The sequence below is a fragment of the Carex rostrata genome, chromosome 8, assembly GCF_964058835.1.
Source record: "Carex rostrata chromosome 8, lpCarRost1.2, whole genome shotgun sequence".
Taxonomy (NCBI): Eukaryota; Viridiplantae; Streptophyta; class Magnoliopsida; order Poales; family Cyperaceae; genus Carex; species Carex rostrata.
Window position 1 is genome coordinate 3,950,071 of NC_135925.1, and position 70,833 is coordinate 4,020,903.

At 33.9% G+C, this 70,833-nt stretch overlaps 6 protein-coding genes, 1 long non-coding RNA gene and 1 other non-coding gene across 12 annotated transcripts; 6 read left to right on the forward strand and 2 right to left on the reverse strand.

Annotated features, from left to right (window-relative positions):
• The first annotated feature begins 20,313 nt into the window (after positions 1–20,313).
• On the forward strand, positions 20,314–36,354 carry CAND1 (cullin-associated and neddylation dissociated). 2 transcript variants are annotated; one of them, XM_078306959.1, is made up of 29 exons: positions 20,314–20,540; positions 21,403–21,488; positions 21,762–21,931; positions 22,893–23,100; positions 23,822–23,987; positions 24,331–24,460; positions 24,553–24,667; positions 25,279–25,436; positions 26,200–26,323; positions 27,022–27,072; positions 27,168–27,250; positions 27,647–27,731; positions 27,817–27,918; positions 28,278–28,376; positions 28,599–28,709; positions 28,791–28,874; positions 29,218–29,358; positions 29,650–29,742; positions 29,860–29,981; positions 30,252–30,414; positions 30,804–31,043; positions 31,801–32,049; positions 32,476–32,655; positions 33,026–33,172; positions 34,108–34,224; positions 34,470–34,638; positions 35,194–35,271; positions 35,426–35,564; positions 36,052–36,354. In XM_078306959.1, the coding sequence occupies exons 2-29, from the start codon at positions 21,456–21,458 to the stop codon at positions 36,146–36,148; spliced, it is 3,654 nt and encodes a 1,217-aa protein (XP_078163085.1). In that variant the 5' UTR covers positions 20,314–20,540; positions 21,403–21,455; the 3' UTR covers positions 36,149–36,354. The 2 variants fall into 2 exon arrangements, with proteins under 2 accessions (XP_078163085.1, XP_078163086.1); XM_078306960.1 differs by having other exon boundaries at positions 20,384–20,540; positions 21,430–21,488.
• A 3,990-nt stretch (positions 36,355–40,344) lies between these two features.
• On the reverse strand, positions 40,345–43,793 carry LOC144558713 (serine/threonine-protein kinase 52-like). Of its 2 annotated transcripts, none has more exons than XM_078307565.1 (7): positions 43,653–43,793; positions 42,711–43,003; positions 42,197–42,318; positions 41,906–42,111; positions 41,655–41,829; positions 41,250–41,387; positions 40,345–40,760 (listed from the first exon to the last, which is right to left on the reverse strand). In XM_078307565.1, exons 2-7 carry the CDS (start codon positions 42,994–42,996, stop codon positions 40,578–40,580), a joined length of 1,110 nt encoding a protein of 369 aa, XP_078163691.1. In that variant the 5' UTR covers positions 42,997–43,003; positions 43,653–43,793; the 3' UTR covers positions 40,345–40,577. The 2 variants fall into 2 exon arrangements, with proteins under 2 accessions (XP_078163691.1, XP_078163692.1); XM_078307566.1 differs by lacking the exon at positions 43,653–43,793 and adding an exon at positions 43,514–43,618.
• Positions 43,794–45,789: 1,996 nt separating this feature from the next.
• Positions 45,790–51,879, forward strand: LOC144558805 (ubiquitin carboxyl-terminal hydrolase 21-like). Its single transcript, XM_078307683.1, has 9 exons — positions 45,790–46,043; positions 46,517–46,594; positions 46,683–46,800; positions 47,641–47,757; positions 48,330–48,505; positions 49,109–49,450; positions 50,012–50,131; positions 50,816–51,164; positions 51,451–51,879. The coding sequence occupies exons 1-9, from the start codon at positions 46,008–46,010 to the stop codon at positions 51,738–51,740; spliced, it is 1,626 nt and encodes a 541-aa protein (XP_078163809.1). The 5' UTR covers positions 45,790–46,007; the 3' UTR covers positions 51,741–51,879.
• On the reverse strand, positions 49,569–51,567 carry LOC144558806 (uncharacterized). The gene is made up of 2 exons (XR_013512996.1): positions 51,390–51,567; positions 49,569–51,049 (listed from the first exon to the last, which is right to left on the reverse strand). It is a non-coding gene; the product is annotated as an uncharacterized LOC144558806 (long non-coding RNA).
• A 799-nt stretch (positions 51,880–52,678) lies between the features above and the next one.
• TRNAM-CAU (transfer RNA methionine (anticodon CAU)) lies at positions 52,679–52,763 on the forward strand. The gene is given in 2 exon segments: positions 52,679–52,716; positions 52,728–52,763. It is a non-coding gene; the product is annotated as a tRNA-Met (tRNA).
• Positions 52,764–56,114: 3,351 nt separating this feature from the next.
• On the forward strand, positions 56,115–63,020 carry LOC144558346 (aminotransferase ALD1 homolog). Of its 3 annotated transcripts, XM_078307171.1 has the most exons (8): positions 57,090–58,714; positions 59,188–59,394; positions 60,097–60,159; positions 60,249–60,353; positions 60,772–60,822; positions 60,912–61,232; positions 61,564–61,770; positions 62,533–62,849. In XM_078307171.1, the coding sequence occupies exons 1-7, from the start codon at positions 58,700–58,702 to the stop codon at positions 61,624–61,626; spliced, it is 825 nt and encodes a 274-aa protein (XP_078163297.1). In that variant the 5' UTR covers positions 57,090–58,699; the 3' UTR covers positions 61,627–61,770; positions 62,533–62,849. The 3 variants fall into 3 exon arrangements, with proteins under 3 accessions (XP_078163296.1, XP_078163297.1, XP_078163298.1); XM_078307172.1 differs by lacking the exon at positions 62,533–62,849 and having other exon boundaries at positions 61,564–61,771; XM_078307170.1 differs by lacking the exons at positions 60,097–60,159; positions 60,249–60,353; positions 60,772–60,822; positions 60,912–61,232; positions 61,564–61,770 and adding an exon at positions 59,837–59,969 and having other exon boundaries at positions 56,115–58,714; positions 62,729–63,020.
• LOC144558023 (putative LL-diaminopimelate aminotransferase, chloroplastic) lies at positions 62,332–62,808 on the forward strand. The gene is made up of 2 exons (XM_078306719.1): positions 62,332–62,394; positions 62,533–62,808. Exons 1-2 carry the CDS (start codon positions 62,332–62,334, stop codon positions 62,806–62,808), a joined length of 339 nt encoding a protein of 112 aa, XP_078162845.1.
• Positions 63,021–66,448: 3,428 nt separating the features above from the next.
• LOC144558807 (WEB family protein At4g27595, chloroplastic-like) lies at positions 66,449–70,077 on the forward strand. Its single transcript, XM_078307684.1, has 3 exons — positions 66,449–66,723; positions 67,260–67,497; positions 67,804–70,077. Exons 1-3 carry the CDS (start codon positions 66,707–66,709, stop codon positions 69,901–69,903), a joined length of 2,355 nt encoding a protein of 784 aa, XP_078163810.1. The 5' UTR covers positions 66,449–66,706; the 3' UTR covers positions 69,904–70,077.
• Positions 70,078–70,833: the final 756 nt, after the last annotated feature.

Sequence of the window (70,833 nt, forward strand, 5' to 3'; positions counted from 1 at the left end):
GTTCATTTATTTTTATTAATTTTCTTATTTCGATTCAGCTGAACAAAACAAAAATTAATTATATTTTTTTTGTTCGGTTTTAATTCGTTTGATAAATTTATTTCGATCTATATTTGGTTGTATTTTTTTAAACCGAATAATTTTGGTTTGTCTATTTTATTTTAATTTTAACTGAACCGATAAACACCTCTAACTCCTAGGTAGCATAATATTTATATTTAGACCATCCGATTATAATATGCACAAATATGAAAGGGTACGTGCATTTCACATCAGACTGAATTAATTCGGATTCTAATTGGATCGATTTAGAGCTAAACATAAATATTTCACTACCTCATTTAAGTTTGTATTTTGCTCGATCAATTTTGTTTCGCTCCTCTGCAAATTTATTTATTACTGTCTTCATAAAACACAAATCAATGTGTACTAAAGAAAGCACAATTAATGCAAATCTATTACATCCTTATCTTATTATTAAGGCAAGCATCAACGGAAGTATATTATTTTTTCTCAAAGTATGTATACTGAATTAACATAAATTACAAAATTATATACCATTAGCTTCAATTCACAATATGGAAAAAAGCCTTACAATTTACAAGTATGTATACTGAATTAACTTTATTTTGAATAATGGTTCCGTTGTTTTTTTTTTTTCATTCGGTTCAGTTTTAAAAAATTTATGCAACACAAATAAAAAAAATAATTTAACCAAATTATATTTATTACCTAGAGATTTTGCAGTGCAATCTACGCCTTTATATATATACTAAAGAAAATAATGAAAGTAATTATAGTTTTAATATTAATTTTCTCAAAGTATGATATATCTATAGAAAGACTGCCTACACGTGCTAATTACTTTTAATTTGCATGTGTTGGAGTGTTTTATTAGTTAAATTTGTAAATAAAATTGGGACCAAACAAAAATGTCTCATGCTTAATAAAAATGTCAATACATCAACAATAAAATCCGGACCAAATAAAATTCGTCAGGGGCAGACACTACTACAGAAAAATATCGGGGGACAAAAATATATCGAATCGGATTTAAATAGCTAATTAAGTTTAAACCCATTAACTAATTAGGTGCTCAATAAAAACCAATGCTTTAACTTATACTTTTCAATACTTAATTTCTGATTCTCTAACCTATAATTCTAATTACCAATCCCAATTCAAGAAATTTATTTTAATTTTAATGTTATATTTAACCCGAATTATAAATCAAACATCTAAAGGGAGAGTAAAAATAATTTCAGAGGAGGCACAGTCAATCGAAATGTCCAGATTTTCATTAAAACTCAAAATCTGCCTCTCTAAGACTATGTGGGTCCACTCCTGGAAATATAACCCATTTAAAAATAGAACATTTGAACCCAAGTGGTAAAAATGAATTCTGTAAAAAAAGATCTTTTCACACTATTCCTCAATTGTTGGAATCTTCTCACTACATTTGGATGAATGTAAAACCAATACTTGCTTCAAAGTCATTAATACAAATGAATTATGTGTGAACAACAAATATTTATATATTTTTGTTATATTTTTTAGTGGAATCTTCTCACTATATTTGGATGAATATAAAACATGTTTCAAAGTCATGAATATAAATTAATTTTGTGTGAACCACAAATATTTATATATTTTTGTTGCATTTTTTTAGTTCACTCATCTGTTAATTATTTATTAAATGAAATATGCTTAATTTAAATCACAATTTTTTTCTTCTAAGATATTAGAGTGAATCAAATATAACTCTCTTTTTCTTAAATGAATTAATATAGAATAATATTCTCTTACTGTGATTGAAGTTCTCAGAATAAAGATTTTAGTTTGAGTGGCACAGAAAAAACAAGAAATATAAATAAAACAATGTAGATAAGAGTAAAATCTCGGGTCTTGGCAATTGTAACCACAAGATTTAAAACACTGTATTTCACATCTTCTCGTGCATTGTTAGCCTCGGCTATGAAGATCATAGTTTCAACCATCTGACACAATGCTCCATAGATGAACTTGGGCTCAGGGTTGATCAAATGGGTAAATCGCTTAACCGCGTTTTTTGCAGTGGAGTGTTGGTTATCACTAACCGTCGCTTTTAAAACATCAAGACCACTCCTTAATAGACACTGTATGCTTTCCCTTTCTTTTTTTGACATGGGTAGGTGATTTATAAAAGTAAACATGGCAAGCAAACAAGAATTGCGAGTGTCCTCCTCGACACCTAAGGGAGCACAATTCTTCAGATGGAAATGAATGGATGATTGCAGCTTCTCAACAGGTGGGAACAATGAAAGTTTCATGAGACCGGCAAGATTGGCAAAAAGAAACAATTCTGATGCTGGTACTCTAGGGATTTGGTCAAGAATAACTGGAAGAATTAGAAAAAGCACCTCCGGCCAAAGATTATTAGGTAAAAGCTTGGAGGCGAGGTGGATGACCACATTGAGCAGTTGCTTAAGAACCATTCTGTCTTCTTCAGTGTGAACTAATTGGAGAAAAGTGTTCTTCCAATTGTGAAACTGAGTGCATTTGTAGTGGCTAAGAGTATACTCCACACATTTAGAAGACAGCATTCTAATGTCAGGATGGGCGGACGACTGAATCAGCATAATTAGCTTTGTACATACTGCGTCCGGCTCGCAAGATGCGACCAATTGGAAAAGCCTGTACGCGCAGCTGCGTGCTTTACCAGTAGAGAACGCCATTCGTATTATGGGGTTTAGTAGTTATTAAAACTGAAGGTGTATGATGTTTGAATTGGAACAATATGTATCCTTTTATTTTGATGGAATAGTGAATGAATTGACAATTTGTTCAAGTTGTTTAATCTGTTAATTAATATTGAATTTTAGTTTCATATTTTATTAATCTTTTGTTAGTTTGCATCATCCTTTACATGAACAGTACAAGGAAAAAACTCATAGAAATTTAAAATTATGAAGAAAAAATATTACTTTATATGATCATATTATGTGAATAAATTATGAAAGTACATGACATATTGAAATATCAAAACTGAAAAAATGGCAGCTTCAATGTGATAATATACTATAAGTGCATGAATATCAAATGGACTGATATTTGACAGTGACTTATATACATGTTCTTCCTTAATTGGCATGAAATCGAATGGACTAATATTTGAAGATTGATGCACAAAAGCTTAAACCATGGTTCAGTTGTCAGAACAAAATGCACAAAAACCGCAGTTGAGTCCCTACACTTTTTATTATTGTATTTTCTTTTACAAAAGAATTCAGATCATGAATTGAAAAATATGTCTTTCTATCAATTTCAACACATAGCACGGTAGTGTATTGTTCTATGGTTCTGAATCTTGTGTTTACCACCTCAGTTCTCTACATTTTGATTGTGAGATAATGGTCAAATTACACAGGCATGTTTCTGGAATGCATGTGCATCCATTTATGGCTTTTATGATTTTTTACACTATTATTTCATTCAACTCAGGCACATGACTTAACTGGTATAAATCAGTTTGCCTTTTCTGACAACCTAATTTCATAATTTTGCTGAGATCAATTGGCTGGGCCAAATTTGGATTTCTTCACATGTAAATGGCCATAAATACTCATACTATATGCACATTTAATTTCAAATTTTATGGAGATTGATTGCTATGATGAAGAAATGGAGAGAGCGGCAGTCTTACTGATGAACGGACCAGGCAAAAATAAATATTTGTTTCTTCTTAATCTTAAAGTTGTAACTTGTAAGTAAAAAATATCAAAGAAAATAAAAAAAAAATCTGCATAATCATTCTCAATTAAAATGCTCCTTTGTAAAATAACATCTTAAAACACAAAGAATAATAATATTTCATATAAAAGTAATTAACTAATGGACTAGTTTTGAAAAATATATATATTGACCATTAATGCATGTCCACATCAGTGTGCTACTTCTTGGTTATATATATATATATATATATATATCTTACAACATTCTTTAACATAAACACCCACAAATTAATAATAAGCTAAGAAAAATTGACCAATTTACATGGATCTATTTGAAATGCTCATATTATAATATAATAATATATCGGTACAACCCATGAAACCATATTATTAATACTAAATACGGGGTATAAACCATACGCCCAAAAATTCTCCAGTACGTAGCAATTCTGTTTTACCCTCCTTAATGTCAAATCGTCCAAGAAAAAAATTATCATAACCGGAAAGGTCTCCATTCCACCCTTGAAAGTAAATGCAATTTCCTTTAAAACCTGAAAAATGACTAGCATGCAAACAAAAGCCACTTCCAAAACCATATTGTAAAAACAACATTCGGTCACCAATACCACCATTCATCTTTGCCCAACGACAAGTAGTAGTACCACCTTCAGTATATTCAAGTCGATACACCTCAAATAGAACCTCATCCAGAGGTGTATTGAGATCAAATTTTTCAAAATGTTTTACCACACCAAGCACTTCACCGCATGCCTCAACCAAGTAACTGATTCTCAATTCTTGTTTATAATTGACTGATACTACATCTCCGGTAGTGATATCTAATAGTTTTGTTACTAACTTCTTAGGTTCATGGAATATGATTCTTCGTTGCAAAATGTGTTTTGTTTGATAAATTGTTGTCTCGTTTCTTTGATCTTCTAATTGCAACAAAACGAGTGGATAAGCATCTCCTATAAAATGTCCTGATATCATGGTTATTATTGCTTCACCAGAGTAACAACTATGACTACGATTAACGTAATGTGGATATAACAATCTCAATTGTTCTTCTTCTTTCCAAGAAATAGGCACTTTGGATCCCGTAAACGGCAAAGGGAGTTGTGAACCCGTCAACGGATTAAGCAATTTTAACTCTCTAAATATATCAAAATCACGTTCTGCAAGTATGTCGGGTATATGCACATACTGAGATGATGACCCAACATATATAGTATCACGTTTTGCTTGAGGAACGTGAAGATTTTGAGTTTTATTTGAGTAAAGAGAATACATCCGGCGATAAAATTTGCTCTCAAAATTAATCATACTTTCAAGAAGGCATGGAAGTTGTGGAGGAGGGTCGGAGGTGGGTGCTGCCAAACGCCACTTCTTACACACAGCACGAAAACAAATGAAATTGGAAATATCACCTAACTTCTTCACTATGAGGTAGAGAATATCTGGAATTAGTTCTGCCCAATCCATTACTGAGTTTATTTTTTCTTTAGAAATGGATTTTTTCACCTTGTGAGACTGGCTGAAAATTAAGAGATGCTTGAATAATTAGTAACAGTTTAAAAACTTGTAAGATTATTTTGTAGAAGCTCAAGAACTTAGTAAAAAAATCAGTTTCCAACATAAAATATTAAAATGATTTATTTTTTCTATAAAAGACAAAATTTATCATGCCCTTAAGTGTTTTCACAAAGATAGACAAAATTTACAAAAAAATTCAAACACAATTTTTTTCTATTAAAGACAAAAAAACTTCGAACATAAATTATTAATAGACAATATTTACAAGCTGTTATTCATGAAAAATAGAATGAAGTAATTGGTAAGTGTTTAGAATGAGACTTCTATACAATAAAAATAATTTTGGGGTCATCAGTGAATTAACTCCTAGACTGAGTAAACTTTCAATGTCTTCGGTGAAAATTACCATATAAAGAAAAAAAATCCAACATAAATTATTAATAGACAATATTTGCAAATTATTTTTTTATGTAAAATAGAATAAACTAAATTATTTTTTGATCAATACCGGGCAGAGGCTGCCAGGGGTGAATAAACTAAATTATTAATAGACAATATTTACAAATTGATTTTCATGTAAAATAGAATAAAGTCACTGCTAAGTGTTTAGAATTAAATTTCTTTACAATAAAAATAACTCTAGGGTCGTCACTGAACAAACTCCCAGGGTTTCATGAAAAAAATCAAGTTTCTTGAAATCAATTAGTGAATCTGATAATTTTTCAACCTTAAAATTCACATTATAATATTACCAAAGTAATATTTGATAATCAATTAGATTTTTATTCAAGAAATATTTTAAGTAATTGAACAAGCATATAATATTTCAGAAATTCAACGACAAGTCAATATAATAAATATGTAATTTTGAGAATATATAAATTTCAGAAATCTTATCAAATAAATAAATATATGAAATTATTTGATTTACTCACGAACCACAATTTAAATATAAAATTGGAATACCTTAATTACTTTCAGAAGTTGATTTGGCAAGGAAGGGTGCGGCTTGGGTCTCATATAGGGGTTATGAAGGAAAGAGGGAATAAAATATTGGTCTCCTCTCTAATTGCTTATTGCTGTGAGCAATTTTTTTGAATGAGGGGATTGCTATAAATAGAGAGGAGGAGCCATTTGTAAAGTGGTTATTTGTAAGTTATGTTTTTAATTTGAGTAATTAATATTATATGGATTGCGGGATGCTCAAAATAATATGCTAAATCGGACCTTATATTTTGGATAACTTATAAATATATAAACTATTTCGATTACTGATGCAAATTTTGCTAGATGCAAAGCTAACTTTGCAATTGAAAAAAAGTGAAGGGAATCCATATTTAGACCGAAGTGATAATGTATTTATGGCGATTCAAAAAAGATAATGTATTTATGCACATTTCATTAAATACTCAGCTAACTTTTCTAATATAGCAACAACACCGCATTTCTATAATCTAATAATATAACAAATTAATATGAACCAACAAATGGAAAAGTAATATTTTATCTTTAGGAGGAAGGTTCATATTGTTAAATGCAGTTATTTTTGCAATACCTTTATATTGATTATCATTTTGTACGTTTGGATGGAAGTTAGAATAACTAGAATGGTGAAATTTAAGAATAGCAAATGAGAATAGAAAATAAAAAGTTATTTTCATATTAGTATAAAAATGGTGCTATTCGGATTAGTAAAAATGTTGTTTGGATTGTACATTTGGAATAGTGAATAGTTGTAACCGATAAAAAATAGTGTTAACAAGGTGCTAATTAAAAGAAAAGATAAGTAAGTGGGGTCTCAAATGAATTGTCACGACGTGGAGATAACAGAAGTGGTGTCAATTTATAATTTCGGGACTTTATTAGGGAAAATTCGAGAAGGAAGCATTTTTTTCTCTCTCTTCACATTTTTGAATAGTAGTTATTCCAACATTTACAAGAAATAAAGAATAGCAGCTATTCTAATTATTCCGAATAGCAAAAATATTGTTTGGATGCACATTGTTATTCCGAATAGCTCCTTTTCTAAAATAGCCCTCTATTCTAACTATTCTCATTTCATCCAAACATACATAGGATGCCAGCTTAGATACAGTGAAAACTTGATAAATAAAGTAGGAGATTTCTATGGTCTAATTCAATAAAAATAAAAAAGATGTCCATTAACTATTTGCAAAGTCTAGATCAAAAGATCAAGGAGGTCTAGGTTTAATTAATTTGAAGAATATTAATAGAGCATTTTTAACTCAGTGGTTAATGAGATTTTATGATGATGATGTTACAAGTATTTGGAAGAACATTTTGGGTGCAGATATTCACACCACAAAAAAATATTATTAACACAACCGACTTTAAATATTTTAATAACTAGACAACTTTATCCCTCAATTTGTTTCCCAATCAAGGTTTCATTGTTTCTTTTTTTAATTAACAATGCTTCCCAATTTGTTATCCTTTTTTTCATACTATCTTCTAATTGTATACTGTACAATGAAAAATTAAGAAAAAGAAATTATTTAGTATATTACCCAACCAATTTTTGTAATAATATGCCCCAATCGACACTTGTTTCTAGATGTATTACTTTTAATTACGTTAATCAATTGATTCAAAACTATGTTAACATTATTTTTTTAATTGTAAATTATATAATTTAACTAAATACTTAGATAATTTTATCTTTAAATATCAATTATTAAAATCAACAATTTATTATATGATAATTTAATTATAAGTTTTCTTTTGTTGATTGATAAATTAATTTTTCATCTGCTTAATTATGAGTTTTAATTTTGGTCTTCCGTTAGAAAAGAAATGAATCTGGAAGGAGATGTTTTGATTTTGGAAATAAAGTGAATCATAATCATTAAAATAAAGAAAGAATTGATTGTATAATTAAATAAGGTAAGCTATAGCAACAATAAAATAGGGACAAAATCGTTTATATACTTAAATTTTTTGAAATTGTTGTGTTAATAAAGAAAATAGTTGTGTTAAAATCAACGCCTAACATTTTAAGTAGGGAGTATAGTGCAACAGGTGACTTGGGTAATCTTTCTTCTTTTTGGAAAGATATTATGAAAGAAAAAAACTTGGTTGAGATAGGAACAAGTTGCCGATTTTTTTATTTTTATCCAAAAATTAAATTGAATTTCAAAAATCAACCGAACCGCATTTCAAATTTTAAAAGTACCCAAACCGCTAAACGGTTAACCGGACCCTAGGTTCGGTTAACGGTTTAGCGGACCAAGGGTTCGGTTAACCGTTTAGCGAACCCTTGGTTCGGTTAACCGTTTAGCGGACCAAGGGTTTGGGTTCGGTTAACGGTTAACCGGATTCGTTGGTTCGCTGAACCGTTAACCGAACCCATTTTTTTTTTTTTTTTTTTTTTTTTTTTTTTTTTTTTTTTTTTTTTTTTTTTTTTTTTTTTTTTTTTTTTTAAAACAGAAAATTTTCAATTTTTTTTTCTATTGAAAATATACATGAAAATTCGTATTTAGATTTATCAAATTTACACCAAAAATTTTTGTAAATCAAATATGAAATTTAAAATTATAGAAAAATACACATACACATACACATATACATATACATAAATAATATACAGTTACCAATTTTTTTTACTTTTTTTTTACTTTTTTTTACTTTTTTTTACTTTTTTTGAAATATACAGTTACTAATTTAAACTGAGAAATTCATTTTGATGGTTCATGATTACGGATCTTATACGACGAATTTAAACTGAGAAATTCATTTTGGACGAATTTTGGATTAATCCGAGAGTAAATTTTTTTTTGGGATTAATTACTAATTTTAATCGGAGAATTATTAATTTTATTTAATTCTTTGGTTCGTATAAATTTTGAGAATTATTATTCTTGAATCAATTCATAATTATTCTCTATTATTAAAATTTATGGGAGATGCAAAAGTTGGAGACCTTTAACCTCCCAAGAGGCCTCACATGTGCATCTCTATTTTTGCTATATTGGATCTAATACAACTTAAGATGAACAAAAATTCGGTCCAACCTCAATGACAGCCATGCATTTTGGCAAAATGGGCCGAACTTGCTGAATTTTGGCCAAAAGTTGATTGCATGGCTAATAAAGGGGAAGGACCGAACTATGTGTTATATGTGTTGTATTGGATCTTGACTATATGTTATATGATAGGATAAGATGGGATTGCATGTACAAAAAACTATATGTGTGTATATGTTGCACAAATTGTATTATGTTGGTATTTTCTATGATTTTATATGAATTCATATATAATTTTCGGCCTAATTAATTTTCTGTTGCAGAAATTTATTATATATATTTTCATATAAATAATTTTAGACCTTATTATTATTATTATTTTAGACCTTAATAATTGGATGTTGCAGAAACTATATATATTCTGTCGGAATATTTATTTTATTAATATTCTATATAATCTATATACACTAACCCTAAACCCTAAACACTATATATTCTATATAATCTACATATACATATAAAATAAAATTCGTATTTAGATTTATCAAATTTACACAAAAAAAATTTGTAAATCAAATCTGAAATTTAAAATTATAGAAAAATATACATACACATATACATATACATATAAAATAAAAAAATACATATACATATGCATTTAAAATTTTCTGTTTTAAAAAAAAAAAAAAAAAAAAAAAAAAAAAATTGGGTTCGGTTAACGGTTCAGCGAACCAACGAATCCGGTTAACCGTTAACCGGACCCATGGTTTGGGTCCGGTTAATGGTTAACCGAACCATTTTGAAAAGGTCCGGTTAACCGTTAACCGGAAATTTGGTCCGGTTAACGGTTAACCGGTTTGGGTAGATTTCAAATTTGACATCCGGTTCGGTTATTTTTTGAAATTTAATTTAATTTTTGGATATAAATAAAAAAATCGGAACAAGTTGGCTAGAGGAGGTAAAAGGTAAAGGATGAATTGAATGGTCTCCCTCCCTCGCACAAAATTAATGCAGTAATTCTTAGTTAATTAGGTTGCTGAATTGTAATTCTTAGTTAGCTACGTATACTACTTAATTTGAGGTGCATGGCCACCTGACCTTGAAAAAACCAAAAAAAAATATATATTGACGATCTAATATTAAATAGAATGATTCTTCGTAGAATAGAACTAATTTGTTGATTTGGTAGTATACAAGATTTCGTAGTTTTCTCAATGATTTAAGTTCTACAAAAAATTTCACGTAATTTGTAATCAGGGCCAGAACTATGATTTAAATTTGGGGGCTGAAATTTTTTTGGGGGGTTTTGGGAGGTGCTAATTGGCATTTATACACTATTTTAATACTATATATACATGCAAGTTCTCATATATATATACATGCAATATATGTTACTCATCATGGTTGATGGGGGGTACTTGGCCCCCTCTCGTACCCCCCCTGGTTCCGCACCCAATTTGTATAATACACAAAGAGTATATATTTTGTTTGATTTTCATATTAAAGGTATTGTTACCTTATGAAATCTTTTGTGACAAAAATAAAATTTACATACTTTCTCATTATTTGATCAACAGATAGTTTTTGAGTTTTGAGAAAATATTAAACAGTCTAAAAAAATTGTTTGTTTACTTTTTGTTGATTAAATTTAAATATGATGGAAAAAAATACAATATATACAAATAACATCTTGCTTTAAATTAGGATAGGAAAAAATGTCGGATTGTCTAAAAATAATATTTCTAACTAAAATTTATTTAATATTATCACGCATAGTTTTAATCGGCAAAAGTTCACTTACGTGGCCACTTAATTTTTTTTTTTGGTTGAAGCCTATAGACAATTGTATTGATTGAAAAAGATACAAATTAGCTATTATACAAGATTAGACAACGAGTGTCTGTGAAAATATACAGCTGTAAACAAACAGAAACACATGCGCATCTGGTGGACACACAATTAGTTCATTCTTGCTGATTGGAGTGATAAGTGCCTAGAGATTGTTGCATCTGTACGCATATTGCAGCCAAAAAGGCATTGAATTGGAAACTGAATCGATCCGATCAGAACAATTACTAATCAGGAAGGCACTGAATCAAAAAATTTACGAATGCAATTTTGAATATATATGCAGTTTTTAATTAAAAAAAATTATAACACATTTTATATTCAAATTTATTATGAAATAGTTATAACTTATAAAAGTGATGTATTAAATGAGTTGAAGCAACACAAGGCTCCGTGACTTGGAACCTAATTGTTTCGATGATCGACTTGGATCCGACTGCGGAGAGCTATCTAGTTTTCCTATAGATCTCAAGAGCGAGCATGAAATTATTATGGGACTTAGAACATGATGAGATAAGTCCCATAATAATGTAGTGTTTAGGACACAATTGGAGAATGGGCTTAATTATTCAAGTTTGAGCTGCCAAATTTAATTGTTCTCTTATGTGATGAATGAGCAGCAAGGTCCTTCACTTTAGACAATATTTTCAGACCACACTAGGAACTGTCACGTACGGTTACAACAGGGGTTAAATCAACTAGAGTTACAACAAGGTGTAGTGGGTGACTTGACATGGCAATGGGAATTCTTTTTATAAACCATAATTAAAAAAAAAAAAAGATTTTTATGAAACTAACATAATTACGATTACTTTTTTTTGTACAAAAATTATAAGAACTGAAATGTCATTTCGGTTCTGAAATATATATATATTTTTTTGGATCGAAATGACAATTCGGTCCTAGGTATTTTTACAATATTTTAATGTATTTTTTTTTTAAATCTGTGAAAACGGCTGGAACTGAAATTGCAATTCGGTCCTAAAAAAAAGGGACCGAAATGGTATCTCAGTTCTTATGATTTTTGTAAAAAAAAAAAAGTAATCGTGTTGGTTTCACAAAAATCTTTTTTTTCTAATTATGGTTTATAAAAAAAATTCTGGCAATGGGGCTCAACTGGTGTATTTACGGTCAAATGAGCTTATAGAGCACTGACAATCCAGTCAATAATACAACCATCTGCAAAATCTGATCTCTCAAAGCTCCGCTAAGAATGTTAATTTTTGGCTGGATAGCAATCAAGAACAGGATTTTAACACAAAACAATTAACAGCGACGAGGTTGGTCCCTAGCCAACATCTGTCTGCTTTGCAAAGCAGAAGCCGAGACTGTGCGTCATTTGTCTCATGATTGTCTTTTCACAGTGTATGTCTTTCACAAATTCAAGGCGCATAAACCAGAGATTGATGTGTTTGATGTCAACCAGGTAGGCAACCTAACACCTCAACAGAGAGCTGCTATGTTAATCATGCAATTTATTGTATGACGAGAGAGATGTGCGAGGCTGGTTCATTAGAGGTACCAGCAAGACCCCAGATGACCTGTTGTAGGAAATAATTTGGCAACTCAAATTTTTGAAGGAGGCATGACAGGTCGGGGTGTTCATCGGTTTGATTGGGTTCCAACCGAACCGAACTAGACAAACCAAAGTTATAATTCGGTTTCAAAAATAGAATCAAACCGAACCAAACTGAACCGAAGTTTTATTATAGTTTGTTCGGTTCAAACCGAAATATATTATTTTTTTATTTAAAGCGATTGATTTATAATAAACCAAAGTATATTTATAAATAAATCAGGGTATTAAGAAATAAACCGAAGTATTTAAAGCAGTTGATTAAGAAATAAACTGAAGCGGTCCAGACCAAATTCATAATATATAAAAGTTCAGTCGGTTTGGTTTTTTCAGTTTTGAAAATTTTCAAACCGAACTGAACTGAACCACTAAACCGAAAAAACCAAACCATTTAGTCCAAACTAGTTCAGTTCAAAACCGAATAAACCGGACCCAATGAACACCCCTCATGACAAGAACAATATTGTAGCATTACCAATAGAAATGTCGAAGATGCTAAATATTTGGATGTCGAAGATTTGAGCAGCAGGGGGATGTCCATCATGGTAGCAAGAGGTTTCATTTCACATCTTCATATTATACTTCTTTGTGGAGTCATGGAATAAGGCAGCAAGGCCAGAGCCTGAGCCTTCGTCAGTACCAGTACTACTGGTACGAAATCTGCCACAGCAGGCTATGGATAGCCAGTGGGAATAATAACTGGTAAGATTTTGGTGCGAATCAACAGCTGTTACAAACTCCAGTACCACTGGTACGGTTTCTGGTATGTGTACTGGTTTGGATGGAAAGAAGAGTACTTATTCCGGGAATTCTGGTATGGTTTCTGGAGCTCAGATGAAATACAACCAACATGGTTAAGAGGCGAAGCAACAACATTTCTGTTCATTTTTTTAAATTTTTTGTTTCTTTTTAATTTCGTTTCATATTTTTTTTCTGTGATTTCCATTTACTTTTGTTGCTCAACTGTATTGAGCTTTGTTTTTGTTGAAAATAATAAAGAATTGGAAGATTAATCTCAGTCGTTCATCATCAATCAAGCGGTCTAGGATCAACCAAGAATAAAATATTTGTTCTTTTTATTAGTTTTAGAAATAGATATAAAGTAGATGAATAGTACCGTTGTTACAGTAAATAAGAATAGTACCGTTGGTAACGTTGGTGCAGTAACGGCTAGTTGAACCTTGTATGCTATAAATACTACATAAATCATTGTAACAAAAAACATATACATCAATATAGAAATGCATTTTTACCATAGACCATTCTCTCTGTCTTTTCTCTATTTTCCTCTAAAATTCAACATGGTATCAGAGCGGGATTAAATCCTGACTCTATTCCGCAATCAACAAAACTGCAGTTAACAAAAACTGCAGCACCAACAAAAACCACAAAAGTTCAGATCTGAACAGAAAACTACAAAAGAAAAAAGGGAAAGAAAAAATGATTTGGTGCAGCAGCCAAAACAAAACCTGCTCTAACCCGAGCTAAAGAAGGCTTTCAGCCATAAAATCAAAGAAATCAAGAAAAGAAAGAAAGGCTGACATCAAGACTTTAAATCTTAGCCTCGCCTCTAGATGGGAGAAGCCCAGTCACAGAGAGCAAGAGCCAGAGAAGAAAGGTGAAGTGCAAACGAGGGGGAAAAAAATTCAAACCCGCAACACAACACCAATCTGGTACAAGAGGCAAGAAAAGGGGTCTCAACCTTCAATCAAGGTAAAACGAAAAAGGAAAAAAATGGCAGATAAAGTAATATTTTCTTTTTCTGTTCTAACCAACAAAATCAATCAAATACCATAAAAAAAACCAGCTAGTACCACCCAAACTAGCAAAGCTAGTCGGTACTTGAGAAAAACAGCCAAGTACCACCCAAACTAGCAAAGCTAGTCGGTACTTAAGAAACCAGCCAAGTACCACCTAAACTAGTAAATCTAGTCAGTACTTGTGAAAAACAGCCAAGTACCACCCAAACTAGCAAAGCTAGTCGGTACTTGAGAAACCCAAGAGCCGTAAAGGCCATCCAAACAAGCAAAACCCCAGCCGCCGGGAAAACAGAATACAGTTTCTTTGATATTGATTATTGGGTTAGAACCAGAGTGGGTGTAGAACCCAGTTAAAAAACCAAGTGCCAAGAAGGCCACCAAGTTCTGAGTATACTGTACCAGCCACCCAAAAATAAAACTCTCTTACTGATATCTGTTCTTATCAGTACCAGAAACAAAAACAAAAACCAGAATCAGCAGAGATTGAGTTATACCAGAAAATCAGAAAAAAATTCCAAACAAAGAATCAACAAACAGGAACAAAAAAAAAGAGAAAAAAAAGGAAGAAGAAAAGAACCGAAAAAAAAACAAAAACTGAGTATTTCGGATCTCTTAAAAAGAAGTGGGAAGAGTTAAAAGTGTACCTACCTCACACACCTCGAGCTTGATGCGGTAAGATCACAAATTCCTCTCACAACCGAACTACCACCATATCTCTCAGCCGTATCCGCTATGATTCAACCAGAAGAGCCACGGCGCAGAGCCATGGGTGATCTATAAGTCCGCTGAGGCAAGGGACACGAAACCCAGGCCTTTGCGGTAGAAAACCTTGCTCCCGTCAAACCCTAGCTCCAAAATTGAGACCGATAAGTGCACAAATAAAAAATGAAGGGCATGTGGTTGATCGGCGTTGGTTCCTCTATTCCCATCTCCGGCCAAAGAGAGGGAAGGCAGCGGAGAAGGGAGGAGGAAGGTGGAATCGGATTGAAGAAAAGAGGAACGGGGAGAAAGAGGGATTCGTACCCTCCCAGGTACTAGAGAGGATGTGAATTCGAGAAAAAAGGCGAGACGGTAAAAGAAAGGGCAAAGGTGTATTCTCTCCATTCACCAAGAAATGGAGGTGTCCATTAAAGGCGTCTCTAGTGGGTCAAACGGGTCCCGTGAAGATGATCCAACACAAGTCCTGTTCATGAGATTCTCCATGTGGTACTCTAAAACCAATATTTAAATTTCATATGGTGTAGACTGTAGCCTGTAAATTTCATGTTTTACCCAATAACCTGTACCTTGACCAAAACTAACCAATATAGAATTAAAGCGCCAATCAATAGTATGAAAAATTATAGACAATTGCCAAAATATCAATAAAATAGAAATATTCATTCTTATAAAATTTACTTTCAATTAATAAATTGTTTCAAATATTTCATCTAAATATTTTCATAAATTTCAACATTTTAATTATAAAAGTTCAAAACTTAGTTTTCTTGCCAATTGTATGTTAATATATTGAACGTCATAAAATAATTATGTTTCTATAATGCATGCATGAAGTTCTTTTTTACTTTATGTTGTGTGAAAAAAATGAATTATTTTTGTACAACAAAAAAAAAAAAAAAAAAAAAAACACTATGAGAAAAAATAGGGCACAAGATTTTTGGACATCCTTTCTATAAAATATTAAAATTTCTAATTTTCCTATAACAATTGTATTAATTATAATGATTTGTAAAATTATAAAATACCTTTCAAAATGTTGTTAACCTGCTAGAAACCAAATTTGAAAAATAATTATTTTACAAACTATTTTAAAATCTAATTAAGGTATCGTTTTCATACAAACGGGTCAAGGTTCATATAACATATTCATAACAAAAATATCAATATTCATAAACATAATCATAATTTACATGGTACACCATTCACAAAGAGCTATCCAATTCATACCAAGATAACAACAGCTACTAGAGCCACCATAATCAAGAGCCGAAAGGTTTCGGCCACCATAACAAAACCATAGAGAGCCTCATCCCTCGGTAATAAAAAAAAAAAAAACTCTCAAACCGAGAGGAACCTTAGAGCCATAGAGCCTTATCCCTCGGTAAGAAAAGAAAAAAAAACAAACTCAAACCGAGAGGAACCTTAGAGCCATAGAGCCTCATCCCTTGGTTAAGGAAAAAAAATGGTAAATCATACCAGAAAAATATTATTTACTAACCCAAAAATTATCCATGATGGCCACTAAAAGAGGTGGCTGGGTCAATATGCCCAGTGCAAAAAAAAAAAAAAAAAAAAAAAGAAAAGAAAAAAGAGGTGAATAGTCACCAAAACAATATTAAGAGCCGAAAAGTCACCAAAACAAAACTCCAAAAATATAACCAAGAAAACAAATACCAACACCAATACCAATTATAAAAACCAATTACCAAATGACCAAATAGAACAAATACCAATACAAAATACGAAGGTCATGAAAAATAAAAATTGATACGTTGGTAATTATATATAAAGAAAACAATAATGCTAACCTTGAGATAATGCTAACCTTGAGGGGGAGCAAATTGATGCCTCTATTTTAGGGGGAGTTTATGAAGAAAAATATGTGCAACCTGATTCAACAAAATCAAGATCAAATGAGGCAATCTCTTCAACAACCGATTGTGGTGTAGACTCAACAAGATAACTCAAAAATGAGGTGTCTTTTTTGATATAAATTAAAATTTTCTTACATGATAAATTGATAATTGATAGTGGTGACAAAATATTTTGATAATCTAGACATAACAAAAATGACAAAATTAATAAGTTAACACAAGAATTTAAATGTGGCTAAATACCTTGATTTTACATTAATTTAGATACAAAGATCGGGTTACTGCGATTGTTTGAATTTTTAATTGAAGGATTCAAGAAATACGAAGAACATCAAGGGTGATGAAACCATCTTCAAGATTTAGAGACGATGCAATCCCTTCGGGCATAAAAAAAGATGCAAGCCAAAATCAAAACTAAACTCATGCAAAGTGAGGAGCAACTTGCTAGTATCCTCATCAAAGGTTCGGACCCGAGTCCATTCGAAGACAAGCAAGCTAGGATTGTACGATATTTACATTCCTAGCTTGAGGGGGAGTGTTGAAAATAATAAAGAATTGGAAGATTAATCTCAGTCGTTCATCATCAATCAAGCGGTCTAGGATCAACCAAGAATAAAATATTTGTTCTTTTTATTAGTTTTAGAAATAGATATAAAGTAGATGAATAGTACCGTTGGTACAGTAAATAAGAATAGTACCGTTGGTAACGTTGGTGCAGTAACGGCTAGTTGAACCTTGTATGCTATAAATACTGCATAAATCATTGTAACAAAAAACATATACATCAATATAGAAATGCATTTTTACCATAGACCATTCTCTCTGTCTTTTCTCTATTTTCCTCTAAAATTCAACAGTTTTTCTATTTCAATTTGTAATTACAGCCTTTGTAATTATGTTAAATGAAATCAAATGGGGGCATGACCCACATTTTTTCTCAAAAAAGTGGTTTGAATTCGTCAATCGAATATTATCTAAGTTATTTCAAGCTCAAGAGAGACTCTTCCAAATTCGTTTGGATGCAACCCCGAAAATGTAAGAATAGCACTAATATGAGAATATTGTTATTCTGTCATTTGGATGGGTTAGCAAAAACATCGCTAACTCTATAAATAGTTCTATTTTTAAGGTGATCCAAATGTAGAATTAAAAATAGCTAGTGTTTGTTTTATTATAATAACCAAATCTCAAAACCCTTAGAAATAACTTATTATAAAAAAGACAAAAAGTTTGGATTTAGTATTTTAGCTATTCTAATATAATCAAACACCGAATAGGCTATTCCGAATAGCATAACCCCAAAAATAGCTTATCTCAATCCAACCAAACAGGGGTGTAGTGCATTTAAATTTTCGATGTATTTTTTATATATTTGAGATTTAGTTTACATGCTATTTTAGGAAAAGAGAGAATTTTAATGTATATATTTTTAAAAATCTCGAATTACTTATTTTTCTCATAAAATTTATATTATCATATTATTCTTATAAATCTCGAATATTCACACATTTCTCCAATTCTTTGACTTATTAAGTTAAAATTCGTTTTAAATTTACAAAGTTCTACTATTATTTATTTATTACAAATAGAAATATGTAGCATGCGTAAGTCAGCTAATTCTATAACAACAAATAATTAATTTCTTTAGTTGTAAAAAGAAATTAGGTACTTATACGTGTGCCATAAACAGGAAAACCCATTTGCTCTCACAAATTAATTAATTATAAGACTAAATTTTTTTTTTGTTTATTTTATTCATAGCATGAAAAAAAAAATTTAAATATGCACCAACTATTTTCGTAAATTTCAATCTGTACCACAACCGTTGAATAATAAAATGGTTGACATGAGAGGTCCTTTGGATTATTCAGCAGTTCGTTTGTGTTTTTCTGAATACATTGTTTGTTGAAAATTTAAAAAATTAGAGAAAATAGTTTGAATGGACATGCATTTAATATTTTCTTGAATATTATGCCACACAACAATTTAACAAACATGAAAATCAGCAGAGAGCTTCTGAACAAAAAAGAAAACGAAAAATTAGAGAGATATGTTTGAAAGGAATTCGCATCCTCTGAGATATCTCATATTTTGCGTGACTTTTTGGAAAATCTCTACCGTTGCAATACGTTCTGTGCGAATCTCAAAGCTCAAACCCTACGTCAGCCCCAAGAGACACCGAACACATCGGTCACGCAAAATATGAGATATCTCAGAGGATACGCACTCGTTTGAAAGAAGATGCATTTAATGTTTTCTTGAATATCGTACCACACATCAATAAAGAACACCAAATTTCTACATCGGTAATTGAATTTTTTTTTTATAAACCATAATTAAAAAAAAGTTTTTTACCAAACAAACGTGATTTTTTTTTTTACAAAATCATAAGAATTGAAATGCCATTTCGGTCTCAATTTTTTTTTGGGACCGAAATAATATTTCGACCAAAATGACATTTCGGTCCCCAGTAATTTCACATGTTTTCATGAAAAAATGGTGTAGTCGTTGGTGTAATACCTTCGACCAAGATGTCATTTCAGTCCAATGTTTTTTCAGCTAGGACCGAATTGGCATTTCGGTCCTATGTAATTTTTTTTTTCCTTTTTTGTGCCTTTGTTTCGGCTCAGTTTGGCCAGGAACTCCCAGTTTCAGCTCGGAACAATTCATGTTTCGGCCAGGAACCCTCAGTTTAGGATTTTTGTGGCCGCAAGTCTGAAAAAATGTGAAATCATCAAGGGTCAAAATGCCATTTCGGTCCAAAAAAAAAATTTGGACCAAAATGATATTTTGGTTTTTGTAAAAAAAAAATAATCACGTTGGTTTGGTCTTTTTCTTTTAATTATGGTTTATTAAAAAAATTCCTCGGTTATTACTGAGTTGGTCACTAAAATTATTCAACGATTCTTGATAAAAAAAAATACCGGACTTTAGCCCGTACTGACACCCGTCATCCTCACATCGACGAATGCGATGGAAGAACTTAGAACCGTTGAAGCAATGCCGACTGCTAAATTATTCAATTGTCTTGCTATTGGTTCATTTTTTTTAACAGTACTAATAAAAGAAATTAGAATTGGTTTTCTTAGACATGTTACATATTTTATATTTTTAATAAAAGATAAAATAAGAATATTATAAATTTAAGTTTAAAATTAATACTAATAAGACAAGGTCCATTGCAAAAGTTAGCAATTAAGAGATTTAGCGCAGAATTTAGCAATCTTATAAATAAATTAAGTAAATTTGCGAAGCTTAGAAGTCACAAGTTACAACTTTAGAAAAATAAATAAAATTAGAGTTTACGAAAATAACTTTTGGTCGGAAGTTAAACGTCTCGAGGGGGAACTCACGTGCTCTGCACGCTACCTTCCCAGAGCAGCAATTTAACACCTTAATAAAACCCTAACCTCTGGCTACCTCCGCAACCCTCCCATTCTCCGATCATCTCAAGCCGCTTCCGACTCGTTTTCCGATCATCTCTAGCCTCTCACTCTCTCTCTACATCTCGAATTCATACTGAGGAAAGCAAGGTACTGTCTTCTTTTTGCCTCTCGCTATCTCTTTCTCTCCGTTTCTCTTACTATCTCAACTACTTTACTGGATGAGTGGATCTGTTTGCTTTCTAGGGTTTTAAATTTAAAGGTTTTCGCCGATTTTAGACTCTAATTTGTCCGAAATAGTTTGGTTGAGGGTTTAAGGTTTAGTAGGGGCGCACCTTTAATAGAGTTGGCGGTTGCAGCAACAAATATTAGTCTTTCATTCCTGAACAATGTGGCATTCTCAGTGAATTTTTCCATGTTTATTTTAAGATTTGAGGTACGCTTTTGGTACATATCCATTGGAAAGATGTGAAGTTGAGAAGAGTGGGTTCTGAGATGACTGTGGAAGTAAAGAGATAATGCATGGATAAATTTACTTCTGCAAAATTGTATTGAAATTGCACATATGGCCAGAAGTTGATGCACAAAAGAACAACAAGTAAAGTGAATTAGCTTATGATAACAGTCACATGATCGATTGAACAGTCGAGGACTTGGCCTCCACTGTCTGTAATGTATAAATCACTGGATACATTCATCGAAATTGATCCCTAAGTTTGTAAGATCCAAAAAATATGCCTTTTAGATTCGCTCTGCCAGGAGTTTCACTTTCCATATTCCTAAAGTACTATAAGAAAACTCTTATTTACGTAGAGGATTCTATATATTGTATAATTAGTCATAGGGGGCTAAAAGATTATTCATAACCACTTATTACGTTAATTATCAGTTGTGACTGAAATTGGATATAATATTTCAATATAGCACTTTATTTTGATAACATTATAACTGCTTCTCAATTTGTTTAATTTATTCCACATATTTCTCCAATTATTTGATGTTGAATGTGCAGGACTAAGAAGTCTGTTAATTTGCATAGGCTTGATCATTCAAACCATCTCAGATATGGCGATGAATATGATTAGCATCCTGGAAAAGGCAAGCATTTGTTGATTCCTATTACCCTATTTATTACAATCTATTGGGTGCACTGGAATTTACAATCGCCTGAAACTTACAGTAAAAGGTGATATAAAAAATAGTGAGAAAAAAATACAAAAGGAAGCAGGTGGGTGTAACATGTTTATTTGGTCTTGTACTTTATAACTGGTATAAGCCTCAGTTTCATGTTACTGAGATCCTGAACTTAAATATCCTTTTACATATTTCATCCGAGTTCAAGCGTTAAGGTTGTCAAATATTTAATTTCAGATGACTGGCAAGGATAAGGACTACAGATACATGGCCACATCAGATCTACTAAATGAGCTGAACAAGGATAGTTTCAGAGCAGAACCTGATATAGAAGCAAAGTTGACAAATAGCGTTCTTCAACAGCTCAATGATGCGGCTGGAGATGTGTCTGGCCTAGCTGTCAAATGGTACTTGTTTTTTTTTTTCAATATTTTCATTTGCGGTATATGCATCACTGGTTTTAATAAATATTAAATAACCTTAGTGGTTTGTTAAGGTGAATACCCTTGTATTTAATACAAGTTAGAGAGTTTTGGTGTCTGCTGTTGCAAAGAGCCTGAGCAAATTGTGTATCACTGCAGATTAGGACTTTGTACGTAATATATATGAAGCAGTAAACAGCTCATCCTCTTTGTGCTTTACATTCTTTTAGAGAACAATTAGGAAGTAATGGGTGTTTTGTAGGGCCTTTTAGTTTTTGTAGGTTCACCTAGTTATGTTTTTTTTCAGTTTCAGTGTTTGGGGGGGGGGGGGGGGGGGGGGGCATGCACCACATTCTTTGTTTTCCAAGGGCACATACTGTATTTTTTGTTTTTGTTAAGTTGGCATGGAATAATACTTTTACTTACTAAGAGATTTCAATGGTAATAACAAACTAAATTCTATTATATCTGCTCCTTTCCTAAAAAAGAAATTATATATTTTTTTTAAACTATGCCATTGACTTGCAAAAGAAGATTTAGCAATCAGCAGTGGAATTAGTAATTGTGTTGACTACAGTTTCAATTTATGAAATATAAAATAAGAAAAAGATAATTTGTGACCATGGTGTGCCATGACATTCTTTGTCTTGTATATATCTTTTCTTATTTTGTATTTTGTGTACAAAGAAATATAGAGCAGTCTTTGGTTGGTATAACAAAGATAAACTACAGGTATTAGTTCGTAATAGAATTTTCTCATTTTATAGATTCAGGTTTGGGGAATCAAAGAGTCAAATTACATTTGGAAACAAACATAACTTTAAGCCAGTTGTTTGGTAGAGATAGAGCTGAACTAAGAATTGAATTCTATTTGCAAAATCTAATTCCTGGTTGTGGGGTAAAAGATGGCCTTATTCACTTGTACATACTTCAATATTTTTTACAGCTTGGTGCCTCTAGTGAAGAAGGTCAATGAGGAGAGAATACTGGAGATGGTAAACAAGCTCTGTGATAAGTTGCTCAACGGGAAGGATCCGAATCGGGACATTGCTAGCATTGCACTGAAAACCATAATTGCAGAGGTCCCAACATCTTTGGCCGAGAAGATACCAGTTTCTCTCTCGCCGCAACTGATCAATGGCGTAATCAGTGCTGTGAGTGTCTTGCTAAACTAATAATTTTACAACAGTTGGTAGCATGTATTTATAACGAATATCTTTTAGGGAGGTTCAGTCACAAAACTTAAGGTCAAAAATCTAAAACAGAGCCTAAAATTGTCCAGAACTGAGCTGGATTGCTACCAACTTTAAGACGCTTTCTTTGGAATTTGCCATATTTCATCTATGCATCAAAAGAATAAGAATCCCATTTTACAAAGTGTCAATTTGGTACATATCCCTAAAATAAACTGTAAGATAACTTGATGAAACATTACAATATCATGCCTGATTCTTTCTCAAGTTATTTCAAATTAATTATCATATACATGCACTTTGCTTCTGAGAATGAAAATACAATTGACCTCTCGATTCCCTGTTCTTAAGAGATGATCAATCCTTTTTTGTATTACTTCATCCTATGTTTAAAGTAGAACCGGGATATAATTGAGGTTCTTTTTGGAAAATCTGGTGGGGTCTGAATCGATAACATTTACCAGGTTTCATATGATTATTTCCTGATTCTTCTCTTTCCACAAGCTCCACATGATTTATTGTCTTTTTTGCAAGCACAGATATGCAAATTTTCCAAAGAAATACATAACTGAAAAAGAAATAAAATTTGGTCATGCTTGATACCTACTTTAATCCTTTGTTGGGTTGTCGGGTGTCCATATTTTATGCATCTAATTTGATTTTTTTTTGTTGAACTTTATAGGAGAAGAGTGCAGAGATAAAGTGCGAGTCACTGGATATATTATGTGATGTGCTCCAGAAGTTTGGCAGCCTGATTGCAAAAGATCATGAAGAGATGTTGGGTGCACTTCTGACCCAGCTTGGCTCCCATCAAGCCAGTGTCAGAAAGAAGTCCATTGCTTGCATTGGTAAACACTACTGTGCTTATTTATTTTCAACGATTTCAGTTTTGTTATTCTGCTAGAGGTTGTTTGTTTGTATTTATTGTCATATCGTGTTGTTTTGGAGCTTTTATTGTTTTTGAGTTTACCTAAAAGGAATATAAAAAAAAATTAATCTGATTTTCTGATAATCAATTTGTTTTGGATTGAAATTATTGGTCAGTACATATTGTCAGATATGTCCACCGTAAGGAGCATGCTCCTTCTTCTACTGACAATTAAATGTTCTCTACCCCATTTCCAATCGTTCCTTTTATGATCTTGTTGCATTTTTTGGTATTGATAAAATATTAAACTAATTATAATTCAGCATCGCTTGCACCAAGCTTGTCTGATGATCTGTTGGCCAAGGGCACATTTGAGGTCGTGAAGCTTTTAAAAAACAAGTCCGCAAAGCCCGATATAATCCGAACAAACATCCAGATGATCGGAGCCTTAAGGTATGTGTCTTTTATAGTGGCCTGAACCAGTCCCTTGCTCCTTAGTTTACAACTTTTATACGTTGTTGACATAATCTATGATTCCTTTTCAGCCGATCTGTTGGATACCGCTTTGGGCCACACCTCAGCGAGACCGTACCAGTGCTTATAAGCTACTGTACTACTGCATCAGAAAATGATGAAGAACTTCGTGAGTATTGTCTTCAGGTAAATTGTTTTTCTTTTGGTAGAAATTAGGTAAAATAATCATTTTGAAAAAGCAAACAATTTGTGTTTGGACCATCAAGAATAGCACTGTTCCTGGATTAGTGATGCTATTCTCATTTGGATGCAATTTAAACACGTTTCTCTCCTCGGGATGGCATTGGATAAGCACTATTCTTTTCATCCAACATTTTATAGAACTAACATATTAGCACCTTTCGGAGTAGCACTATTCCGATTTATACAATCCAAACAACATTTGCACTATTCCGAATAGCACATGACTAGCAATCTTCCTGCACTATCTTCGATAGCTCTCTTCTTGCACTACTTTTATACACCAACCCTAATAGCACTATTCTTGCATTACCCCTTTGACGATCCAAGCATTCCTTTGGAGAGTACAATTGTACTTTGTTGTGTTTTTCTTAGTCATTAACTTTCTAGAAATATTAGTTCAACTTGAATTACAAGCAGTGTTGATGTCCTCACTATTATTTATTGCTTTTAATTTTTGAACACTGTATCATCTCTGAAGATGCAGCCAAAAGGAATTGAACCCTTTGTATGCTTTTACCTTCAAGCAGTTTTTTTAAGGTGTACTACTTTTTCAGGCACTGGAGAGTTTCCTTCTTAGGTGTCCCAGAGATATATCTGTACATACTGGAGATATTATGCGGCTTTCACTGGTGTATTTGAGCTATGATCCCAATTTCACTGACACTATGGATGAAGATACAGATGATGAAGAACATGATGAAGATGAGGACGAGTATGGGCCATTTTTTATCAATTGTTGATTATATTATATACAAGGGGGTATCACTTGACAATTATTTATTTTGACAATAAATATTCAATAATAAAGCTTAAATTTGAAGTCCATCATTATATCATCCACATAAGTGACTTAAAAATTTCAACGGTCCAAAATTAATGGTCCTCGAGGCACAATGAAACAATTCTTAAATTGCATGAAATTTGATTGTTAGGTTATGTACTTGTCCAATAACACACCTATAAATTTTCCTGATTTCAATTTTATTTGAAAAATTTATTGTCAAGATTGTCAAAATAACCATTGTCAAGTGATCCCTTCTCATTATTTATTATGCTTTAAATATAATTGTTTAATCAGATTCTTAATTTGAAGGGGGGGGGATATCATAAATTTATGCACAATGTGCTGAAATTAGATTGTTGAATGTGTTGTTACTAAGATGGACCGAAAACTACTGTTTTCAGTAATGCTGGTATTGCCAAGCTGACTGTGTTTTTCTTATTCTTTTACTTTTCCATACATTCTTCTGTACCGTTATTTTAAGAATAGAAGAGCCGAACATAGTGGTAATTGCCAAAAAAAAATTTAAAGAAGCTCAGGTTTTATGCTTTTGACTTCATTAACCTGGTTGGATGTTTCACAGACATAATTATTAAAAAAGACGCAGTCATCAACTACTACTGGTAAATAGTTGAAAATATGTAGCAATTAATTTGTTATTTCGGGCAATCATTAAATTATTGCTTTCTTACAGCCAAAGTGCAGATGAGTACACAGATGATGAGGATGCAAGCTGGAAAGTTAGAAGAGCTTCAGCAAAGTGCTTGTCTGCCATCATTGTTTCTCGGCCTGAGATGCTGTCCAGTCTTTATCATGAGGCAATTCTTTATATAACCCATTGATTTTCTTGTTTATTTCGAAGCAAGGGATTGTATGAACGTAAACTGTTTTCTGGTTTACTGTCAGCCAGCTTCAGCCAACTGTATGCAAATGGTCTCTACAGGCAATTTGGGTGAAAGTAAAATAAAGGAAAATTAACTTGGTCAATATATCAGTATGTTGTAATGCAATCAAAATTTAAAAATTGGACCTAAAGGAATTTAATTTGCTAAATTTTTTGGGACTTTTGACCAGCGTGCTCAGTAAAAGTATCAATTATAAGTGGGGCAATCTGCACTTCGACTTGGTGAATGAATAAATTTCATACGTGCCATTTGAAACATAATTAATTTTCCTGTAATACCATGCAAAATAAGAAGTATGACAGATACTCTCTTTATTGCTTTAATTATCACCTCTTATAGTAATATTCATGTAAAGGTCGAATGACATCTAGTTTAGGCAATATCCGAGGGTGGAGGGCACAGGTGGTATTTTGTGAGGAAGTAAATATATATCTCATGTTCTATTTCTAAGGGCATTCATCACGGTTCATGTTATATTTTGATACTCTGCACTGCTAGCATAGTAACCAGACCCTGAATTTAAATGTCTGATATATGATATTCTGCTATAAATCACTGGATATCATTTCTTATTCCTATTTCATAAACCTATTATTTTTTTTGGTTTGCAGGCTTGCCCAAAGATGATAGAAAGATTCAGGGAAAGGGAAGAGAATGTGAAGGTATATTTATACTAACTCGCCCAATATAATCATATAATTCATACTTATACTACTAGCTATATATATTATACTAATATATTGCTTCAAAACTTCAGATGGATGTGTTTAATGCATTTATTGAGTTGTTAAGGCAGACCGGAAATGTGACCAAGGGTCAAAGTGACACAGATGAGTCAAGGCAAGTCTCTTTTTCCCTTTCTGTCATGTTCTAAAACTTGGGACCAGAATTGGCATTGACTCGTCATCTGTAGATTGGAATTGGATGACTCGGAATTGTTGGCTGTCTTGGGCAGTAAACTAGGAAGTTTTTATAAATGCATTTTCCTAAAGATTATAAAAAAGATTGGAGTAAATATTATGCATGTGTGTTTCAAAACCATGAGTTCTATTTATTTAATGAGAGCATTTTAGCTGTAGGTGTTGCTATAGAATAGCATAGTTGAGTTCGTTTTACTATTGAGGTATATTTGTAATAAATATTCTAACATAACTGTGCTTCATTTGTTATATTTTGATGATCATTTGATTTGGGACTACTGTGCTAATCCCTTCAACTTTTGCTGGTAATTGACAGCCCGCGATGGTTACTGAAGCAAGAAGTGCCTAAGATTGTGAAATCTCTTAACAGACAGCTACGTGAAAAATCTATCAAGACTAAGGTTCTCATCACTATACTACCGTTCTTATTTCCTTCTTTAATGTTGCCTGGCTCTTTGTTTGTACTGATATATTTTTATATACCAGGTTGGAGCCTTTTCTGTACTGAAAGAACTGGTGGTCGTACTGCCTGACTGCCTTGCCGATCATATCGGGTCCCTTGTTCCAGGAATAGAGAAGGCTTTGAATGTGAGTTTTCTGTGCTATATAAACTTATTAAAATCTCTTTTCTATACCTTTTAAGTTAAATCACCAAAAAAAAAATCTAGGAAGTCCTTGGAATCCATATCCTCTGCATTAACGTACCGTTTGAGTTAATTTTCGGACCGTGTGATCAGAATTCTGGCCAATCTGGCCCCGCCTATAATGCACGGGGCACTTGAATATTTGCGGATTTAAATTGGACAGTCCAGATCTTAACTCAAAATTTGAGTCAACTCAGAGGATATGAATTGACGCCCTTGTAGATCATTTATTTTCTTTTGGTCAATTTCTGCCTTGAAGCAATTTTCACTCAAACATTTTTAAAACTTTTTTTTGTTCAATAGGATAAATCATCCACCTCAAACTTGAAGATTGAAGCACTCGTGTTCACAAAATTAGTTATGGCCTCACATTCCCCTTCTGTTTTCCACCCCTACATTCAGGTAATTACTAATTTACTATTTGTCGTACACTTATGCTTTGTATTCTGACAATTTTTCAAAACACATAAAAAAATGATACTGGTGCTTTTTCTTTATATTTACTCTTGATGGAAGTTATGTGACTGGGTTATACTAATATTATTTGTATTACTTGTATCATGCTATGACACATGTTATGCTGCTCATTTTCTTGTCTAAAACCTTTTTGAGTTTTGATTGTAGGCTTTATCTGCTCCTATATTATCGGCTGTTGGAGATAGATACTACAAAGTGACCGCTGAAGCATTACGTGTTTGTGGAGAACTTGTGCGTGTCCTTCGCCCTGATTTTGAGGTCTCAACTTCTTTAACCTTCTACTTGAATTTTATACTAAATTTATTCTGGCCATAGTAAATCATCGTTTTTTGGTTACAGACTCGCTCTTTGGATTTTAGACCCTACATAGGCCCGATCTATAATGCGATCTTGACCCGTCTAGCAAATCAAGACCAAGATCAGGTGGGTTTTTTTTTATACTCTCAGAAAACTACTGTTGTACCAGCCAGCCCATCTTAGCTTGGTTGGTTTGGCCACCTGTAGATTTTTCGTTGTTTGGACGGATCTTTGTTTAATCATTTTTGATAATCACAAGCAAGCAGAAAATAATAAAAAAAAGACGTATAAAAGAAAATAAGTGGTGTGGGTTAAGTACTAGTTGTGTTGGTGTGGGTCAAAGAAACACCAGACACTGCATTGGCCTACTGAGTGCAGTGCATGTTGCTGTTTCCTTTATATAAAATGATTAGTGGAATTCAGTATGTTTTCCTTGTATTGATGATACGGTGCTGTCACTGAATGGCAGGAAGTGAAGGAAAGCGCCATAGCTTGCATGAGCCTGGTTATTTCTACTTTTGGTGATAGCTTACAAAGGGAGCTCCCGGCTTGCCTCCCTATACTAGTAGACCGCATGGGTAATGAGATCACCCGACTTACTGCTGTGAAAGTAATTGTCCTTTGTTATCATCTTTTGTTTTATATTTTAATAATTTATATATTTCATTGCACCTGTGCAAAATCTCAAACCATAACAGATGCTTTGGAAAACAAGATGTATTGTGGATTCCCCTCAAAACACAGAAATGTCAGTTATGAGTTGTAGGACCCTGTAAAGCTTTAAAAATACTAATCATCTTATTGGAGGCCTCTAGACAGTTTTTTTTTTTACTTGTGTTTTTTTTTATGTACTTCTCTATTTTGAAAACTCAATAAAGAATGATTGATTCTTCCCTTTCAGGCATTTTCAGTTATTGCAAACTCACCTCTTAAAATTAATCTTGTGAGTGTCCTTGAGCAAGTTATATCTGAATTAACTGCTTTCCTTCGCAAGGTATGCACAAATTTGGCATTCCTTTTGATCAGACTATTCTTTCAAAGAGAGCATTGAACTGAAAATCATTTTACAGTAGTTAACTAAGAGCGTGTAATTATTGGGTTCTCTTTTCAGGCCAATAGGGCACTTAGACAGGCCACATTGGGGACACTAAATTCTCTTGTCGTCTCTTATGGTGATCAAATCGGTTCATCAGCTTATGAAGCCATAATTGCTGAGCTGTCTGCACTGATAAGGTCATTTACTGATCTATTGTTCTCCTTAAATTTCTTTTGTCATTTTAGAAACTTTAACTTTTTTATCTTTCTATATTTTCACTTGAAGAAATGCTGGGTCATTAATGCTGAAGATTACAGAATTTTTTTCCTTTTTTCTGAGGAATTTCAGAACACTTATTTTATGTATTTATAAGTCTTCACTTGTTACACACTTTTATACCAAAATGTAAATCATGTCACTTTTGTAAGCCCCTCCACTTCATACCTTGATGTTTTTTTTTTTTGCAGTGACATGGACCTTCACATGACGGCACTTGCTTTAGAGCTCTGCTGCACCTTGATGTCAGATAGAAAGTCAAACCAAAACGTGGGCCTGACCGTCAGATATAAGGTTCTACCTCAAGCGCTTATTTTGATCAAAAGCTCTCTGCTTCAGGGTCAAGCCCTCCAGGTAATTTTCAGTTTGGCCTTTACATAACCCATATTAGGCTCATGAAGTATATAGACTAATGGATGTTGATCAGAGACTCAATTTTGTATGTATATTTATTTATATGGCCTTTTTCTAAATAATTGAAGCCAGAACAATGCCTTGTAATGACTCTGTAATTCTTACCTTCATCCAACTTAGAGATGGTTATTTCTAGGACTGAAGTTGGAATTCTTTTTCAATAATCCCTGGTATGGAATTATTGTACCAGATTTTTCCGCTTTAGTTAGTCTTGGCAGAGTGAGAGACTAAAGTTGTCTTGTTGGGATAAGGAGGTATAACATGGCTCTAGTGCGTATTACATCGTTGGCTTTTCTCAAACAAGATATTGGTTTCTTGCATTATTTCAGGCACTACAGAGATTCTTTGCTGCATTGGTACAAACAGCACACACCAGTTTTGAAACCCTGCTGGACTCCCTTCTATCAAGTACCAAACCCTCGCCCCAGTCTGGGGGCCCCACTAAGCAGGCACTTCACTCCATTGCACAATGCGTTGCTGTTCTGTGCCTTGCTGCTGGTGATCAGAAGTGTGCGTCAACGGTAGAGATGCTCATGGGCATTCTAAAGGACGATAATAATGGCAGCTCTGTAAATTCTTTTTCCTTCTCTCTTGTGATATGTTTCTTATTAGTAATCTTCTGCATGTATACTTCTAGAATACAGAAAAGTATGGCCTCAATGCCCCCATGGGCGGATTAAGTTTAATCAATGGGTTTCAATGTCCCCCATAAGTTTTCCCATCAAACACTTTTTTATGTATATCTTGTGTTATGTAGATAATTGTTTTTAGAAATTTACATTGACCCCATAAATATTTGACTACAGTTTCATTGTTGACATCCATAGTTTAAAAGTTCATATTTTTCAATAATTGAAGTTTGCCTTCTACTACATTCACATCAATATTTGATAGGATACTAAAATTAATTGAAGTTTACCTTTTATGTTGACCCCCATTGAAAAGAATTCTGGCTCTGCTAATGCCACCGCACATTTTCCCAATCTAAAGAAAAGAATACTGTGTAAAATTCCTATTCTAAAAGGTGGCAAACATAAGTTTGGGCCATGAAAGTAACACAGGAGTTCCGTGCACAACCGGGATGGTAAACACTGTCTGACAGGTTGGTTTGGTGATGTAATATGAGACCGCAATACCAGGCATTGATTTTGAAGTAGAAGAATGAATAATTTCCTTTAGAAGGGAGTAAACAGCGGTCATTTTTTGTCCTTATTTCTTGTCTAAGTCTTAGCAAGAGTCTAGATTTTACCTCTAGCATTGCAGGTTACACCCTGCTAGAAATTCTAACTGGTATTTGTTGTTTATCGATTCTTCTCTTATTATTAGGCAAAACAACACCTGGCATTGCTTTGCCTTGGGGAGATAGGAAGAAGAAAAGACCTGAGCAGCCATGCTCATATAGAGAACATAGTGATAGAGTCTTTCCAGTCTCCTTTTGAGGAGATCAAATCTGCGGCATCATATGCACTTGGCAACATTGCTGTTGGCAATCTTTCAAAATACCTTCCTTTCATCCTCAACCAGATCGACAATCAGCAAAAGAAGCAATATCTCCTGCTCCATTCTCTTAAAGAGGTATTCGGCAGCTTTATGCCCTGATCTCGCCATTGTCTTTTGAGGAATACTTCTGAAATTTATCCATGTTATTTTCCATCGGGGTTTACGAGTTTGAAACACATACTTATTTCACGGCCATTTAGCAAGTTATACAGTAGAAAAATCATGTTTCTAGACCAGATAATTCATTATAATACTGATAAATGCCTTCTATATTACATAAATATATTGGCATAGATATTTTTTTACTTTTTGATGTTCAGATACAATAATTATTGTGGTACATCTTAATTTGGAAAGTTACAATTCTCTTTGGATTTTAGAACATCAAAAGGACTATATTGTTAAAAAGATAATAATTTGGTCATGGATATGCACAAAGCACATGGCATCTTTCTTTTTTCTCATTCATTTTAATAGTGGAAAATGTCATTTCCTGGCTAGGTTATAGCAAGGCAATCAACAGCTGGCAAAAATGAGCTAAGGGATTTGTATGTGGAGAAGATATTGGCATTGCTTTTCAATCATTGTGAGAGTGAGGAAGAAGGAGTGCGGAATGTGGTGGCTGAGTGCCTGGGTAAAATTGCCCTTATCGAGCCCAACAAGCTTATCCCTGCTCTCAAGGTTGGATCAGTTTCCTTTAAATGTATTGCTTGTGGTTCCTTATGTTGAATGTTGACATTTTATTTCCTTCCAACTATTACTGCATTTACATTAATTTGTATTTTATCTGGTTGTTGTATACTAGTTTTATTGGGTTAAACTTAGATTTTAAGTTCATTGCTGATGACTAAACGAGGGTAATGTGGGTTGTATTGGTCAGAAAACCTTGAAGATAGGCTTGTTTACATATTTTCCTGGAGCATAACCATACTAGCCTCATTGTACATAGGCTGAGCAGTGTTACTGCTGACCACAATTGCACTGTTAGTGTTACTAGCCTTGTTGTATTTGTTAGACTGGGTAATGTAACAACTTGATATAATATGAACAGGAACGCACTGCGAGCCCAGCGGCCTTCACAAGAGCAACAATGGTTATTGCAATAAAATACTCAATTGTTGAAAGGCCTGAGAAGATAGACGAGATTTTGTACCCTGAGATCGCCAATTTCCTCCTGCTTATTAAAGATACTGACAGGGTATTGTGCTTTCCTTCAAATTTTACGAGTCTTTTGCAAAATGCTCCAATATGATACATACAGGAAATCTAATATTTATCTTATTTGCGAAAACACCCAGCATCTTTGTGATATAGCAATTAACTTCAATAGTTTCTATAATTTTTTGGGGGTTGTTGAAATAGTAAAATTATAGAACTTTGAAATAAAACCCTACTTATATAATTCCTTTCATATTAGATGGTGGTAGTTTATTTTATTGCAAAAAACGCTCTTTAATTCTCTCACATTTTCATCAAAGATCAAACAAGTGTGGGGTTTTGTCCTGATAAATTTGAACTGTTAGATCAAATACCAAGTCAAGTCATTTGATGCAAAATACATTTTCTGTTATAATCCACTTGCACATGAGCCACCCGCAACACAAATCACAGCACCACAGCCTCAATCTGACCCACAAGCAACCCACCAGATAAGTAGACTTGGTAGGGAGAGAGAAAAGGAGAGGAAGGTACAGAGACTTCACAGAAAATGTGGTGCTGCGATTTGTGTTGCGGGTAGAGAGGAGGAGATGGTAAGGGGGGAATACAGTTTCGGCCTGAGCCGGAGGTTCTAACCTGTGAGAGAGGTGTGATTTGTTTGCTATAGGGGAAGGGGGGGGGGGGGGGGGATTGGCGGTGACCTCCCCCATTGAGGTTTGAAACTTCGTGAAATACCGTAGTTCGTCTAGAGAGAGAGTGCGGTAGAGAGACTTGACAATCCAACCGGGTCATTTTCAGTTGTAATGCAAGAGTTCATCTTATTTTCGGAATTTAAATAGGTCTACTGTTAGTGCACTGTACTAGAAATGCTGGGTGTTGTTTGCAAATTACATGACATATAGGATATTTGTTTGTTAGTTGGGTTGCTTTGTCTGTCACTTGTGTTTTCCTAAATGGATGTGTTGTGTATTATAGCATGTGAGAAGGGCTGCTGTCTTGGCTCTAAGCACCGCTGCACATAACAAGCCGAGTCTAATTAAGGGCCTTCTTCCTGAGCTATTGCCTCTTTTGTATGACCAGACTGTTGTGAAGGTATTATTTTTTACTTTTTGTAACTACTGTTTGCATTATTTGAAAAAACTTTGGCTGGTAGTGGAAGACACCAGGTGCATTATTGGTGGTATGGTATTTCCCTTTTTAGTTCTTTTTTTTTTTTGTACATGAGATGGGATCAAAACCCTCAAACAGTAAGCTACTATTTCTCTTGATTAACTATTTTTTATCTAGTGAAGCACAAAACAGACTCACCTATCTTTTCTTTGAAAAAAAAAATTCAGCAAGAACTGATCAGGACTGTTGATCTGGGGCCTTTTAAGCACGTGGTAGATGATGGGCTTGAGCTCCGAAAAGCTGGTTTTGAATGTGTCGACACACTGCTCGACAGCTGCCTGGACCAAGTCAACCCTTCCACCTTCATCGTCCCTTACCTCATTTCCGGCCTCAGTGGTAAGTATATGATGTGCATTGCTTTGATAGATGGGATTGATTAATTTGTTTACCTGTTTAAAATTCTGGCTTCCGGCCTGACCAATCAGAGTGACAAATCTGGCATCCTGGATTCTGTGGGAAATAATGCAAAACTACCCCTCGGGTTAATTTATTGTGAGTTTTGTTTGTGTTCATGTTGTATTGTTCTTTCTGTTAGCTTGTAGTGAATATACTTGTCTGGTTGGCTCTTTGTGTCTTTTTATTGTCATTAGGTTTCAGAATAAAAATTTAGGTAGATTGTCTTGGATTAAGTGACCAGATGTAACCCACTAAAGTACAGGTGTGGGGAAGAATTCCACCCCTAATAATATTATATTAGTTTGCTGATTTTATATCATGAAGAGAGCATATTTCCACAGGTTTGAGCATGTGTAACCCAGCACATCTGATTTTATACCTTATGAATGGGGATTCGCTTTATTTTTTTTCTCATTTCTACCCTTATCAAAATATTACTTTTTTTTACTGAATTCATTATAGAAATAACCTCTTAACAATATTTGATTTGTGCAGATCATTACGATGTGAAGATGCCGTGCCACCTTATCCTCTCAAAGCTTGCTGACAAATGCCCTGCTGCTGTACTTGCTGGTTAGTTGCAATCCTTTCAATAAAATAATATATAAATTAAAATGATGAGTACCATTAATGACTTTTAGCATGGACTGAAGTACTAGATTTGTGTACTTGAATTTTGGTCTATTTGAGAAAAGTAAGTTGACCAAATGACATGAAATTGATGCAGTGCTAGACTCCTTGGTAGAGCCAATAGACAAAACAATAACTCACAAACCAAAACAAGATGCTGTCAAGCAGGAAGTTGACCGCAATGAGGACATGATTCGCAGTGCTCTTCGTGCCATTGCTTCCATCAGTCGGATTGGGTTCTCTCTCTCTTCCTCTCTCCCCCTCTCTCACTCTCTCTCTCTCTCTCACACACACACACACACACACACACACATCGAGGCAGCCTGATATTTTATAACCAGTACTGGTTTTATTGTAACAGTATTTGCTTTTGTCGCTGTTACTATTAATCGCATTACATCTCCTCATAACCGCATACCGCATGTTAATATTTCATTGATCTCTTCATTTGTCTCTGTTCATTACAATTAGGTTGTTTCTCGTAAAAATGTAAAGACAAAACTAGAACACTTCTACCTGCTATTCATCAAGGATTGTAGTGTAGGCTGTGATGTATTTTACCTGTTGAGAACTGGCTCTACAATTCTTGATATTTTAATTAGAAAGCAAAGTGGGGAAACATAATTTTTTTTCCAACTGGGGGTCCATGATTTCCTAAAGAGAACTTGTTTTTAGTAATCTGATAGTATCAGCTATTCTTATAATATTAATCTTTTGTTTCAGCGGAAGCGATTGCAGCATGAAGTTTAAGAACTTGATGAGCAAGATTACAGGCACCGCTTCACTTGCTGAGTTATTTAACTCCGTCCGATCTGAATGAGAGATTTGTGCGCTTCTTTCAATGTTTAGGTTTTGGAACTAATATTTGGAGTTATAGAAGTTGCTAGAGTTGCATAATTATTGTCAATTATTGTAGATTACATATTCCATTTTGAGCAACATATCGTCAGAGGGGTTACATCCGTGCTGCAAATGCTTGTGATTTAGTATATAATTGGAAGATGTCATATATAGTGGTTTTTCCTCCCTTGGTTTTCAGTTGCTCAACCCATGTGTTTCTTTGTACATCTTTAGTGGTAAAAACCTTAGCAGGTGGTGTTGGGCTGTTGGCAAATATTTTAATTGAATAGGCTGGTTGATAGACCGATTTTTTTATTTATAGGAAAATAAGTTAATTAATATCGAAAATAGGTGTAGGATTTTGTGAAATTTCGAAATATGTGAAGAACGTGATAGTTTATCACGTTCGCTGGACGTTATAGCAGCGAACGTGATAAACTATCATGTCCGGAATTAACAATAACTCTCCGCACTTGCACTTAGTAATTAACTTAAAAAAAAAAAGATTACTGGATCACGTCTAATAAAATTTTTTTTTTTTGAGGGAACAAATGCATTGTTTTCATTCTCTTCAATTTGAATTGCATGTGGCTGGATGTGATAGAGGATCACGTCTAGTAATGTTTTTTTTAATAGTTAATTAACAAGTACAGTGTTTATGGTTTAAATTAGTTGGACGTTATAGTTTATCATGTCCAGCGGACGTTATAGTTTATCACGTCCAGTGGACGTGATAAGCCATCACGCTTTTTCTATATTTCGAGATTTCACGATATTCTATCTCTATTTTGATATTTATTTATTTGTTTTTCTATTAGTAGAAAAATCGGGGTTGATAGAACCTTTACCAATTACCATTGAACATTTGATTTAATTTGATATATAAAGTTAAGCGGTTAAAAAAGAAAAATGTAAAAGGATCTAACTCACAGTACTTCTGCAGTTTGGATGACCATCGAAGCAACGTACTGATGAAATATGGAATGTTCAAATTATTTGATAGACAAGTCCGAAAATAGCTGAACAAGTTTATAAATTAATTTGTTGTACATTAGCTGAACAATGTTCATAATAAAAAATAATCGGTTGATTAGTTAGAAAAATCTGTGATGATTTGATTGCTGTCAACGATTAATCGGACGATTAATCAATCTAAACGGTTGTTTTTTACAACACTGCTATATACAACAACACATATTGGTTTATATTATGAATTAATATTTTTGTTTTCAAAATTCAAAATGCATATTGGTTTATATTATGAATTAATATTTTTATTTTTAAAATTCAAAAGTTAATATAAATTATTTCCCATGATCTCAATATGAAAATGTGATTACAGTCTTACAGATTTTACTATTCTTTCATAGTTATAAAATCACATCCTCGTGAAACTTGTTCAGCTATTTTTGGACTTGTGTATGAAATAATTTGAAATCAACAAAGCAGGGTTGCCTGTTATCCTAGAAACTTGGGTGGAGCAGAGTGTTTTAAAATGTCCTTGCGGACTACATCTGCCGTTGTATATGTTTGGTTTATGCACAGAACCGCACAGAGCATGTAAGATTGATGTTAAAGAAATCAAATTCGGAGTTAATAGTAAAATAGCTAACTTTAAAATACGAAGCCTCTTCATCCATGTTGCATGGTTGATGAACGCGGAGACTGCTTTGTTTGGTAGGATTTGGCGCAGAGGAAACTTGAGGAATGAAACGGAACCAAATGGAATGGAAATGAACAAAATGAAACGGACGGAATAGAAAATACAATGAAGAGTAGAACTAGGGTGTTCTTGAGTTCATTAAGTCACTTTGTGTATCTGACTCTAAAATCTATTAAATTAATTTTAAACGATGAATTCAAATCATTGAAACCGACATACCTTACTAGTGATGTGTCTACATACAAAAAAAAAAAAAATCTTTGAATTAATTTTATATAGAGTCAAGTGGTAAAAGAATGTTCAAAAATTGAATGCATTAAAAATAATTTACAAACATCTTACTGTTTGATTTTATACTAAGTTAGTTCACAAAAGGTCCATTTTTTTATTAATAGGAAAAAAAAAAAAAAATCGAGAATAGTGAAAGAATTTGTTAGATTCTGAGATATAAGAAAACTGTTAGCAAACTCAATTAAACTCCTAATTAACAAAATAACAAAAAAAAAAAAATGCTAACCATCAAATGACATAATTTCTCAAATTAGACAATAACGTCCTGGATTTTTTTTTTTTTTTTTTTGCTATTTTGTTAATTAGTGGTTTAATTGATTTCACTAATCTGGACATAACGGTTTTCTTATATTTTGAAATCTGCCGAATTCATTAACTATTATTATTTTTTTAATATTTTTTCTACTAATAAAATTTCGGCACAAAAAGACTTAGTGAATTGAAAAACACCCTAGTTCTACTCCAATATAAATACTTAACGGGTAAACCAGAGCCAAGATGAGGAAGTTTAGGAAAACGATGGTTAAACTTTGAGAGAAGGTTCGTGTGAGACTCCAACAAAGCAAAATGCAGAGCAACCAAGAGCAGATTTACTAATATATATAGTTTCAAAAAAAATGAACGGCTGTTGGTGGGCTGAGATTGAAAACACCGTACAACTCTAAGATCTGTGCAGATCAAGTGTATACGATTTTTGATGCGGATCAAACAGCTCTACCAAGCATCGGATTCGGATCTAGTTTGGTTCGATGTCCGTCAGACTGTCGCCCACTCCTAAATTTGCTCTGTCCATATGAGGACACATCTGAGGACGAGGATGTGATTATTTTGTTGATCTCCAAAGGCACAACCAATCTTGACAACTCTCCAAGAGTAGGGGTGTAAACGGATCGGATATTATCCCATTTCGTCCAGATTCGAATCCGGAAAATTATCTAAATTATCCAATCCGTATCCGAAAAATTATAACGGATAAGGATACGGTAAGACTTTTAACTATCCGTATCCGAACGTTTACGCTTTTAAACCACAACAAATGTGCTATATGTTCTTAAATTAATTTATTAAATTGTATATTGTACCAATAATTTATTAAATTGTATATAGATATATATTTTAATGAAAAATATAACACTATGACATAATTAATGACTAATATTTTAATAATATAATAGGAGGTTGGCTAAGATCAAAGTGGTAGTTCCTGAGCTTTGGTGCTACCAATTTGTTTTTCAATTTTTAAAGTTCAAAACGTCGATCCGAACCGTTCAAGCTGTTCTCCATATTAAATTGTGCTTGGAGACCAAATTTTACATTTTTCTGAATTTTTTTATTATTTATTAAGCCACTTTGAAAACAGCTGATCCAACGGTGGCTTCTGATTTTACTGTTTTGTTAAGCCACCGTTGGATCAGTGCTTTTCAAAGTGGCTTAATAAATAGTAAAAAAATTCAAAAAAATGTAAAATTTGGTCTCCAAGCACAATTTAATATGGAGAACAACTTGAACGGTTCGGATCGACGTTTTGAACTTTGAAAATTGAAAAACGAATTGGTAGCACCAAAGCTCAGGAACTACCACTTTGATCTTAGCCAACCTCAATATAATAGATGCTTTATAACCAACAAGCTAATTATGAAAAATATCTGTATCTGTCCGACATCTGATCTGTATCCGTAACATTTAATATCTGATATGTATTAGTATTGTATCTGAGACTATCCGTATCCATATCCGAAAAATTATAACGAATACATATACAGTAAGACCACTAACCGATCCGTATCCAACAGTTTACACCCCTATCCAAGAGCCTGCCACTTTCACAATGTTCTCTGGATCATCTAGGGGCCTAGACATAGAATTACATTTCTTTTTTTTAAAACCTTTACGGTTGCTGCAAAGTTGTCAAATAGAATTACATTTCAACCTAGCTAGGTATCTAACAACATTCATATCATCTAATTAATATTTATCTATTTAAAATATGACAGGATGGGATGACCTGTCAACTGATTGGCTACTTTTATGCATCCGATACGGGTAAATTAACGAGTAATTAATGTGGTTTATTTCATTTTTAGGAGGAATTTATGGTATACTTCATTATTTTATTTTATTTTAAACTACTTTTGCATTTTTAAAACTACACGTAGATAGAAATAACCAATCTAAGCAGGAAGATTTACATGTATGATAAAAAAAAAACGCGACAAGCATCATTTTCTCCTTGTAAATTTGATGATTATTCAGAATTTCTTGAAGAAAAGCGAGGCAATCACAGCAAGCAGCAGCGACATTCAAAAAATAGAAGCTGCTTTGCAATAGTCTCGGAAAAGATACAAAATACAATCAATATGCATACTCAACGGTTAAATCAGAGTCAAAAAATGAGCAACTCAAGGAAAAACCAATGGTACGTGACACTTCATGGGCAGGTAGGTTCATGTGAGACTCAAGCAAAGCAAAACATAGAGCAAACAGGAGGCGATTGACCTGTGACAGCAGCTCTAATCTCCTCCAGTTTTTGTACCACCTCTTGCATCTCAGGCCGGTTGTCGGGAATTCCATCCCAGCATCTCTTCATGATCCTTGCCAGCTTACTAGGGCAATGTCGTGGTATCTTCGGCCTTAAACCCTACACAATCCCAGGGTTGACCCATCAATTTATAACATTGTTATAGGAGTGAGGCTATAGTACTATGCATAGCACACATCGCTCCATACCTCTATTTTCAAAGTTCAAATTGTCGATATGAACTGCTCAACATGATCTCATTATAAAAATGTACTTGGATGCCAAAATTTACTTCTTTTAGAATTTTTTTACTATTTTTTTAAATAGGTAGAAAATCACTTGATCTAAAAATTCTGGACCATCCGAAAGTAGTGATATTCTACCCATCTAAATAAATAGTGAAAAAATTCTAAAAACTGTAAAATTTGGTCTCCAAATACATTTTCAAATGAAGAAAATGTTCAATGTTCGGATTGACTATTTAGACTTTAAAAATAAAGATATAATCCATAGTACGGAGCGATGTGCACTAAGCATAGTACCATAGCCTCACTCTTGTTATAAATTACTATTGTGTGTATATAGAGATACAGAGTAGGGGATCAGAACCTGTCTGACGACACCGGTCATCAGTTCACCAAAGCTGCGAACATCTTGATATGGCATTTTGCAACAGTACATTTCCCAGAGGCATATGGAGAAACTGTACACATCGCATTTCCTGTTATATGGTTTTCCATCCAATACCTAAGTGCAAAATTAAAACAAATGGATTAAGAAAAAAATTGCGACTTCTTTGAACATAAAGTGGTAAAGATCAAGTTATAAGCTGAAAGTGTTTTAAGTATAACAACGCAAAATTTTCCTACAAGCTTTTGGAGCTACATTATATCACTAGAATGCTAACAATTATAACAAGAAAATTCACCTGAGGATTAGAACTCTGTTCATTTTCATATACTTGTTTATTATTTATTTAATTCTTTAAAATTAGGCATTTAGGCTTTTGTTTACCTCAGGAGCCATATAACCAAGAGTCCCTGTTTCACCGGTCATTTCTTGGGGGTTCCTGGCCTCGACACGGGCAACACCAAAATCAGCAATTTTCAAATTTTTCTCATTATCCAGTAACATGTTCTCAGTCTTCACATCACGATGCACAATCCTTTGTGAATGAAGATACTCTAGTCTGCATCCCAAAAGATGCATACACTCACATATGTTTCTTTAAACTAAAAATTAGAAAGGGGATCTAGTAAACTAACCCTCTTGCGAGGTCGAGTGCAAGCCGGAGAAAGACGTCAAAGGGGAGTCTTTTTGCACGGTTCTTTATGAGATACTGCTTGAGGGTCCCACCTGACAGAAACTCAAGCACCACACAGACTGCCCTGGTTGAGATTGCCCCATACTCTGCTTTCCCCTTGTCAGATGGGAGCCTTAAATCAGATGGCACCATTGATGCGCCCACAAACTGGCACCGCAAATATTCCGTATGATTAATTTGTTTATATATGTAGAGACTCTTTTGGAAAATAGTAAAAGAAAGTGATGTTTGCCTGTGTAACGTTGGGATGGTTGAGCTTGTGCCAGACCGTGACCTCTTTGTAAAAGGATGACCTACGTTCAGCTGTTTCGGCATCTGTAACAACTTCTTCTGAACCCCAGTCAAGCAGCTTCACTGCATTATGCATTACCCAACAGTAGTTGAGGCTTGTTTACTGTTAAAAGACAGGCTTTTATAATATTCTGTTGGCACTTTTTTTTGGTTTTGGGGTTGACTGCTAAGTTAGGGAGTAATCAAGTTTGTCAGAGTATATCATTAATTTAAATTTTAAGTCTAATTTAGTGGGTCCAATTTTGAATCAATGGAACCTACTTTGTCTTTCTTCTAATCTTATTAATAGCAAGTGTGCATTGTACACTTAAGGTCACCTTTACTAGTCTGATAAGGATAGTAGGATACCATCCTGTTTAGAAATTGGTATGGACAACAAGTGTATAAGACACGTTTAGACCGTATACACCGTACCAGTGCAACAATCTTCCACAAAGAAAGAAGTAATTGATTACCGGCAATGTCTTTCCCGTCGTAGGTACCACGAAAAACAGTGCCATAGGTGCCCTTGGCAATGACATACCGGATATCAAGCTTGGAGACATCAATCTCCCATTCTTCAGGCTTGTGCTTATTTCTTGAAAAGGAGGCACTAATTTCCTTGATCAATACCTTAGACAATTTTTTCTCCAATTGTATATCTAGGTCTTTCAAATTGAAGGTGTCGGCTCGAGTGAAAACCCCCTTTCCACTCATGCTCCTCCTTAAGTTCACATTCTCTCCGGATTTGTTCAAATCCATGATTCACCTGATGATTTAATAAATTAACTTTGTTATTTTTATAATTCGGTATAAGAAAATAGAAACAGCGTATCAGGTATTTTATCAAGCACCTAGTAACTATAGCAGACGTCACAATTGCACGGGGCAACAAAAACTGGCATCATATACTGAATAAATAAATATTCATACAAAATCTCTTGTTGTAATGGTATAGGAGTCGATCCCGTGGGAATTTTAACGAACAACAAATATGCACCGCTGACAAAATTATTATAATTGATATTTCGAAAATAATCTTGTAAAGTGTTTGTCGCATTATATTATGCAAGAGCACAAACTTTTATCCGAGATCATTACTAAAAATGCATATTGTGTATTATAAATTTGGATCGCCTTTGTAAAAACGGTTTTTAGCAATAAACGGCGTAAATAAAATATTAGCAGGAACTTCAGTCCATACGTTTGGATTCGTCTTTTAAGTTTTAAAAAAAAAATGTATAGAAATCAAGCTTTAAGAGAGAATTCCAGTCCTTACCTCAAAAGCATAAAAGAAAAAGAAGATCTACGGAAGAGGTGGTAAGATGAAAACCTCTCAATTCGGAACAATTGATACACACACGACAAAACAAAAGTAAAAGCAATTGGGAGAGGCTAAAGATAGAGGATGTACATACAAATATGTGAATCTTGACGAGAAATGGCGACAGTCGAAACCGCGCTCGTAAGAGGAAAAGAACGAAATCCTAGGTAACAGCATGCGCCTCAACAGCTGAGAAAGAGGAATGCAAGAGAAGGGAGGAAATAATAGGGACACTCGAGGGAGGGGCTACTTTTAATTGGATGCTCCCGGAGTACGATGATATATTCTTGTGGCCCCCCGTTACAGTGATAGATACACTCATGCTCCGGAGGTTGCTCCCAGGTGCAACGCGCGCGATCTTTTAGTCCCTTGAAATAGAATATTACTCGGTGGTCCAGGTAAATCGATTCGGTGGAGAACCTTTGATTCTGAAATGTGGGACCCGCATAAATTCCACTAGCGCAAATACGCAATAGATACACTGAAATTAATCGGATCCGGATGTGCCAAAGCAAAACGCGAATGTAGATCCATTGAAAACGCCCGGTCCGGATTTCTCGGAAAACTGTGATCGCCGAACTGGGTAAGGCGCAAACCCTTCTCCGCGCATCTCAGGAAACACCGAATTTTTCCACCGAATTCTTTCCACGCAGTCGGATTGTTTTGTTCGGTGTGACACCATGATCCGCTCTGTTTCCATTCTCTCTAAATATAAAGCAACAACAGGAGCATAAGCGTCCCATGGACCATGGCCCACGAAATAGCTGTGCCCAGTGCCCGTGAACAGATAAGAGCCGGTCTGCACTTACTAAAGAAGTAAAGATTGTATCCTCAAGTTATTTTTAGTTGGATATTTTTATTTTAATTACGAATATTCAGCGCGAAACTTTTTTATTTTTTTATTTTTATTACTATACAGTCATATATTTTACAAGCAGGTACCATGCCAAACTTACATATTTTAATCTAATTAAAGAATTAGGTACTTTAAAATAGCCATGAAAATTAATAAACTCGAAATTCATTTATAGAGGTAGTAAAAATAGAATAATAATTTCAAGAATATGTGTTAAAGTATTTCTAGATGTATTAATGTTAATTTTTCAACTAATTAATTCACATAAAAAGAAAATCGAAATATGATAATTTTTTTGAGCACATAGATAAAATAACATGAATCACATCTAATGGTTTTATTTTGAAGTCTATGATTTAAATTTTGAGTTATTAACGTTTTAAAAATAGATGCAAGGTGGAGGCACAAAAAATGAACGCATTTGATCCCTTTTATAGGTTGATATTAATTATGATTGGAAAAGTTAAAAGAGGAGGATCCAATTACACCCTTTTTTGATGACACTGAATTACACTCTCCATTTTTAAAGTATTCAAATTCCAAATAGTCGATCTAAACCGTTCAACATAATGAATATGTTAAAATCTGCTTGCAGATCAAATTTTACATTTTTTAGAATTTTTTTACTATTTATTAAGTATTTAACAAAATCGCTATATTCATACTGTTGAATTTTTGTACCTATCTTAATAAATAGTAAAAAAATCAGAAAAGTATAAAATTTGATTTGCAAGCACATTTTAACATATCCATCAAGTTGAACGGTTTGGATCAACTGTTTGGACTTTATAAACATAGAGTGTAATCCGGTGTCACCAAAAAATGATGTAATTGAATCCCTCCTCAAGTTAAAAATAATGTATCTTAAATACAAAAACAATTTAATACAGAAATATAAAATATTATACCGGAGAGTTTGGTTTTGAGTTTATTAAGAGAAATGGGTCTGTATTAGGCCCCTTTCTATATGCAAAAACTTTAGTTTTCTTCATTCTAGAACACTATATTTATATATAGAAATTATATAAATACGAAACAATCATTAATAAGGACTCTAAATTGGTAAGCAACAAAAATAGGGGTCATGATTTTAACGTAGTAGTTCTGGCTTCATGCAGCGCAATAACCATATGAAGTACTGCTTTAATTCTAAAGCACGTGCGCTGCATGAAGCTAAAACTACTCTGTTAAAATATTTACCAAAAAATAATTGGTTACAAATAATATATAAAGATACAAGGACCGAATCGCCAAAATCACATGTTGTCTTGTTGCTTTTCTTGGGTCCGAAACAAGTATAAAGAAACACCAAGGGCTAACTGAAAAGATCTCCGACCAAAAAATTGGGGGGGAAGGAAACCCGCTTATTCCATACCAAATAGCGAAATTCTATGGCGCGATCTCCATTTTTTCAAAATCCATGAAATTTCCCTCCCAACTTCTCTTCCCCAAATTTGCTTCCTTCGCGGAAGATTAAAACCGCTTTCGCCATTTCATAGTCGAAAACCGACCTAATTTCTTCCCAGTTTCCCATTATTAACCGCGAAAAAAAGGTCTCCAGTTTTAAAACCCTAGAAAAATCTCGGATCTTCAATGGAGGAGTTGCTTCTTCCCTCTGTCACCCCATCAGTAAGCAATTACTATTTTCTTGAATTAATTTAAGAGAATTGTTAGTTTTTGTTTTATTTAGGGATCCATTAGAAGTTTAACCAATGGATCGGTGACAGTTCCGGAGAATTTTTTTTTTTTACACTTCATCAATTTTGGCCGTCTTTTTAGGCACTTATCAATAATTTTGGTTAATTCATATCTGTGCGGTTAATTGATTTCTGATCTGCAAGTCCCTTTAATATGCTAAAATTTTCCTATCGAAGTTTTGTACGGTCTTGATTTTAAAAAAATATTCTAACACCTTGGTTGATGTATACTAAAAAGTTACTTATAGTTCATGCAGCCTTGATTTTTTTTTTTGTTTCATAGTATTGGAACTCTTGGTACTATCTTGTTACTGTTACTATATTGTACCAGGGCTACAGTTCTTTTTGTTTTGTTTTTCTTTCTTGTATAATTATGTCCTGGCTTCTCTGTCTTATACTTACCAGGATGAGTTAGACCAGAGAGTCAGTAAAAGATGCAACAGCTTCTCATTCTTCTCTCGACATTATAAACCTAGTAGAGTGGTAAGAACATTGTTTTATGGCAAACTTCAATGGAAATAAATCTTCTTTAATTTGGGAAATTTAATGAATTATCTTTTCATATGTGAAGGGTGCTGCTCTTCAAAATTTGGGAAATACTTGTTTTCTGAATGCAGTGCTTCAATGTATAACCCATACCGTACCACTTGCAGAGAAGATTTGTTTGGCCAAACATTCCCACCCATGCCGTAAGTGTGCTGAATTTTTTTGGCTTTTGGAAATTTTTTCCTTTCAAAATTAAAAGAACTGTTTCTATCTAAGGAGCGCCTACTTGTTAGATATACCTTTCTGTACTGAGGTCAGGGTGAAATTGGAGGATAGTGATTGAAGCCTACTTGTTGAAAGTATCACCCAATTACCAAAATGGTACATGAGTGATACTTTATAATCCGTTGTGTAATTTACTCTTTATGTGATAATATCATAACAGCAGTATGGATGGAGTCATAGACAAGTATGGTTTCAATGTTACAGATAGATACTACTAAAGATGAGTAATAGGACAAGTAAGCCTCAAGAACTTACAATTTGCATACAGAAACTTAGCAGCAAAAGGTTATTGAACAATAATATAAGAATAAAACACAAGGTCATATTATGTATTGAACTATCAATTATGGTTTAGTAATGAAATTATTGCCACTAAAACTTTAAAATATATTCATGCACATAAATCAAAACCTGTATGTGTTCCTGACATAATGATAAATTCCATGTGCATTTTCTTGCTTGCTTCCAAAAGTCTAGTGATATTATCTGTATTCATATCCACATAGTTAACTTTTAACAGTATCTGACTTGACAAGGACATTATATTTGATTATTTGCATTTTGTGGATATAATATACTTTGGTTCAGAGCAGATATAATATTATTACCCAAAACTAAGCAATAATTATAAGAAATGCAAGAAGTCGATCCTTGTATGTACACTTTTATGTGTATTGCTTTTGCTTTTTGTTGGGCTATTTCATGGGATAACATTGTATGTAACCCTTTTCAATTTCTGAATTTATATCCTTGTGCAGAGGATGATGGTGATGAAGGATTCTGTTCTTTCTGTGCATTCAAAGAGCATATAGAGAAATCAATTAGAGGCTCTGGCTCTATACTTTGGCCTGAAAAATTTAAAGACAACCTAAGCAGTATCCTTTCATTTATTATTAATTGTAGGACTTGTTTGTAATATGATAACATATAACCTAAACAGTATCTTATGTGCACTTGAAGTACATCTGAAGTACCCATAATATCCTTTCATCATGTTCCAAGAAGGAAACCATGTGAATTTGGGATGGGAGGGAAGGGGAGGGGTGACTAGGTTTCCCAAGCAAGTTTACTTCAGTAATTAAAATTTTGGAGGGGAGCCAAGGGGAGGAACTAAGGCACAAAAATGGGCACCTTCCCCTCCAATCTCTATCCCCAATTTGGAGGGTAGCTCCCCTCCACTTCCCTCCGTTACTTTTTAATTTCTGGAGTACACCCTTAAAAATAAGGAAGAAAAAATATTAATGATATTTCTCGTTTTACAGGGATATATGTGAATTCTGCAGGTTTTCCTAGGTAATTATGGATTTGTTATTATTGAGGTAAATACATCAGGTTGCCTGCGAATGAGCAAAGATAGACAAAAATTCCAGTATAATATTTGTTTCTAAAAGTTTTTGGGTTCTTTTATTGCTGGTGTAAGTGTGAATCCTTAACTAGGGTTTGATAGAATTATCATCTGACTTTGTGCCGGGAGAACAAGCTGATGCACATGAATTTCTACGCTGTTTCTTGGATAATTTAGATAGCAGTTCTCTAAATCTTGAATTTATGGGAAATAATAAACCCTCCATTGACGGAAAGAGCATTGTCAAACAGGTGTTTGGAGGCCGCCTAAGGAGTCAGGTACTTAAACCCAATCTTATAGATAATTTTTCAACAACCGTAAATCAATTTTTTAATTCAATCAAGCTGTAGTTATCCTAAAAAATTTAGGCCAATAAACTATAATTGTGCAAATTACTTGAATTAAGTTTCTCTAACTGACCCTCAGACACGCACTGGAGCTGTAATTTATCTCAAATTAAGTATCCATGTACCTTCAAATCTCAATTGAGATTCATCTAGCCCGGATACGCTTTAGCATCAATTTAGCCAACAAAGCCTTTTTTTTAAACTGAAATCATGCAGTTAAGGCTCAATTTTAACATTTTTGCCTGAATCATGCTGTAACTGTGTAATCTCAATTTATCCTACATTATGTAATAGGAATTAAAATTAATAAAAAAAAGAAAAAGAAATAACAAACAAAAGGGGCGAAATAAGTGCTCAAGCCAATATAGCAAACAAAGCTGACTAGTACATAAATCTTGCTCTTTAATCCTTAGTACAAAATTGTTGTAACCCTGAGGTCCCTGACTATGAGAACTGACATCTAAATGTACAACCTTGCATTTGAACTATGGTACAATTGTTTCTGTTTCTAATCTAAGTGGCACCACCTTTCAGCTAAGATGTGGCGAGTGTGGCCACTGCTCAGACACCTTCGAGCCATTCCTTGACCTAAGCCTTGAAATCAACAGTGACTCGGTTAATACCCTCCCTGATGCACTATGCTCATTCACACAAGTGGAGGCCATGGAGGATCCTGATGTCAAGTTCACATGTGAAGGGTGCAAGAACCAGGTGCCAAATATGGAGAAGCAGCTTAAGTTACATGAACCACCGCAGGTGCTAGCACTGCACCTCAAGAGGTTTAAGAGTGATGGCGTGTCGCTTGAGAAAATTGACAAGTTTGTGCAGTACCCTGTCGAGTTTGATTTGAAGCCCTTCCTAAGTAGCAGTGATGATGTAAGTTGTTTTTTTTTTCCTAAACTTCATCTGTTGCTGTACAAAACCTCAAAATTTCATGGTATGCTTGTAAAATGAGAAATATTATGGATGATGCACTGAAGCATGAGACATATTGTTTTGTCTCATATTCAAGTCTCCCTAGAGAAGAAGATAAATAACAAAACTCGAGGGGTCCCCTGTTTTTTGAGGTTTTGCAGAGCTAAATATAAAGCTTGCCCTATACCATTATTTTTCATGGTAGCTTGTATTCAGTTGAGTCAGATAATGCCATTATGGAAAGATGGCCAGGTACTTGAATTTCATGGAACATGTTTGTTCTTGCTTTTTTTTTTCATTTCTCGTGATGAGAGAGAGAAAGGAAATAGTTGGTAGTATAAGATAGTGCATTCTTGTTTGTTTTGATCGCTAATCTGACCCCAGATAATATCTTGATAAGGATCATGTAGGTCTATGGTATTTGGTTTAATTTATTTTTGTTTATTTTATTATACATTGTTCTTTTATTGGGCATGGAGAAGGATGGGCTTATATAGTACTCCTTTTCTGTTTGAATGACAGGAGGAAGTGATATATGAACTATATGGTATAGTGGAGCACAGAGGTTCGTTCTACTATGGTCATTACGTGTGCAATATCCGTTCTTCTCCCACATCGTGGCACCATTTTGATGACTCCCAGGCAAGTCCATATTATTTTTCTAAAACAAAAGTTACTGGTTCTTTCTTTTTCTTTTGCAAAAGAATACATGGTTTTCCTAGCACTTCCATAAACGCCCATGATGTGTTATGTTTGCAAAAGAGGAAGAGAAAGGTACAAGTAACAGAATAAACTGCGGGTTAAATTTTTTTGAAGAGCTGACTGTCCCGTTTGTCATCCTTATCAGACTTTTAACCTATTTAGACTTTGTGAAAAGAGCAGATAAGAATGGATTCCTTTTCTAAATTAGATCCCTTCCCTCCTAATTCTGTTTCTTCCTCCTTTTCCATCTCATTTCTCGACACCTGTGACCTTGATCATTGTTTTGTAAGATGTATATTGAAATAAACAGTTTCTTATGCTTAGGTACAGGTTGAAGCCAAACCCAAATGACCTGAGAACCAAAACTACCCGAACCTGAACCATAAACTCACCAATCACCACCTCTATGCTAAAGCCCTTTGATCGCAGAGGCAAATGGTTATTTTATGAAACTATCTGTCGTTATTTTAAAAATGGCATTTTTCCTGTTTAAATTTTAAAAGGTCATGGGAACATAATGATACTATGTAAAAAAACCTCTTTGCTTTTATTTTGCCATAAAAAGCCTCCAAAAGCCAAAGCCTCTGTCTCTCTTTTGAATCTTACATATTTTTGTGATAACAGGTTACCTCTATTTCTGAGTCTGACGCATTACAACAAACAGCTTACATCCTCTTCTACGTGAAGAAAGGAACTTCACCATGGTTCTCTACCTTGATTAAAGAAACAGATTCACTGAGCCTAGTAGGTGATACCTCTGACGGGTCTCCGGTTTCGGTGCTCCAGAGCATTGGCCAGGACCAACCTTCTCCCTCCGACGAGGGGCTCAGCCCAGTTGGCAATAAGCCAACTCCTATTCTGCATGTGAAACAGAAAATGAGCGATGAATCTGATGTGCCGAGGCCCCTTACACCACCTCAATCCGTTATTAATAATAATCTGGCTGGACTGTTTGATATAGAAGACCTGCCTGGTAAGCAGTAACAACTTTCAAACTAACATGGTACTACACTGGCTAATATATAAACTCATGGATATGAGGTGCTGGTCAAAGTAGCACTGATCCCGACTGGTGTGTCAAACTAACATGGTACTAACATTGGTTACATTTGAAAGGATAAATCTTGTTTTAAATAACCAATTGAGGCACAGATTGAAAAAGTACTGAATTTTGGGCCATAAAATACTGGTTGCAGACCTAATTAACACCACTGAAATATGTTTAGGCAATTGTTAATTTTGGAGTGTCTGCTTTGCAGAGGACAAAGAGGAAGCACAATTTGTACCACAAGCCATGATGGGAACAGTAAGGGGGAAAAAGCCAAGCAGAAGAATTGAAGAGAAATTAGAGAAAGAAAGTGCCTCTCTGTCCCCTCAAGTTAATCTCTCTCATCCAGCTAATCATGCAAAGCCTATAGAAAAAGTAGTAGATAAGAGTGTGAAGAGGTCACTGAGCCTGATGGCAAACAGCAAGAGAAGGATTGGACTCCTCCAGTTCCTTCCCCCTGGTCATGAAGCTCCGGCTCCCAAGAGGCACCGAATTGTTTGATTCTAGTTAGGAATACTTCTCTTTTAAAGCCATTTTGTATGGATTAGTTGTATGTATGCCCCTGCAAATGTCGACATGAAACCCTGCAAGAGGAGTCATAGTGTATATCCCTAGAAAGCATGAGACATAATGCTTTAACCCCTATAAATTTACCCTTGTCGCATGCATTAGAGAGAGATGGCCGGACGGGTAGTGGGTGTGTTTAGAAAAATTAGTGTATATGTGGGTTTATTCATATTTTGAGGAACGTGAGATAGTATTTGTATGTGATTTTTTTTTTGTTTAAGAGTACTTGTATGTGATGATATTTCATTTAAAAAGGGTATGCATGCGATTAATTTCTTTCTACTTTGATTAAACGACTGTGCTTTAACCCCTATAAATGCCATTCATAGCATTTTTATCTGTTGAATGAACCAAGCGCCTGTTATAGTTTGAATTTTTAAACACAACTCTTTTGAAAGATGTGGCTAAGGCTAGCTATTACAATTCCCTCAATTTAGCAGATGAGAATTGCACTGTACGTGACTATTGACCGCAGTAATGAGGTTTGCATATAATATCTTAATAATTGGTTTCACTGAGCGACAAACACATGATAAACATATAAATCATCTGTCCTTGAATTATTCGCGCATATATCAAATATTTAAATTAGCTTCCGTAGTTTTCAATTAATACATCCGAGAAACAATATGAGAGCTAGCAAATTCGCACTCTTATATATTTGATCTTTTCTTCAAATTATCTGATACCAAGACACTAATCGCTTCACTAAATAACAGCCAAGTGATGGATTCCATTTAAAATTAAAGTTTAAAAATCTACATTAAGACGTGGACGCTTGTATGACTAAAGCTAACTATTCTGGACTGAAGCAAACTTCCTTTAGCTTTAATTTTATAATTATAATTTAAATTGATAAAAATAATCACAAAGGGGTGGTGGCGCAGTTGGCTAGCGCGTAGGTCTCATAGCTTCTGAGTAATCCTGAGGTCGAGAGTTCGAGCCTCTCTCACCCCAACTTTTTATTTTTCAGTTGCGAGTTGCCACATGCGACTCACATAGATTTATCCCACATGGATGTGAATTCCAATTATGAATTATGCAATGTACTATTGTCGTTTCAATAATTCTTCGTTCTGATTACGAAACATCTTGTATTTCTATAGTAACCAATAATCATACATCATATTTATGTTCAAAATACTCAAATTAAAAAATGATTATACCAGTTCGTATGATTACAATTCGAGAATTTTGTTATCACATTCTATTATTTATATAGTGAGAAGAAATTGTTAATAATTGACCACCCTGAGAAATAAGTAAAAGAAAATATCATCCAAGGTTTAACTTTTAGTGTTCTTAATTTTCATTCTTTAAATGTAAATTATAACTTTTTCATTCATGCATGCATTTTTTTATTAGAAATATTTTCTTAAAAAGACACGGATCATGATTAAATTTTGGATAGCATAATAAGGTCTTCCGTGCTACGGTCTGAGAAAACTATTGTATAAACTTCAAATTTTGATTCTAGTAGCTTAGTAAATTAATTATATAGTGAAATACCAATTTTTACAATTTTTGGAATTTTTTTAGCTATTATATGATTTATAATAGGAGGGATCCAATTACACCTTTTTTGGTGACATCAAATTACAATCTCGATTTTAAAAGTTCAAATAGTTGATCCAAACTGTTCAACATAATAGATATATTAAAATGTACTTGCATATCAAATTTTATATTTTTTGAAATTTTTTTACTATTTATTAAGTATTTAACAAAATCGCTATATTCAGACCATTAAATTTTTGTATCCATCTTAATAAATAGTAAAAAAAAATTCAAAAAAAATATAAAATTTGATCTGCAAGCACATTTTAACACGAGGGTTCAAATGCCTCCATTTTTTGTGCCTCCATTATGCCTCCGTTTTTAAAAACTTTAATAACTCAAAATTTAAATCTTAAAATTCAAAATAAAACCGCTGGATATGAACTACGTCATTTTATCTATGCACGTGTAAAAAATTATGGCATTTCAACTTGGGTTTGGTTGTCATCTTGAGCTTTTAAAAATGTATACTAATGTGGATAATTTCTAAACGTTGATTTTTTAACTTATTTATTTACATAAAAGCAAAATCAAAATGTGATAATTTTTATGGGCACATAGAGAAAATAACATAAATCACAACTAAGGGTATTATTTTGACATTTAAGTTTTAAATTTTGAGTTATTTAAGTTTTAAAAATAGAGACACAAAAAATGGAGGCATTTGAACTCTCATCTTTTAACATATCCATCATGTTAAATAGTTTGGATCGACTGTTTAGACTTTGAAAATATAGAGTGTAATTCAGTGTCACCAAAAAAGAATATAATTGGATCCCTCCTCTTGTAAAATATAGTAAAAAATGACTTAAAATATTAACAATTTTCTTTTATTTTTTAGTCGTTATTTTCATCTTTCATAAATTATAAAAAATTTCAAAGAAAAAAAAGTCAGTATTCTCCAAATTTATTATATAACCAATTTACTGAGCTACTTGAATTGAAATTTGGAGTTTATACAGTAGCTTTTTAAAACCGTAATACATAAGGCCTTATGTTATCCATAGCATCCAAGTCTTAAATTTTTGTTGGACATGTATCGAACATACCGATTTACATCATGGTAATTAAGATCCGATCCAATGAATCCATCAGCAACCCCACATTTAAAGTGACAGGTATTGATTGGTTTAATTCTCATTTATTGCTATCATTAAATGTCTCTAGAGTCTAGACCTCACTGTTTAAAATTTCTATACACCTTGTCCCTTGGGCCATATTGATGGCGACTGGGCGACGTCGAAGTTCGTTGAGATCTGGACGCTCCATCCGGGTTTTAAATGGACGACGCAGATCCGCATGAAGGCTCTTTCTTAATTTGGGCCTTGGGCCTTAAACATGGGCTCTCTATGTAGCAGTAATGACTGTTTTATGGTCCGTATTTGGACCTTGTGAACTAATTACGAATAATATTTGGAAGTTACAAAATTTTACTTGATTTGGTTTAGTCACCCACTCATCCCAGACGATCTTGGCGCCGACCCCTGTCCTTTCCCTGCTCCTCTCCATTCTCGGTAAGCGCTCCATTCCTCCCTCTACTTCGTTCTCCCTTATTTGGTTGAATTTCATATCAATTTTGAAGGAGTCAAACTGGGACTTTACTTCCTGACAAAAAAAATTAGTGTGCTTGATTATATTGTACGCAGAAGCAATTTAATTTAGTGTTGTTTTCAGTGTTTTTTAGAAGGAAGTTGTATTTTTCTAAAAGAGATACTTATATAATTGTTTCAATTAGTGAATTTTGTGAAAAATCCCTACATGACCAACAGATTGCAAAACAGCTCCCCACCTATTCAACTTCCAAGGAAAACAAATCACATCACATACTGTTAACTAAATTTTTTAACATGGTCATTGTATAGTTTTATAAAAAATAATGGATTTCTTAGTGTGCCTAACCTGTTGACAGAAACATTAGTACTGTAGGGAATAATACTCGGATGGCACCAATGCATCTCTTAGTAAGTCGCTAAATAATTGTGAACGGAAGTTTTCCTTAATAGCACGTTTCATAGGAGAATAGGGTAGATCCAAATTCTCCAAGGTGTCCATGAACGTAAAATACAGCTTTGCAATTGATATTCGCATCAGTACTTCTTCTGTTTTGAATATCTTTGTTTTGACTGTCATTAATTTATGGATTCAATTATTTTGTTTTGATGTTCAGCTTAATTGTCTGAGCTTCTTCATCCGCTGATCAAGCTATGAAGGTCTCTCTCTGATTCTTTGTTAGTGTCCAATCCAGAGGAGAAATAATAAAATTTAGTCAAATGCATCGATTAGAGTGGCCTTTCAAATAATCTACTTTCTTTTCGCACCATATAATTTTCAAAATCGAACAGTAATTAGTAGCTACTGATTCTTAGTGTAATTTTGAAATATAAATGAAAATGTGATATTGTTGCATTTCAAGGTACCAAAAGCTTATGGAATTGGAACCCTCTTTATAATAGTGTCGATTTATTCTGGATTATCTTATCCTTATAAGGGAACATAGTATTCAGTATATAAGTTATATTGTTGCATTTTAATAATATCGATTAGCTTATTTTGCAGTATGTTATCTACATAAGGGAGTATTTAATATACAAAATAAACATATCTCAGATATATCACACGTGTGGCCCCACAGTATTTAATAATAGAAGGTTGCCAAATTTAACCTATCAATTCAACCTAAATACGCATTACAGAAGAAAAAGACAGAAAAATAAATTGAGATCTAATCTTTCATTTATTGTGCTTTTACAGGAAAAATTCTCATTTATTTTTTATGTAATTCAAATCTGTTCCATTACTGCAATAACAATACCAGCAACATCCAGCTGACATCCACGCGCATCAGCACCACAATGGTTGCGGCGTAGCCGCAACATGAAGCACCTAGTTGGTATGATAACAACCAAACCCAGAACAGCCTTCTTCCTTTGTGACGCCTCTCGCTCTTCCACATATTTACTCACATGTACTCTTTACACATGGGCACGAGGCTTCTCTACAGATGCTTACATGGCAAAAGGCTTGTTCAATCCCAAGATGCACCATTCAGACCTCATATCTTCCCACCTCAGAAATGGCGGACTGTGGAATCCCCATAAGGTGCTCGATGAAATGCCCCATAGTAATATCTTCACATTAAACCGCCTGCTCTCTGGGTATTCAAAAAATGGCTGTGTCAAGGAGGCAAGAGATTTATTTGATTCGATGAAAGACCGGAATGTTATTTCATGGACAATCATGATTGGCATGCTTTCCAATGCAGGATGCTTGAATGAAGCTTTTAGCCTTTTCCGAAAGATGCTGCATACAGGAATGGCACCTGACTGTGTTACCATTGTGCAGGTACTCAGCTTGTGCACTGACCCGAAAGCATCAGTTCGTGCCTTGCTAATTCATAGCCGGATCGTCAAATCTGGTTTTGGGTGCAGCCTCACTATATCGAACACACTAATTGATGCATATTGCAAATGCGGCCTTATTGGATTGGCTTGTGCTGTTTTTCAGGGGATGGAAAAGAGAGACTCAGTCACATCAAATGCATTGTTGTCAGGTTATTTTAAGGAAGGCGATTATCAAAATGCTCTAGCTTTATTTATACATATGCTTAAATCGGGTCTGAGCCCAACTCAGTTCACATTTTCAAGCCTTCTGAACTGTGCTACTGGGTTAGCTGATCCAGGTGTTGGGACACAGATACACGGCCAAGTCATAAAATTCAATTTTTCATGGGATGTATATGTTAACAACTCCCTGCTAGATTTCTACTCTAAAATTAATTATATACATGACACCAGAAAACTGTTTGATGAAATGTTTGAGAAAGATAATGTCACTTACAACGTGATGATTTCTACCTATTCAAGGAGTGGTCTCACAAAAGAGGCATTGGAGCTTTTTCGGGAAATGCAGTTGCTGGGTTTTGACCGCAGTGACTACCCTTACCCATGCTTGCTTAGTATTGCAGGATCTCATGTAAATTATGAAATGGGAAGGCAAATGCATGCGCTAGTGGTTCAACTTGGGATGACATCAAGTAACCTTACAAGCAATGCACTTATTGATATGTACTCAAGATGCAGGGATTTGACTTGTGCAGACTTGATTTTCAAGCAGAATTCAGATAAAAGCACCACTTCATGGACAGCACTTATTACGGGTTGTGTGCAAAACGGCTTGTATGAAGAGGCACTGAAACTTTTCAGTGAGATGAGAAAGACAGGTCTAGACCCTGACCCAGCGACCTTTTGTAGTGTTTTGAAGGCCTGTTCTGGCCTTGCACTAATTTCTCTGGGAGAGCAACTGCATTCATGCATATTAAGGTCTGGTTACCTAACAAGTGTTTTTGCTGGAAGTGCTCTTGTTGATGCATATGCGAAATGTGGTCTTCTAGAGGATGCAAAGAAAGTGTTCGATGGAATGACTGACAGAAACATAGTTTCATGGAATGCCTTGATTTGTGCTTATGCACAAAACGGAAAGGGAAGAAAAGCAATAGAAATGTTTGAAAGGATGGTCACATCAGGCTTGAAACCCGAATCTGTTAGCTTCTTGAGTGTTCTCACTGCATGTTGCCATTCAGGTCTGGTGGAAGAAGGGTTGCACTATTTCGACTCTATGACAAGAGTATACAATTTGACCCCTAGGAAAGACCATTATGCATGTATGGTTGACATGTGGGGCCGGGTTGGCTGTTTTGATAAGGTGGAACAGTTATTGGGTCAGATTCCATTCGAGCCTGACCCGATTATCTGGAGTTCTATTCTCAACTCGTGTAAGATCCATGGGTATTATGAGTTGGGAAAACTGGCAGCTGATAAGTTATTTTCCATAGGAACTCAAGATGCTGGCCATTGTGTATTAATGTCAAATATTTATGCTAAGCACGGTAAATGGGCTGAGGTTGCCAGGATAAAAAAATTGATGAGAGATAGAGGCATGATAAAAGTACCTGGTTATAGTTGGGTAGAGATAAACCGACAAGTATATACATTTTCATCAAACGACATGAAAAATCCGATTATTGGCAAAATTAAGGCTTATTTAGATAAACTAAGTATAGAAATGGAAAGAGAAGGGTATACGGTTGATTTGATGAGCGATCTACATTTTGTAGGAGACGAGACTAAGGTCAAGTCATTGAGGTATCACAGCGAGAGATTAGCAATTGCATTTGCATTGATGGAAACAAAGGATGGCACGGTAATTAGGGTTATGAAAAACTTAAGGACCTGTGTTGATTGCCATGCGGCAATTAAGGTCATATCGAAGGTTGTGAGGAGACAAATAGTTGTGAGAGACTCCAGTCGGTTTCACCATTTCAAAGACGGGGTTTGCTCATGTGGGAATCTCTGGTGAGATATATTAATTTTAGTTCTATTATTCATTCTCAATTACACTGATGAACAAGCTATTTGGCTTTTGATAACTATATTCAGCCTTAAAACATACGAGAAAATGCAATGGCTCTGTTTTCAGTGAATGGAAGTGATGACCATATTTAGGTCACTATTATCCAAAGAATAAAAAAGATTCAGCAAAGTAGGGAAAATAAGTATGGTTGCTCATTTGTTGAGAATAAAAAAATAGTCACTTGGGGCCTCGTTTGCTATATTCTGGCGCTATTCCTAATAACTGTGTACCTGTTCGGCTCAAGAGCTTAGGCCTCCTTAAGAGTCCTGAACCCCGTTTGCTATATTCTAGCGCTAATCCGAACAGTCCTTAACCTCTTAACCTCTGGTATCATATTAACTTCTATTTCCTATATACTGATATTCATAATGTTTTTTAAACAAGAGTCTAAACAAATCCAAATATATCTTAATAGGTAGTAATTGAGATATTGTCCTTCTCAAAGTTTGCGAGGTTCACTGGGGTCCGTCTTGGCTGGGCAGTGGTCCCTGCTGAGCTCTCCTACTCAAGCAGATCTCCAGTTTTGCGTGATTTTGATCGCATTGTTTGCGCCAGTTTCAATGGCGCATCTAGCATTTCTCAGGTTGGGGGCTTGGCATGCCTGTCAGATGAAGGTTACAAGGTCAGTAAGCTGTCAAGGGTGCATTTTGATCATTTTTCTTATAATTTTGATATGTCATGCAGGGATCTATTTTACATTTTTTTTGGACAATTTTGATTTATTGCTTTTCAAAATCACAAAATAAGATATCTCTATATAAACAAAGAGTCATGACTCATGACTTAATAAATCTAGTGCATATAAAAATAAATCTGGTGTATATTTCTTGACGAATGGAATGAATCTGTCAAAAAGCAGATAAAGAAGGGCATTTTGAAAATTTAAAAGATGAGTGTATTAGGCTTTCAGTGACAACCAATTGGCATGCTTGAAATACTATATGCATATTTATTTATAAGATTGATCCACGATTTTTCTGAAAGTTAAATATCTAGTGTGACAATAAATTGTTAGTAAAAAGTTGCTTTTAATATCATCAACTAAACCTCTTTTGTTTTGACAGGCTATCAAAGATGTGATAGGCGTGTATAAAGAGAATGTGAAAATTATAGTAGATACTTTTACTTCACTTGGGAAAGAGAATTATGGAGGGTTAACTCTCCTTGTGCATGGGTGCATTTCCCAGGCCGTAAATCGTGGGATGTTATTACCGAGATCCTCAAGGAAACGAATGTTATCACTGTGCCTGGTTGTGGGACTATAACACTATATGACTTGTTGCGTCATCCATTTGCTTTATTTTCTTAATGTTTCTTTTTGTAGTATGCACTTGCCTTATCCACCCATGAAGGTTACAGAGGCTATGGAGCAGAGCAAGGTGACAAGGTAATTCAAGCATGTAACTCTGTATGAATATTTATTTTCGTTTCAAACAACTACAACATAGAATCTTGTTGATATTGTCAATATTGCAGAGGTTAAGAGAAACCATTGCTGAAAAAATGTATGCAAATATGGGGATAAAAGGCTCTGAAGTCTTTATTTCTGATGGGGCCCAGTGCGACATTGCACGATTACAGGTACCCAATCATAAACACATGTCAATCCAAAAACCACCATGAAATCATTTTCTTTTATAGAAAATGAAATCATCTTTGTTACCTCAGTATATATTGTTCTGTTGGTATCCTGCTTCTTTATGTTAAGTATATATTTACGGTACAGGAGATATATTCTGGTGGAGTATATTTTTGTTCTTTAATGAGTTCCTTTGCGTATTTGTGCTATATATTTGGTGCAGCCATTTTTCCTTAAAAATGGTCAACTATTTCTCTGTTATTTATATTAATCAAGCGTTACTGGATGATATGTTAAACTAAAAATCAAGATTATTGATGTTATTTGGTTCGGCATATTTATTTTGCAGTATATATTTTAGAACCTTTTAATAGTACTAATTAATATTACTATTATTTCTTTTTGAAATTGTTATTCCAGATGTTGTTTGGATCAAATATGACAATTGCCGTCCAAGACCCAACCTTTCCTGTAAGGAGTACTTCACCTCATAATCATTTATATATCAGGCAATTTAAACTGTCTCCTATGAAATTACTAATTTCTCTTGTACAAACCAGGGTTATGTTGACATGGGCATAATAATGGGCCAAACTGGCAAATATGATGATAAATCGAACAAATACAAAGGAATTGAATACCTGAGATGCGAGCCTAGGAATAATTTTTTTCCTGATTTTTCGAAAGTTCCACGAACTGACATTATATTCTTCTGTTCACCTAACAACCCAACTGGTCAAGCTGCATCTAGAGAGCAGTTGAAAGAGTTGGTTGAGGTTGCAAAGGTGAATGGATCAATTATAGTATACGACTCAGCTTATTCAAGCTACATATGTGATGATAGCCCTAGATCCATATATGAAATTCCTGGTGCTAAAGAGGTATAATACTTATTGATATCCACCCTGTCCGGAAAATTTATAATAAAATATATAAACAATTCTTTCTGTGAAGGAGCGGCCATTTGTAGAGTACCAACTGGTATATAGTGTCCAATATTGGAGTCTGGTATTTTGGTCATGAGCCCAGTTAGTGTGATGGTTCCATTTTTCTTTTTCTTTTTGTGTTTTTTGCAGCTATTATTGTATTCATTGGATTTGCATTGTTCAATGTGAATATTTGAAGGCTGGACCATAACTGGTGCTATGTACTGATATTAATAATGTTGTTTAAAACAAAAGAGTCTAAACAAATTCAAATATATCTTAATAGGTAGCAATTGAGATATCGTCCTTCTCAAAGTTTGCGGGGTTCACTGGGGTCCGTCTTGGCTGAGCAGTGGTCCCTGCTGAGCTCTCCTACTCAAGTGGATTTCCAGTTTTGCATGATTTTGATCTCATTGTTTGCACCAGTTTCAATGGTGCATCTAGCATTTCTCAGATTGGGGGCTTGGCATGCCTGTCAGATGAAGGTTACAAGGTCAGTAACTGTCAAGGCATCTTGATTATTTTTCTTATAATTTTTTATTTTTTGGTGCAATTTTGATTTATTACTTTTCAAGATCTCAAAATAAAATATCCCTAAACAAAGAGTCATGACTGCTCCATAAAAGTGTGCAGGGGCAGACCCAGATGTATCCGTGGGGCAGCCGCCCCCCTGGATTTTGAGTTTTAGTGCTGATTTATTGGTTCCGATCGATTTTGCCTCCTTGAAATTTTTTTTCCCCTCTTTGGACGTTTGATTTGTAATTTAGGTTAAATTTACGGTTAAAATCAAAATAAATTTCTTGAATTATGATTGGTAATTAGAATTATAAGTTAAAAAATCAGAAATTACAAGTCGGAGTATCGAAAAGTATAAGTCAAAGCATTATTTTTTATCGAGTACTCAATTAGTTAATGGGTTTAAACCCAATTAGCTATTTAAATCCGATTCGATATTTTTTTGCCTCCCCTGACGAAAATCTTGGATCCGCCCCGGAAAGTGTGGCTAATAAATCTAGTGCATATAAAAATAAATCCGGTGTATATTTCTTAACCAATGAGAAGGAACAAGTCAAAAAGGCAGAGAAAGAAGGGCATTTTGAAAATTTCAATGATGAGTGTATGAGGCTTTTAATGACAACCAATTGATACAATATTTTTCTGAAAGTTAAATTTCTAGTGACCAATATATAGTCAGTACAGCTTTCTTTTTCTTAAAAGAATGTTTTCATGAACTAAATCTAATTTGTTTTGACAGGCGATCAAAGATGTGATAGGTGTGTATAAAGAGAATGTGAAAATTATAGTAGATACATTTACTTCACTTGGGAAAGAGGTCTATGGAGGGGTTAACTCTCCTTATGCATGGGTGCATTTCCCAGGCCGTAAATCGTGGGATGTTTTTACCGAGGTTCTTGAGGAAACGCACATCATCACTGTGCCTGGTGGTGAAGGTTTCATAAGAGTTGGCGCATTTAATCGCAGAGAATGTATTTTGGAGGCTTCTAGAAGGTTCAGGAGTTTCTTTGATTGATTAATGTTTTGTTTTGGGTGTTTCTTATGAATTTACGTTTTAATAGTTAAGGCAATGTGCAATGCTTTTTCCAATCTGCGTTAAAAAATTCATCAGAATAGAGCTTAAAATCTTGTCTTGTATTACCAAGCTTATAGAAATTTATTTACCGAGATTAAGGCTCTTTTAATCAGTTCGTGACAAAAATATCTACTATTTCTGGAGTTCAGCAATTTATATATTGAGGCCTTTTTTTTATTTATCTTCGTGGCACGTTTTTACTCCAAATGTACTTGCAGGGATGCTACAGATGTTATTTGCATTGTGTATATTGTATAGATTTATTAAGCTCCACTGTAATTTTGTGACGTAAAATGAGCCTTAAATTTAAAAGAAACTTCTATAAGCAAGTATGCTGCTTAGGATCACCAACAACGGTCAATGCCTCCGAAACCAAAGCAAAGACGAATTTTGAGGGAAAAAGAGCCTGAGACCATAAACCAATAACCCGTCGAAAATCAAAATTTGAAGGACGTAAGACTAAAAATGCAACAGTAAGACAGATCCGCAGAGCATTTGAGCCATTCGTAACTCGTTCATCTCAATATTCACGTGCGGAGAACGTTATTTCTTGTCACTAAATTTTAAAAATATATTTTTTTTAAAGTAAAAATTAGAAATCAAATCACTCAATTACTTATTATTCATAAAAAAATTTATATTTAAATTTCGAATTTGCAACCTTCAAATAGTATTATTATAAGAACAGTTGATAATTGTTCAACTACTTATTATTCATAAAAAAATTTATATTTGAATTTCGAATTTGCAACCTTTAAATAGTATTATTATAAGAACAGTTGGTAATTGTTTAATTGCTTTGTATACAGATTAATGTCAAAAGCCTCTTTTATTCATTCAAACCTTAGAGTCTTGAGTGCTCGCTTCTCTTGTATTAGAGCCTTTAGTGCTCTTGAGCCATTTCCGTGCTCGGACCGTGTAACTTTCCAAGCTTTGTAAGGGCTCATCGGTTCCACTTTGTATTCCTTTCTCATTGGATAAAGAAAGACGCGCCATCAAGAAGGTCGCGAAGCCCCGGAGACACAGACGTTAGTGTTGAACTCCGTAAAAATCTCTCGTGCCAAGTGTCTCTAAACTCTACTATTTACTTTATTTATTTTATATTTTAGTTTAGATTCAAGTTATTCGAGTTTCCGCCGAGAATAACTTATAGACACACTAGATAATTTAATTTAGATTAAAAGTTTAAAAAGACTTATTCACCCCCCCCCCCCCCCCCCCCTCTAGGTGCCTTTGGGACCAATAATTTTTTTTCTTCTAAAGTATTAATACTTACGCACGGAAGTATTTATCCCTAAGAACGAAAGTATTTATACCTATAAGGTGAACAATTTTTACATAAATAATTGTCTTTTCATCAAAATCTCAAACTACATGAGGGGACATACACGTTTTTAGAGGTGGATTTTTTTTTTATCTCATTTCAATCTCGTCCACAATTCTGACGATCTATGAGAAATTTTGTGAATCTAAAAGCATCTCCAATGATAATTGCTTATGGATTGCTTATACTGATGTGTCAATTATTTTTGTAATTGCTGGGTTGTATGACTATTGCTTATTTAGCAATTATTGGAAAGAATTGCTTAATAAGAAATTATTTTCTAAAGATGAGTTGGCCAAATATTTAATTCTTATTGGCCAAGTATTTAATTCTCAATTGTTTAGTTGATTGTACCAATGTAGGAGTGGATTGCTTAATTTCTAAAATTTTCATAATTGTTATTTAGCAATTAATTTCAATTGCTGGATTGAAGATGCTCTAAAACCACAAATGTTTTATATGCAAAATTTTCTTTTAAATGAGATCCATGATGATGTATTTTCGGACTCGTCGTTACATAAGTATGTATACCTCGTCGTGCAAGTATTTATACATATACTTGGAAGTATTTTTTACATATGACACTGACTGATAATTAGTATTACAAGTATTTTAATATCAAGTATTACAAATATTACAAGTATTTATACTTATACACTAGAGTATTTATACCTATGTAAAAAAATACTTGAATAATCACCTCGTATACGTTTATCGTGATGAATATTTTTTTGTATGGATAAATAATTAGCGGGAACCATAGTATAACCTCTAATTTTATAAGTGTTTAAATAATTAGTGGAGACCATAGTACAACCTTTAAATAATTATCACCTTTCTTATTTAACATGTACCTTTTAATTTTAGAAGCGTTTAAATAATTAATGAGGACCCATAGTACAATCTTTCTAAATTGTAACTGGAGGACAGAGGGGGATAAAAGTGTGAGGATGAATATAATTATTCTTATGGATAACACATGAATTATATTTAGCAAACCTTAAATGAGTTCATAAATTATTTATTTACCATAAATCTAAATAGTTTATCCAGATAATAATTAGTATACACAGCCTGTACGAAAATATATAATTTGTGGAATCAACAAGATTTGCAGAATCTGGAAACAGTTTGTATAACTTTCGGATTGTTTTGCACTTCAGACCTTTAACTTTTCTAAACTGGACTAGTTACAATTTACATTGTACATATGGGCTTAGTTGTAAAATTCCCAATACTCCAGAATTAAACACAATGTTTTAATAATTTTAAATATTTACATGCAATATTGACAAAGTTAAAATTAATATAAAATCTGTCAAAATTGATAATAATTGCTCCACCATTTAGAATTTTAGACCGATCAAGTGTAAATTGATTGAATTTTAAAATACATGGGGTGTCATTTCATCTTCATGTAATAGTTGGAATAGTTAGCTAGCAAAAAAAAATTTATCCATAGAAATTATAAAATTCGCATATACAGAAATAGAAAGAGTGCATATTTCTATCTGATATAGTAAGATTGGATTCATTGAGTCCCATCCATTGATTATTATTTTTAAAATGTGTAGTGCAGATTTTTTTTTTTTATGGATCGTGAACAGTGATTCCAATATATAAATGAGTTGATTTTTTACGGCACAAAACCCCTCTGTAACCATTGATTTTTTATACATACAGACAGTTGTGTGCTGCATAAAATCAATCATTTTTATAAATCAGAATCACTGTTCATGATCTATTCACTAACTGATTGATTTTCTACGACACCAAACTCTCTGTATTCGGATTCAATACAACACCAAATCAGAATCACTGTTCAAGAGTTTTGTGCCACAGAAAATCAACTTCTTTATGGGTCAGACTCATTAAGTTTGATTCATAATTTTTTTTTTTTGCAAATATTTTGTACATTCACCAAACTCTCTGTATTCGGATTCAATACAACACCAAATCAGAATCACTGTTCAAGAGTTTTGTGCCACAAAAAATCAACTTCTTTATGGGTCAGACTCATTGAGTTCGATTCATAATTTTTTTTTTTTTGCAAATATTCTGTACAATTAAAAAAAATCAATAAACCGGATTCAATAAATCTGATCTTACTATATTTGATAGAAACAAGACACTCTATCTATTTATGTATGTCCAAATGTTACAATTTCTATGAATAAAAATTTGCTTATCTAGCTAGCTGTCCATAGAAAATTTGGTATATGAAGTTGTCGGTGATGATTAGAGGCAACAGCCGAACACAAGTTGGGTGTGAATATAATTTTGATCCTTATTAAATTATTAAAAGGCAAGTTTTGTTAAGTAGGGGTGTGAATGAATAATGAATGTGATGGTAGCAACTGCTAATTCAAGCTAAGTATGAAATCATGACAGATCTTATTATTATACTTTAGCAGTTTACTACCTTTGTCCTCCTCACTTCAACAGAGAGAAGAGAGAGAGAAGAGGGACTGCTCCATTGCCACTTTTGTTTTTCTCTCTCTCGCAATCAATCCAATGGCGTCCAAATCCAAGTGAGTAGCATACTACTGGTCTTGATCTATCTATCTCAGTTCTAGGGATTTTTTTTTTTGCTTGTTCGATTTGATCTGATACTTCTGAGTTTAGTTTTTGATATTTTTGTCGCTAGTATACTTTCTGTTTGGGGTTGGATTGTACCAGTTCTTGCGAAAAGTTCATCTTATTTTGTTTTGGTTTGGATTCTTCGCAATTTTCTCAATGGATTTCGATTTGGAGGCATTTCTATGGATTTGCTTAAAATTTAAGAAAATAATTATGCATGTTAGCCTTATTTCGCTTATTTCGCATTCACCTGTAAAAAAAAAAAAAAAAAAAAAAAAATTAACCTCAGATCTCTAGTTACCTTTTTATTCGCTGAGCAACAAGCTTTACTATGGATTTAAAATATTTTTGTAACCAGTTTTTTTCCTTCTTCCTCATTGTATTGCTTTCCATTTGCAATATGTTTGGTTGATCTTTTGGTGTATAACAAATGTAGCTTTTAATTTATAGCATACTCATTCTGACAAATTGGATAATTAAATGGCAGATCTGGCTTAACTGAAGCATCAAACAATAAATCAACACCTCCAATTACTAAAGGCAGCACCAAATCGAGCACAAAGCCGCTCGGATCAAATAAACTAAGCCCAAAGCCTGCTGGTCCCAATAAACTTAGCCCGAAGTCAGCCTCTCCTGTTCATACCAAATCACCTGGTTCAAACGAATCGAAACCTCCAAGCAATAGATCATCTAAGACTGTCTCTCAGCTTAACTCTACACCAGAGGTAAATTCAAGTTTTTCTTGTTATTTTCGTAGGTATTTGAAGATAAACGTCACCAATGATTTTGAACTTAATGCAAATGACCTAAAACTTCTAATGTTTGATACTGGTTTATGTAATTTGAAGTTTAACAATTGGCACTTTGTCAAGTTTTGTTTGTCTAAGTTTCTTTTCGTGCATTATGGAAGCATATTAATGCACCTCATTTGCAAGGATTATAATAAGCATTTTAGTATCATATACTGATAATGCACCTGCCTGTTCCAAAGTTTGCTTCTGGTATAATTTTTAAATGTGAATTTATGACAGAAAAAAACAGCATCTGTGAAACAATCCGAGCTTCAATCCCAGTTGTCATCCCTCCAAGAGGAATTGAATAAAACCAAAGACCAACTTATTTTAGTTGAAAATGAGAAAAAGAGAGCCCTAGACGAGCTAAACCAATCGAAGAATGAAACCGAAGAAGCAAAAGAGAAGCTCAACCAATCGAAGAATGAAACCGAAGAAGCAAACGAGAAGCTCAACCAATTAAAAAATGAAACCGAAGAAGCAAAAGAGAAGCTGAGGGTGGCTCTTTTAGACCAAAAGAAATCTGAAGAGGTGCCTGATGTTGAGAAAATCCGGGCGATCGAGTTAGAGCAATCGAACCTGGAATCAAGCTTGGAACATGCAAAAAAGAGAGAGAAAGAATGGAGGAGAAAATATGACGAGATTAAAAGCCAACAGGAAATAGATAAGGTCTCTCTGGCGGAGATAACAACGGAGCTTGAAAAGGTAAAACTGGAACTTCTGAGGGCTTTGGATGCAAAAAACATGGCAATTTCTCATGCAGAGGATTCAGAGAAAATTGCTGAGGTTAATGTCGAAAAAGTGTCAATTCTTACGAGGGAGATGGAAAGGATACAGGAGGCTTTTGACAAGGAGGTGATGAGGAAAGAGAGAGAGAAAGAAGAGATGAAAAATGAGTTAGATAATGAAATTGCGGTGCTTATGGTTGAGGTTGAGAAAGGTAAAGGAGCTGAGGAAAAATTAGCGGAGTTTGAAATTTTGATCCAAGGGTTGAAGGATGAGATTTCCAATTTGAGAAATTCAGAGGACGATTTGAAAAAGATGCTGGCTGAGTGGAGAGAGAAAGCGGAGGTTTTGCAAATTAAGTTAGATGAAGCTAAAGAGTTCAACAAATTGAAAGAAGAATCTCTCAATTTGACCATTAGAGATTTGGAGCAGAAAACCATTTTGTTAAGAGAGAAAGAGGTCGAGGGCTCTTTACTTCGTGATAAAATTGGTTCACTGGAGGTTGAATTGGATAAATATAAGGGTGAAATTGACATTTCTAGTCAAACACTTTTGGAAATGGAGAAAGAGGCACTCTCATTGAGATCACAAATTGGTGATTTGAAATCGAAATTACAGACTCTAGAGGAAGCCAAAACCGAAGCCATTGAGAAAGAAAAGGACACTAGTGCCAGAATTGAGGAAATCTCTGGAGAGAGAAATGAGCTAATTGAGGAGTTAGCAGTTAGCAAAGATGAATTGGAGAAGGTTAAGAAAGCTATGGATGATTTGGCTTCAGCATTGCATGAGGTGTCAGCTGAGGCAAGGGAGGCACGAGAAAGTTTTTTGAGTAAAAGTGAGGAACTTGATAAAGCTCGCTCTGAAATTGAAGAATTAAATTTGAATCTGAAGAACACCAAGGAGAGCTATGAAGTTATGTTAGACGAAGCAAATTACGAAAGGGTTTGTTTGCAGAAAACAGTTGAGAAATTGGAAAAGGAGACTAGGGGATCAAATGATGAATGGTATGAAAAAGAGATGGGCTTCATGGAGTCGATACGGAAATCAGAGGAAGAAACTGTTAAAATTAAGTTAGAGAGAGATGAGGCAGTAGAATCACTAAAGGAGGTCGAGAGCAAACTAGAACTTAAAAGGGGTGAAAATGAAAAGTTACAAAGTGAATATAGAGAGGTAGAGATTAAAGTAAATGAATTGAAGAAGGCATTGGTAGAGGCTCAGGAGGAGAGTGAGAGTTTAAAGAAGAGATTAGAGGAGAAAGAAAGAGATAGAGAGATGTTTGTTCAAGAAAATGGTGAGAGAAAAAACCAAGAAACGGTTGTATCGGAGAAATGTGAAGAACTCGAGAACGGGAACAAGAACGATAATTCAAAATCTGAAGAGAATGGAAAAGGCATTGTAGAAGAGGAGGGGGTGATGGTTGTATCCAAAATGTGGGATTTGTCGAATGGGAAAGAAGAAAATGGATTGGATGTGGATGATTTGGATTTGGATTCGAATTTGGATGACAATGCGAGTGAAAAAGCGACCGAAAATGGAAAGAAAAATGATCCTCAGAAGAAGAAGACTTTATTTAAGAAAGTTGGGGGTTTTCTCAAGAAGAAAGGCAGCAATTAATTTGTGGTTTCACAAATAAATTGTGTTTTGATTGGGTGTGTATGTAATTAGCTTGCCTTTTGTTTTTGTTGTTTCCTTCCCTTTTCTTTAAATATATTTTATGAAAGGTCTGTGATATTTCTACATGGAATACTGTAGTGTGTTATTATTATTTATTTAATTTTAGAGTTGGAGGGGCATATATATGAATTTTTCTTCTATCTGATATCATTTAATTTCCACAGGTCTACTAAAGAATCTCAGCTCTTGTTGCTTTTCAGAGGTTGTCCTTTGATCAGGAAAAAGATTCCTTATTTGGTCACTGAATTCCACAGATTACAAGTTACAACAAAGACTTGTCACTTGTATCACTTGGTTCAAACATCGCCATATGTTGGTACCGTTCAGTACTGGTACAGTGCCTGTCACTAGTTGTATTGATTGGAAAGAAATATATTTATTTGAAGGCTATGGTACTGCATGGGGCATATTGTCGGTACTTCGTTTTCAAAGTTCAAATATATATTCTATCTGACTTTTTAACGTGATTTTCATATAAAAATATACTTGCAAGCTAATCTTTACATTCTTTTAGAATTATTTTATAAAAAAAAATAGATAGGTAGAATGTCACTGCTTTTAAATAGTCTACAAATTCTATGTCAAGTGATTTTCTACTATCTAAAAAAAATATAAATTTTGATCCACAAGTACATTTTCATATGAAAACATTGTTGAGCCGTTGAGATCGATTGTTTGAACTTTTTGAAAAATAAAGATGTAATTCATAATACAAACCTATATAAAAATGAGCAGTTTCTCTTTGATTCTGTGAGAGATGGCATTGTCTATGCAATTATGCATGCCTCTAGGATAGGTGATTAATGTATGCCATAAATTATTATTATTGCACTTTTGATGAATAATAATTAATACAAAGAACAACTAATG

Excerpts from the sequence above, each read along its gene's own strand:
- CAND1 (XM_078306959.1), top strand. The coding sequence starts at position 21,456 with ATGGCGATGAATATGATTAGCATCCTGGAAAAG. Across the intron at positions 21,932-22,892 it reads TCTGGCCTAGCTGTCAAATG|CTTGGTGCCTCTAGTGAAGA; the intron begins GTACTTGTTTTT and ends TATTTTTTACAG. Across the intron at positions 28,377-28,598 it reads TTTTCCACCCCTACATTCAG|GCTTTATCTGCTCCTATATT; the intron begins GTAATTACTAAT and ends TTTTGATTGTAG.
- LOC144558713 (XM_078307565.1), bottom strand. The coding sequence starts at position 42,996 with ATGGATTTGAACAAATCCGGAGAGAATGTGAACTTAAGGAGGAGCATG. Across the intron at positions 42,112-42,196 it reads ACCATCCCAACGTTACACAG|TTTGTGGGCGCATCAATGGT; the intron begins GCAAACATCACT and ends TTGCGGTGCCAG. Across the intron at positions 41,388-41,654 it reads TTGGTTATATGGCTCCTGAG|GTATTGGATGGAAAACCATA; the intron begins GTAAACAAAAGC and ends TTTTGCACTTAG.
- LOC144558805 (XM_078307683.1), top strand. The coding sequence starts at position 46,008 with ATGGAGGAGTTGCTTCTTCCCTCTGTCACCCCATCA. Across the intron at positions 46,801-47,640 it reads CAAACATTCCCACCCATGCC|AGGATGATGGTGATGAAGGA; the intron begins GTAAGTGTGCTG and ends ATCCTTGTGCAG. Across the intron at positions 49,451-50,011 it reads TCCTAAGTAGCAGTGATGAT|GAGGAAGTGATATATGAACT; the intron begins GTAAGTTGTTTT and ends TTTGAATGACAG.
- LOC144558346 (XM_078307170.1), top strand. The coding sequence starts at position 56,238 with ATGAAGCACCTAGTTGGTATGATAACAACCAAACCCAGAACAGCCTTC.
- LOC144558023 (XM_078306719.1), top strand. The coding sequence starts at position 62,332 with ATGAGAAGGAACAAGTCAAAAAGGCAGAGAAAGAAGGGCATTTTGAAA. Across the intron at positions 62,395-62,532 it reads TGAAAATTTCAATGATGAGT|GCGATCAAAGATGTGATAGG; the intron begins GTATGAGGCTTT and ends TTGTTTTGACAG.
- LOC144558807 (XM_078307684.1), top strand. Across the intron at positions 67,498-67,803 it reads AGCTTAACTCTACACCAGAG|AAAAAAACAGCATCTGTGAA; the intron begins GTAAATTCAAGT and ends AATTTATGACAG.